Below are 72,089 nucleotides of genomic sequence, written 5' to 3'. Positions count from 1 at the left end.
ACAGCAATGTCCTAGGTCCTCACATTCACTCACTAAGCACTCACTAACTCACCCAGAGTGACTTCCCATCTGCAAGCTCCATTCACGTTAAGTGTCCCACACAAGTGTACCATGTTGCCATCTGTTATGCTGTATTTTCCTCTACCTTTTGTGTGTTTCAATATATGTAAATACATAACTATCTGTTTTATTACAATTGCCTACAGTATTCAGTACAGTAACATGCTGCATAGGTTTGTAACCTAGGAGTAATGGACTATACCGTATATCCTAGGTGTGTAGAACACTATACTATCTAGGTTTGTGTAAGTATACTCTATGATGTTCACAGAACAACAAAATCACCTAACACTAGAAAGTATGCCTGTTTTTAAGCATACATACATATATTTCCATATTCTGTGACATTTTTCATTAAACAATTTATCCTAGATATCTTTCAGTGTCAGTATAGATCTACATTATTACTTTACATGGTCTTCAAATTATTCAAACTTATGAATAAACTGTAACTTATAAACTGAGTTTTCTATTGCTGGACACTTACATTGTTTTCAATATTTCAGTATTATAAGCAATACTGAAATGAACAGTATTAAAATTGTTTTTTCTTCACTATTATTTCCTTAGGACAAACTCCTTGAACATTTGTTGGTTCAAAGAGTATGCACATTTTTCAGGTTTTTGTTAAGTATCATCAAACAGTACTCCAGCTATGTGTACTCTTTTACCTTTCCACTTGCAGTATGTGACAGTGCATTGTCATTTTAATTTTTATTTTCTTATTACTAGCACAGGTAATTTTTTTTTAATTTTTCTGAATTACCTATTCCTTTCTTTTACAAGTAGTTTTATATTTATACTTTTTTTTACAAATGGTGTTAGTATGGTCTTTACTTGCAAATATCAAAACAGATCCTGAAATTGAATGAGGAATGTAACTCAGTCTCTTTTACCTTTCTTTAGGTATAAGTTACCATTAGGAAAACTATCACAAAGCAAGTTGCAAGATACAGAAGACAGGCCAAGTAAAGAAACTTAAACATCAAGAAATTTTGATATATTTTTTAAAAAGTGCCTAATTCATTTTTACTGGCTATAAATACACAAACACTTTGTGGGAGCTATATTTAATACCAAATACATGATTCTTCTCCAAAAAAACCCGATTCTCCCTTTTTGCATATAAATGTTACTCTAATTAAAGTTTGCCAATACCATTTGTGATCTCGTTTCCTCATAAAAATATCTTGAAATAAAAATCAAACTGCTGGGTTAATACTTCTTCAAAACTGTACCTTAATACATAGCATTTGTTTTGTTGGTTCTTGTAAAGTTACTTCATCAGTAATAATTATACAGGAGGAAATACTTACACTATCCTTACAAACCTAATTGCAGCCTTTGAAAAGACTCCTTTCTAAAACTGTTGTTCAGAAAATCAACCAGGGATTTCTCTATGCTAGAGAAATTTTCTGAAGACTTTCCCATGTACTGCTTAAAGGTTGTTCCTTTATTATAAACTGAAACAAGTCAGGGTTTATTTTTCTAAAGCTTCATCATCTAGGTAGATTTTTTAAAATAGCCATGTTCTTTCCCTAGGACTTCAGACTACTTAAATACAGACTACTTAAATACTACTTAAATACATAGAAGAATTTTAATTAATTGACAACCTGCTGACACAATTATTACACTGTGAAAACACATTTCTTCCAATATTAACAGTTATATTACATTTGTTGAAATGCTTTCTTTGTACCCCGAAGCCAGGAAAAAAATTAACAAAATAATAAATAGATGTGATTTATTTTTCCTCGGGCATTTTTTTCATTTACTTTTCAATAAAAAGACTGGAGAATTATATTAAAACTTGAATTACACCTAAATTATTCTGAGTAATGCATCCTATTCCCAGAGTCCTTGTTTTCTATTAGATTAAAGAAACTGTTTTGTTTAATGCAAGCCAGGCTGGTGTGAGTTAATACGAATTCCAGCAGGTCAGCATTATAATATTTGGCCTGAAGTTGTAAACAGTGGTAATAGTTTAAGGAAAATATTTTGAGAAAGACCTCTACTTTCCTCAAATGTCATTTCTCCCTGGGTACAGTGCAAATATTTTAAATAGGTGCCATTTGGTATGTCATTCATTCCCTTTCACCTTTTGTGTCCTCTTAAACTTCTGCAAGCAATGAAAACAGAACCCTAGGACGCTGCTAGTAGGAATGTAACTTAGTACAATCACTATGGAGAACACGTTGGATATTTGTCAAAAAACTAAAAATAAAACTACTATACAATCCAGCAAACCCTCTGCTAGGTATATATCCAAAAGAAAGGAAATCAATATATCAAAAAAATATCTGCACTCCCATACTTACTGCAGCACTATTGACAACAGACCAGATTTGGACACAACCTAAGTGTCCATCAACAGATGAATGGAAAAAGAAAATGTGGTACATATATACAATGAAGTACTATTCAGTCATTAAAAAGAATGAGATCCTGTTATTTGCAACAACATGGGTGGAACTGTAGGTCATTATGTAAAGTGAAATAAGGCAGGCACTGAAAGACAAACTTCGTATGTTCTTAGTTGTGAAAGCTAAAAATTAAAACAATTGAACCCATGGAAATAAAGAATGGAAGAATGATTACCAGTGGCTGGGAAGGGTCAGGGAGGGGCACAGGAGAGTAAGGATAATTAATGGGTAAAAAAATAGATAGCATTAATAAAATCTAATATTTGATAGCACAACAGGGTGACTACAGTCAACAATAATTTATTATACATTTAAAAAATAAAGGATTATAATTAAACTTTTTGTAGCACAAAGGATAAATACTTGAGGTGTTCAATACTCCATTTATATTGATGTGATGCTTATGCATTGCACACCTGTATCAAAGCATCTCATGTATCCCATAAATATATACACCTGCTATGTTCCAACAAAAATTAAAAATTTTTAAAAAGGCAATGATTTTGCCCCAGAAAAATGGATTTCCTGATAAAAATATATTTTTTCAAAACCAATTCAATAAATTACTGACTGGTCTCTGAATCCCCTATTAATACTCTGGCCAAAACTAAAAGAGGTTTTGAGGAAAGCATTCCAAACTGGAAATAGTTTTAAAATTCCTATCTTATATTTTCACTGGTGTTATCAATGAAATATAAACATAGAAATAGGGGTCTAGGGTTCTAGAAAGGGTTCCATTATATTCCATATAACTAAGGAAAAAAAGTGTATATACTAGACTTTCACAGGCGACAGATTATGTAGAGTACTGGCCCTTTGAAGGAACAGATAAAAATTCAAAGTGACACTGAAAGAGTGAAGATGTCGTGATGATACAAAAAGGTAAGTGTTTACCAGAAATCAATGAAGAGCTATTGATTAAGGGAGACAAAAACAAGAAAGGGCAGGAATAATTAAATGAAATACATGAATATCAGGGGAACCTGCCCCTGATAGTTAACATGGGTTCTTTTCCATTTCCCTAAGCATCGGCTGGTCTGAGAAATAAAGGGAAAGAGTACAAGAGAGAGAAATTTTAAATCTGGGTGTTGGTGTCCATGGGAGACATCACATGTCGGCAGGTTCCATGATGCTCCCTGAGCCGTAAAACCAGCAAGTTTTTATTAGCGATTTTCAAAAAGGGAGGGAGTGTACGAATAGGGTGTGGGTCACAGAGATCACGTGCTTCACGAGGTAATAAAATATTACAAAGCAAATGGAGGCAGGGCGAGATCACAGGACCACAGGATGGGGCAAAATTAAAATTGCTAATGAAGTTTTGGGCACGCATTGTCATTGATAACATCTTATCAGGAGACAGGGTTTGAGAGCAGACAACCTGTCTGACCAAAATTTATTAGGTGGGAATTTCCTCATCCTAATAAGCCTGGGAGCACTACAGGAGACCAGGGCTTATTTCATCCCATCGTCTTTGACCGTAAAAGACAGCAGCACCCAAAGGGGCCATTTCAGAGGCCTACACTCAGGGGCCATTCTAAGCTATAAATCTTGACAAAGTTACCCAGACATGAGCTACAAGTGGATTCAGGGGGGTACTACTTAATTTTCCTCTTTAGATGGGCACCTCAACCCCTTGCCTTCATTTTGTACTTATTTCTTCTCTGCTCCTTCCGTTGGCCCTATCTAGTCCTGAGTAAAGACAAGGAAGGTACTTTTCTAAGTGGTATAGCACGGTGAAGAGGTGGTATTACATAACAGTTAAGAATAGGAACTCAAGCCAGACTGCCAAGTTTAAAGCCTGGCTTTGCCACTTACCAGTTGTATGAACTTGGGAAAATTACTTAATCTGTACATACCTGGTGTACTGTAAACACTATATAACCATTTGCTCTTGATACTATTAAACTTTCATACGTTACAAAGGAAAACCTTGCAATTCTTTTTCTTTTTTTTTTGTCCCTGTGGGCAGTTCTGGCCACCAGCAGCGCTACTACTCCCTTTCCACCTGGTTTTATTTCCTATTGAATGGTCACAGATTAGTGGTTAACACAACGGGATATACCACTCAGCAATTAAAAAAAAACAACATCAACCTATTGATACCAGTACAATTTGGATGAATCTCAAGATTATTATACTGAATGAAAACAGGACAATTTCAAAAGGTTACTTATTGTATAATTCCATTTACATAACCATCTATATTATTTTATCATTTAAATAATGAGAACAAATCAGTGGTCACCAGGAATCAGAGAAAGAAAGTACGAGGTTAGTATAAGGGAGCATCTTTGTGGTAATGAAAAAGTTCTGAACCTTGGTTGTAGTGGTAGTTACATAAATCCATGTATGTGATAAAATTGCTTAGAAATACACTCACACGCACATGCACACAAGAGTGCATGTAAAATCTAGTGCAATCTGAATAAGGTCTGCAGATTGTACCAATGTTAAAATATTTCCTGGTTTGGGTATTGCACTATAGTTGTGTAAAATGTTACCATTAGGGGCAGCTGGGTGAAGGGTACACAGGACCTTTCTGTTCCATATTTGCAACTATCTGTAAGTATTTAATTGTCTCAAAATAAAAAGTTAAGAAAAATTAGTGATTAAGAATGCTTTTACTTGTGAGTAAACCTGGGCTAATTTACCTATTTGGCCAAAGTCAGTATTCACCAAGCTAGTGTTTCTGGAACACTATTTAGTTAGGAGAGTCGTTGTTAGTTGTGCTGGCGAGAAAGTTTTCTGAGATCAATACAGTTAGAGAATACTACATACTTCCAACTTGAGATTCCCCTCAGTGTTGCTCTATGGCTGTCCATCTTGGCTGTGCCTCAGAGTCACCTGAATAAAAAATTAAAGAATAAAGGATCTTCAATGAATCAAAGAAATAGCCACAACCCTACACTGCACATTGAAAATAATATCTTCCAGTTACAGTGAAATTTGGACCAAAGCAATGCAGGAATCTGAGTCAATGTTTGCTTCCATAGATTTCAAGCAGGGCGTAGGTTCTCTTAAGTGTTCAAGCCCTGATGATTTGATTCAGGGCTGTGTCACACAGTGAAAGCAATAGGAATGACCTCCTAGGAAAACAGTCCTATAACACAGAAGCGGAGCTGGAGGAAAGGGGAAATTATACCAAAATATCACCTTCATTTCCCGAGATCCTCCACAGGAAATATACAGGCAACACATAGTTACACAGATGTTGGCCAGTGAGTCAAAAACAAATTAACTAAACAAGATCACATTGTACACCTCTAACTCAAGGCATTTCACTGAGTCATATTGACCTAAAGCTCATTCCACAGATTGCAGTGAGCTGTGGAATGAGCTTCCTCCCCTAAATTAAGAGGAGAAATAACCTCAGTGGAAGACAATTTCGACAATTTAGAGTGAGATGATAGTGAGACAAACCTGAATTAAAGCTTCTGAGATGCCAAAGTTCATTTCCTCCCACCTCTTCGCATATTGCACTTCAGCAAACAGTTACTTCCATTCAAAGCTGAAAAAAGTGACACAATGCCTAATCATAGATGATTTAAAAGTAACCAGCAAAACAGCATAGACAAAGGACAAACAAGTGGGGGAAAAACTAAAAACAAGTTTTTGAAAATGATTCAGATGTCATTTAACAAATAAACTTCAAAATTCTGTTGAAGGATATAAAAAAGACAATCAAATGGAAAAGCACACCTTGACCTTGGATAAGAAGACTGAATAATATGAAGTTCCTGAATCTCTGTAAGTTGGTCTATAAATTCAAAACATACCAATCTAAATATCAGTGGGTTTTGATGGGAGAGGGGATTGAAAAAAAGTAATACTGCAAATCATATGGGGAAAAAAATAGGTGAAAATATCCAAGAAAATCTTAAAAACGAGTTTTATAAGAAACTATTCTTACTAGATATTGAAATGTATACGAACAAATTTATGTTTAAAAAGATTTACACTGCTACAAGAATAACCCTCTGAACAAGAGTCCAAAAATAGGCCCAAACACATACAATAATAAATTAGGTAATAAAGGCAGCAATTAATTATATTGGATATTCAATATTAAATAAACGGTGTTGAAAAAACTGGTGAGTTGTGTTGAGAGAAAAAAATAGTGGTGTAGTTATCTTAATCTTCACGTCAAAATTATTCCAGAAAGATTAAGGCTTTAAATAGAACTATAAGAGTATTGGAAGAAACATCAGTAATTTTAAACAATGATCTTGGCACAGAAAGATTTTTCTGATCAAAATACCCCAATTCCATAATGGGAAAAAAGATAAATATGACTATTAAAACTTCTGTAGGAAAAAATCTAATAACAAGCTGAAAAAGCAATGTTTGTAACATATGCAACATTTTTTCTTAATTCGGTGCTTACAATTACTAATCACATATAAAAAGATGACTATAACCTAAATGACATTATAAGGAACTGATGAAATAAATTATAGGCTGTCTATTTGATGTACATTATATCATGTATACATGCTTCGAAACATCACACTGCACCCCATAAATATGTACAATTACTGCCCAGATTGAAGATGGCCAAATAGGAACATCTCCCTTCTACAGCTCCTAGCGAGTTCAGCGCAAAAGGCGGGTGATTTCTGCATTTCCGATTGAGGTACCCGGTTCATCTCATTGGGACTGGTTAGACAGAGGGTGCAGCCCATGGAGGGCGAGCAGAAACAGGGTGAGGGATCACCTCACTGGAAAGCACAAGGGGTCAGGGAACTCCCTCCCCTAGACAAGGGAAGCCGTGAGGAACTGTGCCGTGAGGAACTGTGCCGTGAGGAATGGTGCATTCTAGCCCAGACACTATGCTTTTCCCATGGTCTTCACAATCCACGGATCAGGAGATTCCTTCCAGTGCTTATGCCACCAGGGCCCTGGGTTTCAAGCACAAAAGTGGGCAGCCATTTGGGCAGACACCAAGCTAGCTGCAGGAGTTTATTTATTTTTCATGCCCCAGTGGTGCCCGGAATGCCAGCGAGACAGAACTGTTCACTCCCCTGGAAGGGGGCCTGAAGCCAGGGAGCCAAGTGGTCTAGCTCAGTGGATCCCACCCCCATGGAGCCAAGCAAGCTAAGATTCACTGGTTTGGAATTCTGGCTGCCAGCACAGCAGTCTAAAGTCGACCTGGGAAATTCGAGCTTGGTCGGGGGAGGGGTGTCCACCATTACTGAGGCTTGAGTAGGCAGTTTTCCCCTCACAGTGTAAACAAAGCCACTGGGACGTTCCAACTAGGCGGAGTCCACCAGAGCTCAGCAAAGTCGCTGTAGCCAGACTGCCTCTTGAGATTCCTCCTCTCTGGCCAGGGCATCTCTGAAAGAAAGGCAGCAGCCCCAGTCGGGGCTTATAGATAAACCTCCCATCTCCCTGGGACAGAGCACCTGGGGTAAGGGGCAGCTGTGGGTGCAACTTGAGCAGACTTAAACGTTCCTGCCTGCCAGCTCTGAAAACAGCAGTGGATCTCCCTGCTGAGTGATCAAGCCCTACTAAGGGACAGACTGCCTCCTCAAGTGGGTCCCTGACCCCAGTGCCTCCTATGGGGAGACTCTTCCCACCAGGGTTCGAGAGACACCTCATACAGGAGAGCTCCAGCTGGCATCTGGCAGGTGCCCCTCTGGGACAAAGATTCCAGAGGAAGGAACGGGCAGCAATCTTTGCTGTTCTGCAGCCTCTGGTGGTGATACCCAGGCAAACAGGCTCTGGAGTGGACCTCCAGCAAAATCCAGCAGACCTGCAGCACAGGGCCCTAACTATTAGTAGGGAAACTAGCAAACAGAAAGGAGTAGCATCACCATCAACAAAAAGGACAATCAAACAGAAACCCATCCAAAGGTCACCAACATCAATGACCAAAGATAGATAAATCCACGAAGATGAAGAAAAAGCAGCGCAAAAAGGCTGGAAACTCCAAAAACCAGAACGCTTCTTATCCTCCAAAGGATCACAACTCCTCACCGGCAAGGGAACAAAACTGGACGTAGAATAAGTATGACAAATTGACAGAAGTAGGCTTCAGAAGGTGGGTAATAACAAATTCCTACGAGCTAAGAAGCACGTTCTAACCCAATGCAAGGAAGCTAAGAACCTTGCAAAAATGTTAGAGGAATTGCTAACTAGAATCATCAGTTTAGAGAAGAATATAAATGACCTGATGCAGCTGAAAAACACAGCATGAGAACTTCGTGAAGCATACACAAGTATCAATAGCCTAATCAATCAAGCAGATTAACATTTTAATATTAAAGGATATCAGAGATTGAAGATCAACTTAATGAAATAAAGTATGAAGACAAGATTAGAGAAAAAAGAATGAAAAGGAACAAACAAAGCCTCCAAGAAATATGGGACTATGTGAAAGACCAAACCGATGTTTGATTGATGTACCTGAAAGTGATGGGGAGAAAGGAACCAAGTTGGAAAACACTCTTCAAGATATTATCTAGCAGAACTTCCCCAACCTAGCAAGACAGGCCAACATTCAAATTCAGGAAGTACAGAGAACACCACAAAGATACTCCTCGAGAACAACCCCAAGACACATAAATCATCAGATTCACTGAGATTGAAATGAAGGAAAAAATGTTAAGGGCAGCCAGAGAGAAAGGTCTGGTTACCCACAAAGGGAAACCCATCAGGCTAACAGCAGATCTCTCTGCAGAAACCCTACAAGCCAGAAGAGAATAGGGACTGATAGTCAACATTCTTAAATAAAGGAATTTTCAACCCAGAATTTCATATCCAGCCAAAATAAGCTTCATAAATGAGGGAGAAATAACGTCCTTTACAGACAAGCAAATGCTGAGAGATTTTGTCCAATTGGATAAAGAGCCAAGACCCATCAGTGTGTTGTATTCTGGAGACCCGTCTCACATGCAAAGACAAACATAGGCTGAAAATAAAGGGATGGAGGAATATTTGCGAAGCAAATGGAAAGCAAAAAATAAAAAATAAAAAAAAATAAAAAAGCGGGGGTTGCAATCCTAGTGTCTGATAAGACAGGCTTTAAACCAACAAAGATAAAAAAAGACAAAGTAGGGCATTACATAATGGTAAAGGGATCAATGCAACAAGAAGAGCTAACCATCCTAAATATATATGTACCCAATACAGGAGCACCCAGATTCATAAAGCAAGTTCTCAGAGACCTACAAAGATGCTTATACTACCACACAATAATAGTGGGAGACTTTAACAATCCACTGTCAATATTAGACAGATCAATGAGACAGAAAATTAACAAGGATATTAAGGACTTGAAATCACCTCTGGACCAAGAGGACCTAATAGACATCTACAGAACTCTCCACCCCAAATCAACAGAATATACTTTATTCTCAGCACCACATCACACTTATTCTAAAATTGACCACATAATTGGAAGTAAAACACTTCTCAGCAAATGCAAACGAATGGAAATCATAACAGTCTCTCAGACCACAGTACAATCAAATTAGAACTCAGGATGAAGAAACTCACTCAAAACCGCACAACTACATGGAAACTGAACAACTGCTCATGAATGACTACTGGGTAAATAACGAAATTAAGGCAGAAATAAAGATGTTCTTTGAAACCAATGAGAACAAAGACACAACGTACCAGAATCTCAGGGGCACAGCTAAAGTAGTGTTTAGAGGGAAATTTATAGCACTAAATGCCCACAGGAGAAAGCAGGAAAGATCTAAAATTGACACGCTAACATCACAACTAAAAGAACTAGAGAAGCAAGAGCAAATAAATTCAAAAGCTAGCAGAAGACAAGAAATAACTAAGATCAGAGCAGAACTGAAGGAAATAGAGACATGAAAAACCCTTCAAAAAGTCAATGAATCCAGGAACTGGTTTTTTTGAAAAGATTAATAAAATAGACCACTAGTCAGACTAATAAAAAAGGAAACAGAGAAGAATCAAATAGACACAATAAAAAATGATAAAGGGGATGTCACCACTGATCCCACAGAAATAGAAACTACCATCAGAGAATACTATAAACACCTCTATGCAAATAAACTAGAAAATCTAGAAGAAATGGATAAATTCCTGTACACACACACCCTCCCAGACTAAACCAGGAAGAAGTTGAATTCCTGAATAGATCAAAAACAAGTTCTGAAATTGAGGCAGTAATTAATAGCCTACCAACCTAAAACAAGCCCAGGACCAGACAGATTCATAGTTGAATTCTGCCAGATGTACAAAGAGGAGCTGGTATCATTCCTTCTGAAACTATTCCAAACAATAGAAAAACAAGGACTCCTCCTTAACTCAATTTATGAGGCCAATATCATCCTGATACCAAAACCTGGCAGAGACACAACAAAAAAAGAAAATTTCAGGTCAATATCCCTGATGAACACCAATGCGAAAATCCTCAATAAAATACTGGCAAACCAAATCCAGCAGTACATCAAAAAGCTTATCCACCACCATCAAGTCAGCTTCATCCCTGGGATGCAAGGCTAGTTCAACATATGCAAATCAATAAATGTAATCCATCATAAACAAAACCAATGGCAAAAAACACATTATTATCTTAATAGATGCAGAAAAGGGCTTCAATAAAATTCAACACAACTTCATGCTAAAAACTCAATAAACTAGGTATTGATGGAACGTGTCTCAAAATAATAAGAGCTATTTATGAGAAACCCACAGCCAACATCATACTGAATGGGCAAAAGCTGGAAGGATTCTCTTTGAAAACTGGTGCAAGACAAGGATGCCCTCTCTCACCACTCCTATTCAACATAGTATTGAAAGTTCTGGCCAGGACAATCAGGTAAGAGAAAGAAATAAATGGTATTCAAATAGGAAGCGAGGAAGTCAAATTGTCTCTGTTTGCAGATGACATGATCATATATTTAGAAAACCACATTGTCTGAGTCTAAGTCTCCTTAAGCTGATAAGCAACTTCAGCAAAGTCTCAGGATACAAAATCAATGTGCAAACATCACAAGCATTCCTATACACCAATAATAGACAAATAGAGGGCTAAATCATGAGTGAACTCCCATTTACAATTGCTACAAAAAGAATAAAATACCTAGGAATCCAACTTACAAGGGATGTGAAGGACCTCTTCAAGGAGAACTACAAACCACTGCTCAAGGAAATAAGAGAGGACACAAACAAATAGAAAAGCATTCAATGCTAATGGATAGGAAGAATCAATATCATGAAAATGGCCATGCTTCCCAAATAATTTATAGATTCAATGCAATTCCCATCAAGATACCATTGACTTTCTTTACAGATAGAAAAATCTACTTTAAATTTCATATTGAACCAAAAAAGAGCCTGTATAGCCAAGACAATCCTAAGCAAAAAGAACAAAGCTGGAGGCATCACTTTACCTGACTTCAAACTATTCTACAAGGCTACAGTAACCAAAACAGCATGGTACTAGTACCAACACAGATATATAGACCAATGGAACAGAATAGAGGCTTCAGAAATAACACCACACATCTACAACAATGTGATCTTTGACAAGCTTGACAAAAAACAAACAACGGGGAAATGATTCCCTATTTAATAAATGGTGTTGGGAAAACTGGCTAGCCATATGCAGAAAACTGTAACTGGACCTGTTCCTTATGCCTTATACAAAAATTAATTCAAGATGGATTAAAGACTTAAGCATAAGACCTAAAACCTTAAAAACCTTATAAGAAAATCTAAGCAATATCATTCAGGACCTAGGCATGGGCAAAGACTTTATGACTAAAACACCAAAAGTGATGGCAACAAAAGCCAAAATAGACAGACGGGATCTAATCAAGCTAAAGAGTTTCTGTACAGCAAAAGAAAATGTCATCAGCAGGAACAAGTAACCTACAGAATGGGATAAAATTTTTGCAATCTATCCATCTGACAAAGGGCTAATATCCAGAATCTACAAAGAACTTAAACAAATTTACAAGGAAAAAAAAAAAATCAAAAAGTGGGCAAAGTATATGAACAGACACTAGTCAAAAGAAGACATTTATGTGGCCAACAAACATGAAAATAAAAGGGCATCATCATTGGTCAGTAGAGAAATGCAAATCAAAACCAGAGATACCATCTCATGCCAGTTAGAATGGCGGTCATTAAAATGTCAGGAAAAAACAGATGCTGGAAAGGATGTGGAGAAATAGGAACAACTTTAAGCTGTTGGTGGGAGTGTAAATTAGTTCAACCATTGTGGAAGACAGTGTGGTGATTCCTCAAGGATCTGAACCAGCAATCCCATTACTGGGTATATACCCAAAGGATTATAAATCATTCTACCATAAAGACACATGCACACGTATGTTTATTGCAGCACCGTTCACAATAGCAAATACTTGGAACCAACCCAAATGCCCATCAGAGTGGATAAAGCAGTGTGGCACATAAACACCATGGAATACTATGCAGCCATAAAAAGGATGAGTTCACATCCTTTGCAGGGACACTGATGAAGCTTGAAACCACCATTCTCAGCAAACTAACACAGGAACAGAAAACCAAACAGCACATGTTCTCACTCATAAGTGGGAGTTGAACGATGAGAACACACGGACACAGGGAGGGGAACATTACACACCAGGACATGTCAAGAGGTGGAGGACTAGGGGAGAGATAGCATTAGGAGAAATTCCTAATGTAGACGATGGGTTAATGGGTGCAAAAAACCACCATGGCACGTGTATACTTACGTAACAAACCTGCACATTCTGCACATGTATCCCAGAACTTAAAGTGTAATTAAAGAAAGAATATAAATATAAAAAATGTACAATTATTACACATCAATTACAAATCAAATACAACTAAAAAGAGTGAAGATTTACATGCACTGATGTAGATAGTACTTCAAAATATAAGAAATGAAATACGAAAAGTATAAAATAGTAGTTATCATGTTTAAAGACATATACATAGATATGTTTTCATATAAAATGTCAAATTTCAAGTAAAGTTTTAAATTATTTTGTACTTTTCAAAATATCTTCCAAATTTTCTATAGTGAACACATTTTATAATCAGAAGATGTAATAAAACAATATGATAGCTTTTAGTGAAGCACAATGCAAAGAAAATATGGTTAATCATCTTCAAACTAAGGTGATTAAGCATAATAATTTAAAAATGACAAATATAATTGAAGAATAAAAGATGAATGAAAAATCACTTGCAAACAGTAACTTTTATTTTATTTTATTTTATTTTATTTTTTTTTTGAGACAGAGTCTCGCTCTGTCACCCAGGCTGGAGTGCAGTGGCCAGATCTCAGCTCACTGCAAGATCTGACTCCCGGGTTCCCGCCATTCTCCTGCCTCAGCCTCCCGAGTAGCTGGGACCACAGGCGCCGCCACCTCGCCCGGCTAATTTTTTGTGTTTTTTTTTTAGTAGAGACGGGGTTTCGCCGTGTTAGCCAGGATGGTCTCGATCTCCTGACCTTGTGATCCGCCCGTCTCGGCCTCCCAAAGTGCTGGGATTACAGACTTGAGCCACCGCGCCCGGCCGCAAACAGTAACTTTTAATGACACTACTATGGGAAGCAATAGTCTAAGTATTATTTTTTTTTCCTTATAAATTTGTGTCATGCAAAATTCAAAACTATAAATAATCTAGGAGAATTTATGTCAATGGGTTTCTGAAAATTCTTAGCTCTATGTTGCTTTATTTAAGAGGTATTTTGTAATGTACCACTGCATAATAAATAAGTCTATTTGTATAGCAAAATAATGCATGTACACCTGGTACAAGATGACTTAAACCCTTCCTACTTCTGAGCTGGAGGCAAACATACACTTGGATTCATTCTTCAAGTGTATTTTTCCTCAAGTAAATATTAGCTTTACTGAAAATTTCTGATAATTTTTACTGTTGCTCTCTAATAGCTATATGATAAAAATACATCATGAGGACTAAACTACATAGCAATAAATAAAGATTTCCTAGAGAATTTGCTGTGTTCTTCATCTCAAAGAAAGGTATACTTCTAAATACTATGTCTTTTAATACTAAAACATTTCACTTTTGACATTTTGAAAATATAATCTACAAAAAACACAAAATGTAAAATTTTAAGTAATGCATAATTGTATTGAAATATTATACTGCAGGTTATATACTCTGCTTCTTCAAATCATGTTGTTTTCTGAGTTCAGATGTTCAAAGTATTTTCCAGATCTCGAAAACTCAGTTTTTCCGTCTTATAAATAGTTGGATCAAGATCTGTCAGCCTTTCAGTTTGCTGTCATCCTAGGTTCCAACAGACTCTTCTGTTTAGTGTAAATCTCTTTGCTGAATTAGAAAAGAATGTTACTTAAATTCCAGCAATCACAAAGTTACAAATGAACCTGACTTATTTTCTTCATGGGTTCCACCTTCAGGCACTGTGTTTCGAGAGAACTAAAGGAAATAAAGCACTGAAGGAAATAAAGAGTCTTTGGGAACTTCTTCAGTTTGGATTGGAGTGTCCGATTTAATATGTGATTACCTTACTTTTAGAGGGATGCTTTTTATTTTCCTGTGATCTATGTGACATTCTTTACAGACCTCATTTTCTGAATATTCAAAGAGGAAGGGATCAGGAAATCTCATTTTAACATCAGCTCCTATCTTCTTCAACACCTTAATTTTGAAATATTTTGTTAAAATAAAATATAAATTATAACTTCAAAAAGTCAGCACTTGCTCAGTTCTTTAAGGAGTTTCTTCCTAAATCATTTTTCTCCTTTCCCATCTTTGCCCCTCCTTTTGTTTCTGAGCTTTACCAGTTACCTTAGAATCCAGATTCTCCTTATTCAAAACCTTATCACTTTCAGGACATTCACTTTGTAATCTATAGGCGTAATCCCACATCTTCATACATGTGTTGGTGGGCTCAAACACCTCATAAAGTGAAGATATATACCTTTTCCCAGAGCCTGCAATTCCTGATAAAAAAAAAAAAATCAGCTTCTATCTTATTACATCACCCTGAAGCTTTTTAACGGCAGATGAACTGGCATTGCCAGATAGTGTGGCACCTCCAGGCTTGGAGCACTCCAGGCTGCAGAACGTGACGTTTGCATCCTTTGACCGTGTTGTCACTTTCTTCGCTCACAGCTCAGGTTCCTTCCATTACCTTTTCAGTAGTCTCTGCTGCTGCTGCTTAGAGATGTCTCTTGTTATCTGAGTCTGCCACATTAAACAAAAAAGACCCAACATTTAGAATGACTAGGTGGATGCTCAGAGCCCAACTCAGGAGGGAAATGAGCTCATTAACAAGGAGGTGGTCTGGACTGCAAAGGAAGATAAAGAGCGGGTGGAGGAGCAGTCTGGAGGAGGAGGTGACCTTCTCCTTGGGCTTAGGGCAGCTGGCCTGGGCTTTGAGTTACAGCAACAAGAAACAACAAACCATAAGGAAGGTGCAGAAGATGACTCATTGAACACTTCTCACTATCTTCTCTTCCCCTTAGCTTAGTTCCCAGCGGGCTGCTCCTTCTAACATCATTCATTGTCTGAGCCAGTGTGATGGGCAAACATGCAGCCCAATACGTGTGCCAGGCCACGAGTTTTCTGGCTCTACCCATCTTCCTTAACATGCAGAGGTGGCTGAAGCATCTACTACTAGCTGATTGCATTTCCGGTGTCCCATTTTACTGATGCATAAATCTTTGGCTCTCTGAAATCCTGCCCCGTCCCTAGATCTAACTTAAAGTTAAAAAGAGCAGTAATAAAACCTTATCAAGAGATAAACTGGGAAAAAATACACTAATCCACAAAAGAGCATATCTTAGTATAGTGTGCTTCTGAGTGATTTTTATCTTCTGCATTTCTGCTTCTATTTTGCAAATATTCTATAGTAACATGTGTTCCTTTAATATGGAGAACACAGAAAGGGAAGGTGTTAAATACTTTGCTAAGAGTTCTAAGATGCAAAAAGTATATTGCATCCTATGCAGAAGTTTTAAGGGCTCTGCTCTTTGTGATGTCTGGCAAGTACAGTTTTTATCCAATTTGGGTACCTATGCATCAGGAGCCAGGTACACTATATTTGTTACATTCTTCATTTTAGTTTTGGCATATAAGTGAATCTGCCATATCCATTCTTCAAGGATGCAAAAATCTCAAAAATAAAATAGGCACTGTAAAAAAAAAAAAAAATGCAGTGGGCTAGACGCAGTGGCTCACGCCTGTAATCCCAGTACTTTGGGAGGCTGAAGTGGGCAGATCACCTGAAGTCGGGAGTTCAAGACCAGCCTGACCAACGCGGAGGTACTCCATCTCTACTAAAAATACAAAATTAGCTGGGTGTGGTGGCACATGCCTGTAATCCCAGTTACTTGGGAGGCTGAGGCAGGAGAATCACCTGAACCCAGGAGGCGGAGGTTGCACTCCACCCTGGGCAATAAGAGTGAAACTCTGTCTCAAAACAAACAAACAAACAAAAACAAAACAAAACAAAACAAAAAACGCTGTGGTATTGCTAGAAACAATAATTTGCTTCTTCATGTTGTGGAAAATCATAAAGTAAACCTAACTATCTGAACACATGTGGTTGGTTAAATATGACATCGGTTTTAATATTTTTACATTATAGAAATTGGGGAGTGACTATTGTTAAGCAGAATAAAAGATGCTAAACTATATATGGTGGGGTATGGAAGACTATTATAGATCATTTTATGCCTAGAGAGCCAGAAATTCTAAAATCCTGTCTTACTTTGGCTACAGTTTCCTATGAGGTTTTCAAGGAAAACATATGTGGACCCAGAAATGACAAATGTGAAATAAGACACCACTTTATTATATGTTGTGCTTTTCCCTTTATGTCCAGTGCAAACTCCCTGGTAAACTGAGTTTAAGTGTGAGGGAACCTCCTCACACTTATCTCAAAGCAAAATCTTAGGATCTCTCTGTGACCAGCTGCATGGTGAAGAGATGAAAGCCTGGTGTCACCTGTAAGAAAAAATGAGTCAAGGTAGTGTGACCTTCCATAGCTTGTCTTACATATAAGCGGCGTTGTGAGTGAGGTACTCCTGCTCTCCTTCCCCTCTTCTCTCCAGTTCCCTTTGCCCCCTCCATTCCTTCTGCTACCCACCTTCCTCCCTTTCCCTTTTTCACCTTTCTTCTCCATCCCTCCTTTTCCCCTCCTCCCTTACCCACCTTCCTCCCTTTCCCTTTTTCACCTCTCTCTTCTTTCTCCTCCACCCCTCCTTTCTCCCTCCTCCCTTACCCATCCCCACCCTCTTCTACCTTTCCCTTCCTTTCCCTCCATGCCCTGTTCCTTCTCCTTGTCCCATTGCTCTCCAAAATCTTGAAAGAGTGTCCTCCAACAAAAAAGCTAAGATGTGGGAAATACATCAGAATGTTAATAATAGTTATCTTTTTATTAAATTGTCCCCTTCCTTGTGATCCTCTACTTTTTTCTATGATAAGCATCCCTCTTTTATAGTCAGGAGAAAAGGCTAGATTTTCATGGTATAACACACTTTAATATTTATTTATTTTAAGTTGCAATAAAAGAACATGAAAAACAGTATCAAATGAAGTGATCATTTTCAGTGAAAGGGAAGGTAGAACATAATACAAAGAAAACATGGTATCTTCAGTTTACAATTACACAATAGAAGATGAAGAAACTTTTTAAAAAATACTATGTCATATTAACACCTCGGTGGTAAACAGTAACATCATTATCATTAAATTTATAGGCCACTATATGTCACATACACAAGGTCTCAGTTGAATCAAATGTGGTCTTGACATTCTTAAATGTATGCTAATCTTTTTCAAGCAGTCAAACTTCAAAATACACTGTTTTAGTTACTGTAAGTACTGGATTTCTATAGCAAACTAATGAAGGCACAGCTAGTGCAAGCAGATTTAAACGCTTAGTCTTCTGGGCTGGAAAAAAGAAAAAAATAAAGCACTTGCATTGGTACTTCATGAACTTTTTTTTTTTTCAAGCAAATATTTGTTTCAGTTAACAATTGTGACAGTTTCACAGCTAGTCTAACAGAAACATGACCAAAGGACATCACAAAAATCAACACTGTAGCACCAAACTAACATGCTTTAGATAATTGACCACAGCTTACATATTTTGAAGAATATTATACTACAACAGTCTAGATAGAATAAACTGGCACTTAGACACTTTTTAGGACAATTTTTAAAATATAGACTACCAAGAAACCACAAAAACATGACTATAAGGAATAAGAGTGTTCAGGTTACAGGTCAGGGTTTTACTTTTTTCAAGGCTGTATGAATCTGCTTCACTTCTTGAGATTTTAAGATTCTTGAAAAATCTTTCAGATTGACTTATTTTCTGTATTTCCTGTTTCCATAATGTTTGCCAAATGGATAGTAGGTACCATTGACTTCTCCAGTATAGTAATAGATTGATTTCAGGATGACATTATCATGTAAAATCTGCCCAATTTCAAAGTCCTCATCCAGGATAGCATCTTCTCGTGGTTCCAGCTTCCCAATCATAGGAATCTCAGGAGGACTAAAGAAATTGAAGAATGATGCATTAGGAACCACTCTTGGCTGGATTTCAATTTCTCCAGTAGCAGTTGTGCGACTCTGGGTAGTTGTCACAGTAACATCTTTTCCTCTTCTCCAGTCTATCTTGCAGCCTTTGCAATCTTCAATTTCCCATCCCCAAGAAAAGAAGGGATCATTGTGATCTGGTTTTGACTTTATTATATATGTCTTCACCAGCACCTCATTTCTGAAGTATGGATTGGGTAGAAAATGAAATTCAAAGGTGTAACTTACAGGCTGGCCAGGTTTTGAGAACTTCAGGCTAACATCCGACAAGAACTTCAGAATGGGCTCATCATACTTCTGAATCATAGGCCCGAGCTTGTCAACATTCTTTAAAACAATCAGCCAATAGTCAGGAATGCCTTTAGGGTCTTCTCTTTTAGGCTTTCCCCTCCTAGCTCTTTTAAGATCTACACTGTCCTGAAGCCTTTCCTCAGGAACTCTTTTATGAGCCTCTCTTACTGCAGCCCTTGCCTTAGCCTCTGTTGCTTTAGGCTGTTCTTTATCATCTGCCTTTACCTGGGGGGCTTCTTTAGGATCTTCTTTTACTTCAGGGGTTGCCTCCATACAGTCTGCTTTAGAATCTGCTTTTTCTTCAGCCTTTATCTCAGGGATTTCTTTAGGAACTTCCTTTTCTTCATCTTTGACCTCAGGAATTTCTTTAGGAACTTCCTTCTCTTCAGCTTTCACCTCTGGGTTTTCTTTAGGGGTTTCTTCTTCCTCACCCTCTAAGGGAGGCATTTCACTAGGGGTGTTATCCTGCACCTCCTCATCACTGCTGAACTCCTCATCCTCTGAATTCCATTCACATTCTTCTTCTGTAGGCTCGTATTCTGCATTGATGATTTGAAACCGCCTATCATATAGAGGCTTGTTGAGTTCAGCATATTTTCTTTCAAGATCATGAATTGCTTTTAAGAACAGGGTGTCTACCTTGTCACATTCTTCTTGAATGTTTCTAAGCGCTTGCACACGATTTCTAACTGCTTGAGGCAGCCTATCCACGAAATTTGTTCCCAACGGGGCTCGCCGCGCCCTGCTGGAAGGCTCAGGTACCCTCTTCTTTCTATACAAGCGGCTGCGGCTGCTAGTGCTGCCGCTGCTGCTGCTGCTGCCGCTGCTGCTGCTGCTGCTGCCACTACTGCTGCTGCCGCTGCTGCTGCCACTAGTGCTGCTGCTAGAGCTACTGCTGTCAGATTCTTCCCCAGAATCACTAGTCGAGCTAGCCATCTCCTCTTCGGCAACCCCATGGGCGACGGGTTCCGAGACCATTTTAAAATCTGCTTCTGCCATCTTGCAAGCCTGAAAAACTCTACCGCGGAGACCGCGCGACCAGAGATGGGCAGAAAATGACTCACGGATGCTTGAGTGGCGGCGGCGGAGGCCCGGGCTGCGGAGGTGGCAGCGGCGATGGCAGCAGCGGCGCAGAGCGGAGCTGGAGCTGGGGATGCAGAGGCTGGCGCTGAGGTGGCAGCGGCAGTGGAGGCCTGGGCGACAGCGGTGGCGGCAAGGCCTCTCCCGGCTGCAGCTACACAGTTCCGAGATGTACCGCAGCCGAATGGCGCAGTATGAGACCCCGAGATCTCTTCTCGTTTTAGATCGCGAGCCCCCTCCCCTCGCAGTCAGACCTCCCGTTAATTTCGTTCCCAGTGTGCCTTTAGTTCGCTCCTCATTTGCTGATCCACCTTAATTGACAAACCGTACGCCCAACGAACGGCCAAACGCCACTACTCCTGGCTCCGCCCACCTTCCCAGACGCTGCTCGCCGGCTGAGGTGCGACCCCCTGGAAGGTGTCCCCGAGCCCCCCAAAAAGTCTATATTTATAGTTTTATAATTAAAAGAGGAAAAAAAAGCGTAGACATGAGGTAAAAGTACCAGCCATAGTTCCTAACAAGGGCAGAAGAGGCGTGTCTTCCTTCTCCCATCCGCCCATCCTGAATTCCCGTTTAGTTTGTCACGGGTCTCTTGACAAAAATCTGTAAAAGAAAAAAAAAAAAAAAAATTGAATGAAAATGGTCCAAATGGCGTCATTGGGTAGTGTGACTGTGGACGATTTAAAAACAAAACGATTTTCTCTAAATATTCTATGAGCAGTATTTTTACACTGGATAAAAAAGGGGAGAGTCGGTTATTGGCAGAGGGGGGAGGGACTAGACAGCAGGCGTATTGCATTCCACGAAGCTGATTTAATAAGTGCTGTCTGTGATGTTTGGCAAGCCTGGTTTATATCCATCTACAAGGTTTGCGAACCCATGTTGCCGTGAGTCAGTTACACCATTTTTATTATATTTCTCTTTTTAGGCTGGCATATTATATACCCCAACCTTGCTGCTAACTTGCCACGTAGCCCTTCTCAATGCTTGCAACAACCTTGTAGATAAAACAAAGAGTGTATTAAATGTTAGGTAGTATTGTTAAAAAGCAAATGATTTGCGTTATACTTTTGTGCAGCAGGTTTCAATTCCAAGAACAGTGGGATGGGAGGGGGAATTTGTGCTAATGAATGTGCATCTTCTGTCAGTGTATGCGATGTCATCTGCCACCAATTTCCTTCTAATGTTGTAAAATTCTAGCCATACTATAGTATGATTTACAAGTCCAGTAATATGTGAATAAACTTTTGCAAAATGAAGTTTAAAAACGGGTATTTGTTATTTTTATTTACAGGATTTTTTTTTTCTGCTACAGAACAACTACCTTGGTACAATAAAAAAGACGAGTATTTACTTTTCATTGAAAGGTAAGGATCATATTTAGCACATTTTAAAGAATGACAAAAATTACTCATCTCCATCTGAATAAAAGTTTACAGGATGCAGTCATTTAGAGATTTATTTTAGATAATAATCTTGATAATTCTATGGAAACAGGAAGATCCACAGAGGTAATTTGGCATACTAATGTAGACAATAGCCTACTTAACCACATTAACTATCTAAACCTGGTCATAGAATACAAGTTGTAAATTAAAATATGAAATATGATAAATTGTTCATTTCAAATGAGGAACTGTATTAAAGTTAGATTAATCTTTATAGAATTTGTGCTTTGTCATGTAGTCACGTTTTTTAAAAGTTATGAAACGCTTTTCTGTCTCATAAATGCATTTACTTTTATTGTATATCTCTAATTGTCAAAGTCTGTGAACATTGCAAAGATAAAACCTCAATACAGAAAATTCCAACAGTAGTAAAAACACACAATCTTAACCACCAAATGATAAGAATTACTAGCATTTTGATGCACTTCCTTCTAGAAATTTCCTTGTGCATATACATACCTGCCTATTTATGTATACTGCTTTATCTACGTGATATCATATTATGTTTTGTAGTCTTTTCATTTAATTTATCAGTTACTAATGGCTATATTTTCATGGCAAATGATCAACATCTTATTTTTAAATAAGTGCATATTCCATGGAAATAATTGCCTTAATTTATTTGAACAGATTCCTCTTATAGGGTGGCTATTTCTATACCATCTCTCCCCTTATATACATACTATTTTCCTGCTATAATAAAAGTGTCCCTGGATACCTAAAGTATATATTTCTATGCACTTCTGAAAATTGGTCATAAGATAAATTCCTAGAAATGAATGGCCTGGGAATGATCATTTCATATTATGGAATTATTATTGTATACATATTGCCAAACTCTCTGCAGAATGATTATCACAATTTACAGTTCCAACAGTGCATAAAGGTTCACTTTTTTTGTCATTCAGCTAATATATTTTTGTGCCTGTCGTATGCTGGGCAAATGTGGTAGAGAATTGTGGTATAATGGTGAATGAAACTTACCAAGTGCATATCCTTTCGTTGAATAATTTTAATCAAAGCATATGTTATAGAAACAATGATTTACATCAATGGTGTTATACCATAAATATTGTTCTGAGACTCACTATTTCTTTTTAAATTATGGAGATTTTACAAAAAGTATGCTCTTATGTTTTAAACTTTGTAGCATCAGGAATTAGTATTTTAGAGTGAGTCATGAGGTAGGGATCCAGATTTTTAAAATACTTATTTTTATTAGCTAGCTAATTCTTCTAGTACCATTTATTTGGTAATCTTTCTATCTCCTGCTTACTTGAAATGCTACTTTGATCACATTAAATAAATTGCTTGGGTCTGTTTCTAAATTCTTTTCTGATCCATTGGTCAACTTTTTCTGCAAACAACTAATGAGTCGGTGTTAAGATAACTTTACATTTTGTGAAAATGATATGTGTTCATTGATAAAGTCAGACAATACATTGAAATACAAAGAAGAAATTAAAAGTAACTCAAAATACCACTGAGAAGTAATCACTACTTACATTTACATTTGTAATCAACATCTCCAAATTAATTTATCAATATTAGTATTTGTATTTCTTAGATTAGTGGTAAGATTGTGTTTTCATATGTTTATGTTTATTTGAGAACTGTCTATTCATATTTTTTGTTTTCTACTGAATTAAGCAAGAAGTTAATCAATGGTGAAATCCTAAAGGTAAAATGATTTTGGCCTTGACTTACTTAAGACAACTATGATTTCTTCAGGAAATAATGCATGATATTGGGCAAATGTGACTAAATTTCATATTAAAATTGGTTGGGTTTTTTTGGGGGGGATGCTTGGGGGTTTTTTTGGATGCTTTTCAAGGATTACGGATAATTACTTAACCACTCACACTGATCCTGGAAAAGTTTGGAATGGAACATGGAGATGAAAAATAGAAAAAAGCTTACAAAAACATCATATAAAAATAATATATTAATCAACAATTGTGATTTTCAATTTGGAATTATTTTTTCCTAGATATAGGCAATGAAAATGTTGAAAGTAGATGATTTTTTCTAATCACAATTCTCTACTTTAATTGTGTATCCATAAGTATCTTGTAACACACTTTTATTTTTGTAGCATTTTTTTGGTTGATTAGTTTATTTAATTTTATGTAGTAGGTATCTAAAATAAAATAAGCTTTTTCTTCATAATCAATTTAATTGCTGCATTATATCCTATTTGTTCTACTGTGAAATGTACATATTAGTTTTATTATATCATATGCTTATTTTTCTTAATAAGGTTATATATAAATTATTTGCATAGTGATATGTTCTTTGTTCAATTACTAGATGATTTTTTTGTGGGAGGGCGGCTAAATGTTAATGCTTCTACATGAGATGATACATAACACAGAATCTGATAGTATACTCAGACTGAACATAGTACATTAACATCTGTTGATACCTCCCTTAATATGAATATACACACAATCCCTTCCACCACCCACTCCTGCCACACAAACACACAAAGTGTATAATGACACGTGTAGTAGCATTATCTTTTTTTGTAGGTATCTAAGAAGCGAAGCATTGCAAGTTCATTTATTTTTGAATGACTCTTCCTCCTGTTCTTCTTGGACAAGTTTTATCTGAATATACAAGTTAATTCTTTTTTAAAAACCATTTTATTGATGTATAATAGGCACACAACAAATGTGTCTATCTGTGAAAGTATCACCACAGACAAAATAATGAAAATTGTATCATCCCTGAAAGTTTCCTCATATGCCTTTGAATCCCTCCTCTTGTCCCTAGACAATAGCTAATCTGTTTTCTGTTCCTATAGATGAATTTGCATTTTCTAAAATTTTATATAAGTGGAATAATGTAGTATGTTCCTCTTTTTGCCTGTCTTTGCAGAATTATTTTGAAATTTACCCATGTGGTTGTGTGTATCAGGAGTTTACTTTTCCTGTTTACTGCCGAGTAATTATTCATTACTTGGCAATACTATGATTTGTTGATGGGCATTTTTGTTGTTTTGAGTTCTGGGCTACTACAAATAAGCCTGCTATGATCATTTGTATATAAGTTTTGTATGGACATATGTTTTAATTTCTTTTAGCAAAATTCATAGGAGTGGAATGACTAGATCACATGGTAGGTGTATGTTTCACTTTTTAAGAAATTACCTATTTTCCAAAGTGGTTGTTTTGCATTTCCACCAACAGTGCTAACATTTGATATGGGCAGTGTTTTAAAAGTTAGCCATTCTAATAAGTATTCAGTAGTATTTCATTGTGATCTTAATTTATATTTCTTTGAGAGTTCTTTATATACTCTGGATGCAAGTTCTTTGTCAGTTATAACTTCTGCAAATATTTTCTCTCAGACTGCATATTTTCTTTGAATTCTCTTAAGGGTGCCTTTTACTGTTTTTAAAGAGGAAACGTTAGTAATTTTTATATTGATACATCATACATCATATTTTGGGGCACATGTGATTTTAATACATGAATACAATGTGTAATGGTCAAATCAAGGTAATTGGGATAAGAAGTTTGCAATTTTGATGAAGTACAATTTATCTTGTTTTTCTTCTATGGAGCATACTTTGGGTGTCATCTCTTAGAAATCTTTGCTTAACCCAAAGTCACAATTATTTTCTTCCTTTTTTTTTTTAAGTTTTATACTTTTTGGTTTTGCATTTAGGTGTGATACATTTTTGCAAAAAGTACAAGGTATGGATTGAAGGTTTATTTCTTTTGATGTAGATATACAGTTTTTCCAGCACTGTTTTTGAATAGACTGTCTTTTCACCACTGACTTGCCTTTGCACATTTGTCAAAAATTAGCTGTCCTTGTATATGTGGGTCTGTGTTGGACTCTCTAATCTGTTCCTTTGTGTACTGATTTTAATGACACAATCGGTAGTTATCCATTTGTTAGATACATTTGGGAAAGAATGAGAACAAAATTGTGTGATAACAGAATTTCATTACAATGGAGACAGTCACAGGAGCTGGATCTTCATCCTTGACCTTTCACTTCTGCTCCCAACTATGTGACATAGAGGGTCAGATAACAGCAGTAAAAACCTAGAACAGAAATAACAAAAAAAAAACCATAAATGTTCTTCTATTTTGTGGAGTTGCCAGTGTGTAGATGTCTACAGCCCAGCCACAAGAATGGTAGTTAGCATTATTCAGGAGCACAAATAATGCCCTGTTTTTCTCACATCTGATAAAGAGAGACCTACTTGCTAAAATGGAAATATTAAGTAGAAAGTATATTCAAGCTGTTAATAAATTATGGTTCAAAGAAGAATAATAATAAAACATTGGTTGTTATGATGTTGCTATTATTAATAGTAGTAAATAAAACATTTGCTGTTTTATAACATTTTAAACGATAGCAGTGGTTTTCAAACAAAAATATTTCATTTTATACTTATTCTTATAATGTGGATATACTCAAATGAACAGAATATGGTATGTTGTTATAGATTTTTATTTTTTAAGGAACCATTTCTGAATTGCATTTCTAGCACTATACCCTTAACTGCATGGCGTTTAAAAGGGAAGTTAAAATTAATGCAATGTAAGGTAAGGAAAATTATTTCCCAATTTGGATATTTAACATAGCGCTATTTTTTTAAAGAAAATTTAATTGTCATGTAAAAATTACATATATTTTTGCCATATAACATGATGTTTTGGTATATGTATACATTATTGAATGACTAAATCAAGCATTTTAACATATATGTTACCTTAAATACTTATTTTTTTCTGGTGAGAACCCTCAAAATCTCTCTTACCTCCCTCCTGTCTAGCTGAAATGTTGTGTCTTTTTTTTTTTTTTTCGCTTTATCGCCCAGGCTGGAGTGCAGTTTGCGATCTCGGCTCGCTGCAACCTCCACCTCCCGGGTTCAAGTGATTCTCCTGCCTCAGCCTCCAGAGTAGCTGGGACTACAGGTGCATACCACCACACCTGGCTAATTTTTCTTTTCTTTTCCTTTTGTTTTTTTTTTTTTTAGTAGAGATGGGGTTTCACCATATTAGCCAGGATGGTCTCTATCTCCTGATCTCATGATCCACTTGCCTTGGTCTCCCATATTGCTGGGATTACAGGCATGAGCCACTGTGCTAGGCCATGTTGTGTCTTTTGAACAGTAGTTCCTCAAACCCCCAACTCCCAATTGTCTGGTAACCACCATTTTACTCTTTGTTTCTATGAATGTGACATTTTTATGCTCCACATGTAAGTGAGATCACGTGGTATTTGTCTTTCTGTGCCTGGCTTATTTCACTTAGCATATTGTTCTCCAGGTTTATGTATGTTGCCACAAATGACAAGATTTCCCTTTTTAAATTCTGATCAATACTTCATTGTGTATATATACAATATTTTCTTTATCCATATATCAATTGATGGACACTTAGGTTTATTCCATATCTTGGCTATTGTACATAATGCTGCAATGAAAATGGGAGTACAGATATCTCTTCAATGTATTGATTTCATATCCTTTGGATATATACTCAGTACTGGGATTACTAGATCATATGGTAGTTCCATTCTTAAGGTAGTTTTGAGGAATGTCCATACTGTTTTCCATAATGGCTATACTAATTCACCTTACCAGCAACAGTTTACAAGGGTTAGCTTTTCTCCACATTCTCACCAACACTTACCTTTTGTCTTTTTGATAATACCTATCCTAACAGGCGTGAGATGATATCTCATTATGGTTTTAATTTGCGTTTACCTGATTAGTGATGTCAAATGTTTTTTCATATACCTATTGGCCATTTGTATGCCTTTTGAAAAACCTCTCTTCAGATCTTTTGCCCATTTTTTAAATTACGTTTTTTTAAATTACTGAGTTGTTTGATGAGTTCCTTATACATTTTGAATATTTAACCCCTTATCATATGTTTGGTTTGCAAATATATTCTGCCATTCCATATGTTGCCTCTTTACTCATTTACTTCCTTTATTTTAGGAACATTTTTAGTTTGATGTGATGCCTTTCGTCTATTTTTGCTTTTGTTGCTAATGCTAGTTTTGAATGTACAAACAGCATGTATTTTTCAAAATGTAAAACCACATCACAGAAGAATATTTTTACAAGGGTAATGAAGATTTTTTTGCCTGTAGTACTCATCTGAAGAATTTCTATCCTAAAATTCAAGTAAAGCAGACCTTTTTATTGCAAGTTTGAAAGTATTTTATTTAATTTTACTAAAAAGGAAGGAAAAATCCAGACTTTGAAAAATGAAAAATGCTTACTATATATAGATAGATATATCTTATGTGCATATGATATATATGTATATATCTTATATGATATCTTAGATATAGCTATCTATCCGTCTATCTATGCAATGGCTATTTCCCCATTTTGCAATTTATTTGGACAAAGTAGAAGAAGCCCAAAGTGACATTTTCTGCCGAATTTTTTCCAGAATATCCAAATATATTTAATTAATTTCATTAGGTACCTCCTCTGAGAAAAAAAAATAGCTCTCCATTCTGGTAGATGTTTCTATGAAAGTATATGTTTAGTATGTAGTATAGACTAATGCTTCAGCAAATCTGCTGTTGATACTTTCAAGGGAATGATAGCTAACACTTCACAATTCTCTAAGAAGTGAGTAAACAAACAAGATGTCAATGCACTAATTGTTGCTTTTGGTTAAAAAATCTGCTTCTCAGAGAAAGAAGAAATAGAGGCATGCATTCTCTAGATTCATTACTTTGATTTAGCAACTCTCTTAAAACAGGTGTAAACAAAATTTTAAAATGATAATATTGACCACGTTTGTCTGTCTTCTCTTATAACCAGCATTTGTCTATCTGAAAGAATGAGTATTTTTGTTTGTTTGTTTAGAGGTAACTGGATACCTTAATTAAAACTGTTTCATTATTTACATCATGAGAATGTGTTATAGCCTTCTTTGTAAGAAAGATTAAATATGACATGAAAAGAAAATTATGTAAATGTTAGACTAGTTGACCAATCTGCTTGTAGCAGCCCCCAAACTGCTCCTTAGCCTCTCAGATATGCTATACATAGTTCTTAGAAAGGTCTTTCTGAAAACACTTATATCCTTTCTCTAATCCTAAACTTTTAGTGATACTCCATGTCTGGAATCAAACCAGTGTATAAGTACAAGCTGTGTCCTTTACCCTCTAGTGACCGTGGGCAAATTTCTTAACTCTCTATGCCTCAATTTCCTCATCTGTAGAATGGGGATAATAATAGTGCCCACCTCACAGAGCAATGGTGAGCTTGAAATGACATAGTACATGTAAAATTCTTATAACATGGTGAATGTCCAAACAGTTTTTACTAAACTTATCTTCTCCAGGAATAGTTACCCAATGGAACATAGTTCTTTAACTCTGTCTTTCCTTCAGAGCTTATTTGCTTGGGGTGTATTACATTTTTGTGTGCTTTATGATAAACATTATAACAGAGCCACATACATCATTTGTTGCGTGTACACACACATGTTCTTTTCCTATGTATATTTTAAATTTACCTAGGAGAGGGACCAAGATATTTTCTTATTTATAATCCTCTGTCCTCTCTCAGAGAATTGCTCTGCACAAGAATACATTTAGTACTGTACTAATTAACTTCTTAAACAAATGAACTGGCTTCCTTGCAGCAGTACCTTTTTTTTTTTTTTTTTTTTTTTTGAGACAAAGTTTTGCTCTTGTTGCCCATGCTGGAGTGCAATAGTGTGATCTCGGCTCACTGCGACCTCCACCTCCCGGGTTCAAGCCATTCTCCTGCCTCAGCCTCCCAAGTAGCTGGGATTACAGGCATTCACCACCACGCCCAGCTAATTTTTGTATTTTTGATAGAAATGGGGATTAACCCTGTTGGTCAGTTGGTCCCGAACTCCTGACTTCAAGTGATTCACTTGCCTCGGCCTCCCAAAGTGCTGGGATTACAGGAGTGAGCCACCACATTCAGCCAGCAGTACCATTTTTTACTTGCTGTTCAAATAAAATTTGTTTTAGCCTTTAATTGCATTCTAATTTAACAATTGTCTCTTAATTGTGCCTGATTTACTGATGCATAATTGTTATGCAACAAATTACATTAGTTTACTAAATTTTCAGGTTTTAAAGAATTGGTGTTTTGCCAACCAACTTCTAAATAGTAACACCTCATAAACTATTAACAGTTAGGAGGACACACAGAGTCTTCAGGAGAAAAATTTTGGAATCTAATGATGATCCACACTTAATATTAAATTAAAATGTCTGTTTATTTAACCCTTTTATTTCATTAGTATTTTATTTCTAAAGGACAATATTCCTAGATAATTATTGCAAAATTGCTTTACATATAATGAGCATTTAAAGGAAAATATAGATCAAATTACCAGAGCTTCTTATTTTAATAAACAGTACTCTGAATATCTCATAAAATGGCTACCCTAATGACCTAATTACTTTTATTCTTATCAGAATCTGTTGCTTGAATTAAGCATAATCAAACTTGCCACATTGCATTTTCCTGTCTCGTAAATTACTGAAAACAACTTCCCTCCAATTTCTTTGTTGTTTAAAAGATACTTTTCTTTGGAAAGTCAAGTCATATTTCTATTATAATTATAAAAATAATACATGCTTGTTTTTTGAGGAACCTCCATACTGTTCTCCAGTGGCTGTATTAGTTTACATTACTACTTAAAATGTATGAGTTCCCTTTTCTATGCATCGTCACCTGCATTTGTTAATTTTTATCTTTTTTATAATAGCCATCCTAACTGGGGTGAGATGATATCTCTTTGTGGTTTTGATTTGCATATCCCTGATGATTAGTGATGTTGAACATGTTTTCATATATTTGTTGGCCATTTGTATGTCTTCTTTTGAAATGTCTGTTCAGATAATTTGCCAATTTTTGAAAAAAAATTTTTTTGCCGTTCTGAGTTATTTGCATATTCTGGATATTAATTCCCTGTTGGATGAATAGTTTGCAAATATTTTCTCCCATTCTCTAGGTAGACTTTTCACATTGTTGATTGTTTACTTTGCTGTGCACAAGCTGTTTAGTTTGATATAGCCCTATTTTTTTATTTTTGCTTTTGTCACCTGTGTTCTTGAGGTCTTATTCATGAAGTCTTTTCCCAAATCAGTGTCCTGAAGCATTTACTCTATGTTTTCTTCTAATAGATTTATTGTCTTGTGTCTTACATTTAAGTCTGATCCATTTTGAGTTTATTGTTGTATAGGGAGAGAGGTAGGGGAGTATAGTTTCAGTTTTCTGCCTATGGTTATCCAGTTTTCCCAGCACTATTTATTGAAGAGTCTGCCCTTTCCCAATAAGTGTTCTTGGAGCCTTTGTCAAAAATCAGTTGGGTGTGGATATGTGGATTAATTTTTTGATTTTCTGTTCTGCTCTATTGAACTATGTGCCTCTTTTTGTGCAAGAAGTCAAATTTTTTTAAATACAAAAGTCAGTTATTGAAACATTTAGATGGTTGGGAAAATGCCAGAAACCAGAGCTCAAGGACATATCTGCCTTGGTAACTTAGAACAACAGAGCTGGTTCTCAATATGTAAAAAAGATGTCCATAATAGAGTTTCAAATGAAAAAAGTAAGTTGTGAGACAATATCTATTATTTGATCCCATCTATATAAAAAATATAGATGTATATATGTTTGTGCATGTGTGTTTGTTTTCATTTACATAGAAAAATGTCTGACAATATATACATCGAACCAGTGAAATTAGATTGAAGGAAAAGCTTTAACTTTTTATTTTCTATCTGAATCACTTTTTGAATTTTTAAAACAAGCATGTATTATTTTTATAGTTAAAAAAACAAACATTTAAGACAATAATGAATAACATTGTTTGCTTAAATTGGGTCATTATTTGGTCAAAGCTTATATAGAGAGCTGAAACAGTGTTTCAATTACTACTTTTGCAAAGTAGGAACTATCTTTCACTTGAACAGCACTCATACAGGCTGCTCTGAGGTATCATCATACATGGGTGCTATGTAAATTGTACCATTTTTAAAGAGTTTATGCTTTATTCTGATAGGTATTTGAAGCTTTTATGTATTGTTCTTTCCAAATAGCATGGTATTTTCTTGGGATGACTATAAAGTTATCAGAGGCAGTACTATCCTCCTTTCCATTATGTTCACTGTCTAAGTTCTGTGAAATTACTTTTATTTTAATTGTTTCTTCTTATTTCAAAACTTCTGTTCTTTGGCTTATTGACTCATACAGCTGTTTTTAATGGAGAAAATGACTATTGCTTCTAGAGACTTTTCTTGCCTGAAAAATGAAGATCGTGAGTTGGCTAATCATTCTTCTGATAAGTTTATTTTTACTCTTGTAGGAAAAACTTGAGCCAATTTCTACAAATGTCTATTTTAATTTTATGATATCTTTTTTCCTATAGTTTTGTGATGATTTGAAGAAATTTCAACCTATAAAATATTGCTTGATCACAAAATCACTAGGCAGATTGCACTTTTTCTGCAAATGATGTGTACCTAATTTAGCTGCAAATGATCTATGCATGCTTATAAATTTATAATATGCTTACCAAGAGATTCTATTAATTCAGTAAGACTTATGCTTACTGGACTGAAATTTGAAGTCATGGGACCAACGTTATTATAAAATAGTAAAAAGAAAAATTAATAGTATGCAAATTTCAGAGAGATAGCCATGAACACTGATAGAATATTCTAATAATTGTTCCCTTCTACACTGTCTTACGTTCCAATCATCATTTCACTGTTTAGACTTCTGTCATTTCCCACATGGATTATTCACCTCACCTTCATTTATCTTCCAACCTCAAGCTCTCTTGCTTCCCTTCCAACGTACATACTCTGAAATTAACCCTTTTGCCAGGCATGCTGGCTCATGCCTGTAATCCCAGCACTTTGGGAGGTCAAGGTGGGCAGATTACTTGAAGTTAGGGGTTCAAGACCAGCCTGGCCAACATGGTGAAACCTGGTCTCCACGGAAAATACAAAAATTAGCTGGGCGTGGTGGCAGGCACCTGTAATCCCAGCTACTCGGGAGGCTGAGGCAGGAGAATCACTTGAACCTGAGAGGCAGATGCTGCAGTGAGCCTAGATGGCGCCACTGTACTCCTGCCAGGGTGACAGAGTGAGACTCCATGCCCCTGCCCCCCCAAAAAAGAAAAAAATAAAAGAAATTAACCCTTTTAAAATGTAATTTTCTTCATATCATTCCCTTCTCTAAAATCTGCAGTCACTTCTCATTTAAAGCCAGCATGACATAGGGATAAGAACATCAGTTTTGAAGATTTAGAGTTTAAACTTTGGCCTGCCACATAGCCTCTAGTAGGTAATTTTATACAACTTAGATTCCATAGTCAAACATACCCACCTTTGCCAGTCGCTAGCTGTGTAGCCTTGGGAATTTACTTTCACAAATACATAGTCTTCTTTTCAGTGAAACGTGGAAAATAATACATAGCTATGTCAATTAGGACTTTTTAGTTACAAGCAACCGAAATAGACTCTGGCTAACTTATGTAATATTTAATTCATTGGAAAAATATCAGGGTCTCACAGAATCAATGGGAGGCTAGTGAGTTAGGTATGGAAACAGGCAGAAACTGAAGTAGCCCTGCAGACCAAGGAAACAGGGAGTACAACATGGCCCCATAGCCAGAATAGTCTAATCATGATGTTGAGGCTGAGATAAACTGGAACATCAGTCATTTTCAATCCAATTATTTGCTACTTGGCTATAGGAGGATGAGGCTGCTGGTCATAGTCTCACTTGACTACTGTAGAAAGAAAACAAGAGTGCCATGAGACACAGGAAATGGATTTCCATTGTCTAATGTACAAAAGATGCCCACTAGGCATGTGACCCACCAGTCACATAATAGTGCTTAGTAAAGGGCTGTTTTAACAAGTCTAGACTCATTTATCAGGCATTCGTGGCCATTCACTTTCTGGCCTCAGCCTACTTTTTCAAACTTAGTTTTCCTCTGCATAAGCCCTGAATTTTCCTATCTGCTCTTCTCACTCAGCCCATTCCCACTGCCTGAAATGCTTTTGACCTGTTACTTCGTAAAAAGATGTATGACTGCACATGCATGTTTAATAGCAGCATAATTCACAATTGCAAAAATATGGAACCAACCTAAATGCCCATAAACCAATAGTGGATAAAGAAAATGTGGTATATCTACAACAGCCATAAAATGGAATAAAATGGCCTTTGCTGCAACTTGGATGAAACTGGAGGCTCTTTTTCTAAGTGAAGTAACTCAAGAATGGAAAAAGAAATATCATATGTTCTCACTTGTAAGTGGGAGCTAAGTATGAAGATGCAAAGGCATAAGAATGATATAATAGACTTTGGGGACTCGGATGGAGGGATGAGAAGAGATGAGGGATAAACAACTACATATTGGGTACAATGCACACTGCTCAGGTGATTAGTGCACCAAAATCTCAGAAATCACCACTAAAGAATTTACCCATGTAACCAAAGACCACCTGTGCCCCAAAAACTATTGAAATATAATTAAAAATGTTTTAAAAGATTAAAAAGATATGTGATTGACACATAATGGTTATACATATATATGGGTTACAACATGGTGTTTTGGTACATGTATATATGTTGCATAATGATCAACTAGGGCAAGTAACATATGCATCACCTTAAACATCATTTCTTTGTGATGAACATTCAGTAACCTTTCTTGTAGCGATTTTGAAATATATAATGCATTGTCGATAACTCTAGTCGTCTTACTATGCAATAGAACACCGGAATTTATTCTTCCTAACTGTAACTTTGTAGCAATGACCAATCTCTTCCCATCCCCAGACGGACTCACTACCTTCCTCACCCTCTGTTAACCACTGATCTACTTTCTACTTCCATAAGAGCAACTTTTTAAATTCTACATATTAGTGAGACCATGTGGAATCTTTCTGTCTCTGGATTATTTCACTTAACATAATCTTCTTCAGATTCATCCATGTTGCTGCAAATGACAGGATTTCACTCTTTTTATGGCTGAATAGCATTCCATTATGTTTGTATATCACATTTTCTTTGTCTGTTCATCTGTTGATGGACATTTAGGTTGATTCCATATCATGGCTATTATGAAAATTGCTTCAATAAACATGGGAATATAGATACATCTTTGATATACTGATTTTTCTTTTCCTTTTTCTTTTTTTTTTTTTTGGCAGAGGTATCTATACCCAGCAGTGGAATTGCTGGATCATATGGTAGTTCTATTTTTAGTTTTTTAAGGCACCACCAAACTGTTTTTTCAAAATGGCTATACTAATTTACATTCCCATCAGTAGTGTGTAAGGGTTGCCTTTTCTCCAAATCTCTCATATTTTAATATTCAACTTATCTTTTCTAAGGCTTAGTTCTCCTTTTTCTGGTCCCAGAATCACTGATTTTCTGTTTCCTCATTTTCTTTTAATCATGTATTGCTTGTTAATATCTTTTTTCAATGGTAGTCTTGTATCTTTGTCTAACTATTTATGTGCCTCACTTTTCCCATATAGATTATAAACCCCTTGAGAGGAGAGATCATGTATCATTTATTTATTTGTTTTCTTGATAACCCAGTGTTATGTATGTAGTAGATGTTCATTACCTTATAATAAAAGTTTTTTCATTTCATTTCATTTTCTCGAAATCATTTTTGCCAAATGAACTTATGATGAATGAATGCAAGAATGTGAGTCATTAATTTAAATCAATACTAATTTAATTACCCACTGTATATGTACCACCATATTGATTGCTTTGGGGGGACAGAAAAAACAAACTTGAAAATTGCTTTAGGAGTAGCTCACAATCTGATTTAGGAGAGAAAAAAATACAAGTATGAGACACCCCCAGAACAATTATATAAATAAGTAAAATAAATAATGTAAAAATTTTAAATATCAGTGCTAAGGATATAAGAAAATGTAAATGCATGACTTAACTATATATATACACACATATATACACACACATATATGTGTGTATATATACGTATATATACATGTATATATATAACTATATATATATGTATGTGTGGTACAAGCAGATTGCTTTGTCTGGCATAAAGGGATTATGTTGGAAAATATAGACATGGTATTGGAGAATACAACAGTTATAAATTTAGATTTAATATAATAGGTAACAGCAATCATTTTTTCATTTTTGCTTTTGTTTTTTGAGACGAAGTCTCACTCTTATCCCCGAGGTTGGAGTGCTATGGCACGATCTCGGCTCACTGCAACCTCTGCCTCCCGGGTTCGAGTGATTCTCCTGCTTCAGCCTCCCAAGTAGCTGGGATTACAGGCGCCTGCCACCATGCCCAGCTAATTTTTGTATTTTTAGTGGAGATGGGGTTTCACCATGTTGGCCAGGCTTGTCTCGAACTCCTGACCTCAGGTGATCTTCCCACCTCGGCCTCCCAAAGTGCTGGGATTACAGGCATGAGCTGCTGCACCTGGCCACAGCAATCATTTTTTAATTAAATTTTTAAAAATTTTGGTAAAAGTGATAGTTGATTAAATACAATAAAGTCCATATATCCAAAGAAACACTAATCTGCTGTCAATAGTGATAAATATTTATTGACTTAGAAAAATGATCATGATATAGTATTTAGTCATGCAAGCAAGTTACAAAATATTATGTATATAAACTTGCTTTTTTTTAAATAAAGGGTATAAATATGCATTAAAATATCTGGAAGTATAATCAACACGATATTAACTATGTTTACATATAAGTAGTATACTCCATGGTTATTTTTTGTTTATCTGTATTTTTTTTCAGGAGATATTTTTCGTTGAAAAAATGCATATGTAAATTTAAAGACACTACAAGTTTTCAAGGACTGTGGTGATATGAAGATAGAACATGAGGTAGATTGCTTTAGCACCTATGCATAAGGATATAAAACCAGCAAGACTTATTTGATGAGACAATGGAAAGGGCACATTTAAGAGATGCTTTGGAGAAAATCAGTTTTACTAGGTTTCTAATTTAATATGGGATTAAGATAAGGAGACTGAAGACAACACTGAAGTTGTGAGAAACATGGGAAAATATAGGTACCACTAATAGGTATAGGAAAATTGAGAAAGAAAACAAGAGATGGAGGAGTTACCTTTTGCCAGGAGGAGTATAAGAGGTAACCAACTGTATGAGATGAAAACTGGAAAAAAAAAAAAAAAAGGCTTAGAAGTCAGGGCTGGAGATATAGATTTAGGTGTAAAGAGTGTTAGTATAGAAGTAGAAATTACGAAAATCGGTGCATACGGTGAGCCTAATAAAGCTAAGTAAGGACTTAAGAAAATCCACTAAATTGTTTTTATTTACTATATCCCTGTGTGTTTTTTAAAAACCTTTATTGAAATAGAATTACATAACATAAATTTCACTCATTATATGTGTATAATTTAATAATTTTAGTAAATTTGTAGAGAGCTGTATGACCATCGCCATAATTGTTAGAATTTTCCCGTCTCCCCAAAAAGTTATCTAGGGCCTGTTAGCAGTCAATACTTGTTTTTACATCCAGGCTTAAGCAAACACTCTTCTGGTTTCTGTCTATATAAATTTGCCTTTTCTGTACATTTTATCTAAATAGAATCATACAGTATATTCCCCCTCGTGCCTGGCTTCTTTCACTTATGTTTTTGAGGTCCATCCATGTTATAGCATGGATCAATAGTTTTTCTTTTTAATTGATGAATACTATTCCATTGTATGACTGTATCACATTTTATTCATCTGTTTACTAGGTGGTGGATATTTGGACGGTTTCCAGTTATTTTTGTTATTATGTGTAATGCTACTATACATGTTTACATACATGTATTTGTGTAGACACATGTTTTTGTTTCTCATGGATATATTTCTAGGAGTAGAATTGCTGTGTTGTATAGTGTATTTGTGATTAATTTGTTAAGAAACTACCAAAATATTTTCCAATGTGACTGTACTATATGACATTACCAGCAGCAAATGCACTGTGGGCCACTTTCTGTGTGTCCTCATCAACACTTGGTATAATTTGCCTTTTTATTATGGTCATTCTAGTGTATATGTAGTAGTTTCTTGTTGACTTCTGATTTGCATTTCCCTAATGACGAATGATGTTGAACATCTTTTCATATCCCTTTTAACCATTTTGTGTATTTTCTTTGAAGAAATATTTATTCAAATTATTTGCCAATTTTTAATTTTTTGGTCTTAATAATTATTGACTTGTAAGAGTTTTTCAAATATTCTGGATATGATCAGATGTATGATTTGCAATATTTTCTCTTATGTTCTTTTAATGATGACTTTTGAGTAACACAAGTTGATGAAGTCCAATTTATAATTTTTTTTCTTCTTTGAAACATGCTTTCAATATTTTACCTAAGAACTCTTTGCCCAACCCCAACTCATGGAAATGTTCTCCTATATTCTCTTCTAGAATTTTATAACTTTAGCTCTTACCTTTAGGTCTTACATTTAGGCCTGTGATCTGTTTTGAGTTAACTTTTTATATATGATGTGAAGTGTCTAATTTCTTTCTTTCCAAAAAAGATGGATATACAAATGTCCATTTGTTGAAAAGACTATCTCACCACTGAATTGTCTTTGTCCTTTTGTAGAAAATCAATTGACCATAAATGTATGGATTTGTTTTTAAACTATCAATTCTGCTCCACTTATTTATATTATATGTCAACACCACATTGTCTTAACTGGCTTTATAGTAAGTTTTGAAATCAGAAAGTATGAGTCATCTGATTTTACTCTACTTTTTCAAGATTGTTTCAGCTATTCTGGATCCCTTGTACTCTTATATGAATTTTCCAATCAATATGTCCGTTTTAGGATCAACTTGTCAATTTCTGTGAAGAAGCCAGCTGGTATTTTTGTAGGCATTGGATTTAATCTATCGGTCAAACTAGGGAGAATTGCCATGTTGACAGTGCTGATCCCTCCAACCCAAGAATATGAAATGTCTCTTTAGTTAGTTAGATATTCTTTAATTTCTTTCAGTAATGTTTTATGTTTTTCATTGTATGAGTCCTGATAGAACCTCTGAGCTAAATGAGCTAGGGGTGGGGAGTATGGGAGCAGCTATAGGTTACAGTTACTTACTATTCTTATCCAAAAGTCAGAGATTTTTCAAGCATAAATGCTTCTCAAATGGAGGTAGGTTTTTGGTTAATTTCCAGAGTACCAAAATTGTTGCTTTGTTAATTTTGTCCACGCTTATACAGGTAAGTATTTGCATTATACTTACCGATTCCATAACCCTAATCGAAAATTCAAAATCCAAAATGCTCTAATAAATATTTCCTGTGAATGTCGTGTTGCCACTCAGAACCTTTTGGGTTTTGAATCACTTTGGATTTCTGATGTTCAGATTAGGTATACTCAACCTGTAATACTTTTGGGGGAAAGGATTTCCTGATCTTCTCATCTAGTCGTAACTGGAAGTTCTGTCATCTGTGTATGTTTACGAGAATTTATGTTCCAAGTGCTTCTAGCTCCAAATGCTCAGTAACATAATATGTATTGAGATGCCAATTCAGTCAAAAAAACAGTTAAACTACCACTTGTCTTATAAAGACAAAACATTTAGGTTACTGAATAGTTTCCTTTTTCATATTGAATAGACTCTATGTTTTAGCATGGTGATAAAACAGTTACTGAGATTGGCTACATAATTTAAGTAAACAAAAGATATATTCCAGCACTTCTTATGTGTTCAATACCACAGGAAATAATGGATGAATAAATCATCATTGCTGCCCTAAGGATCCTGTAGACTAGGCAGTAGTAATGTGCTGCCATTGAACCTTTATGGCACTGTCATATTTTTAATTATGTAGTTACTTGTGATTTATTTAATATGAACATCCATAAAATCTGTGAGGTTAGGAACTATGGTAGTATTGTTTACCTCCGTGTTATAAGCATTTCCTAGCACAGTGTTTGGAACATAATAGACACTCCATAAATACTGTTTGAATGAATGAGTGAACAACATGTCATGGAAATATAGGGTAGAAGGAAATTATTTCCTACTAAGAGGACCAGAAAAGTCAGGGATTAAAGGAAAGGTTTCCAGTGAAAGGAAACAATGATGATTGTTTAAAGTCAAAGAGTTAGAAAAGACCCAGAAATATCTGAGGAACTGTAAGGTATTTTCTAGGGCTGTAGCATAGGAGTCATAGTGATGAGTCAAGGAAGAAAAGAGAATAAGAAGAAGAAAGTTAAGGGGAGATGAGTTTGGAGAAGCAAGTGGAAGCCAGGGTCTTTCTGACAAACTAATGACATTTTAAAAAGTCAAGGTTTTATTTTAAAGTAGGTAACTAGAGTTGGCAGTATGGAAGATGGACTGGACACAGAAAAGAGTAAATAATATGTATGCAAGCTGGGCAAACCCAATGTACAATATTTGCATAGCCATCTGTATTATGTATAGGATCCTCCTAAAAGCTGACCTGAGAGAGAGAGAGAGAGAGGGAGAGAGAGTGTAATGTCACTGAGATATATATTCTTTAATTTCAAAATTTGCTTTGGAATTTTTGTTAAATAGAGCCACATGGTCCTCCCTTTATATCCTTGTGACAGCATGATAATTCTTAATATTAACAATTCTAACAATATGAAATTACATCAGTATGACACATTTGCCTTTTGGAATTGTGCTCATATTAGTGCCATATTTGATTTTCACAAAAACTCACAAGATAGAGACAGCTTTTTTCATTGTACCAATGTGAAGACTATCCTAATAAAGGCTAAAAGATCAGCCTATGGTTTCGTAACCAGTACAAGTTAAGATGCAACATTAGAACGCTTTTTGAAGTCCAAACCCCTTCTAAAGGTAGCATGCATCCTTGCGTTTTAGTAATAATTTTACTGCTTTTGCTTTTTGTAACTAATGTTTCTTATAAAAGTTTTATAAGAAAGTTTTAACTTTGAAATAACAACAAGGTTAGCATTTGCTTCTTTGAAATTGCTCTTTTGAAGTATTTCCACAGTGTAAAAAGTTGAATAAAGAATTACCTAGATAATAGATTATGAATATAATATTTGTTAAAGTTAAAATGTTGGTTATTATCCAGTACAATAAAGCACCTGTATTTTAGACCTTTTACAAAACCCAAGGTACATTTTTTTAAAGGGAAAGAACAAGTGAGCACAGAGAAAAAATAATATTGGGTTGGCAGCACAGGGATCATCTTATATGTTTAGAAGGTGAGAGTAAGATCAAGAGAAGCACAGGTAGAAATGCAAAATGCAGATGAAAAATGTCAATATTACTGAGCATCTTTTGAGAAAGATGTTACATGCTTGTTTATAATGGTTTCATATGGAATATCTTTTGATGCAGTAAACCACATTGAAAATATTCTCCAGTTAATATAACACAATGAAAAACTTCTGCCATGGGATTTTTACAATAATAAACATTATACTAAACATTCTTGAGATCTCTTTAAAAGTTGATTGCTTGTACTTTAAAATTCGATGTATTGTGTGAAATCAATTCAAAGGGTCAGAAATTCAAGGTGAAATTAGGAAAAATTTAAATCCCCAGTAAGATAAAACACCTGCAAAATTAACCCAAGAGATGACTGGTGAGTAGATAATTCAATTTGGAAGCACCCAGAGTTTTGATTGAGTCTGAAGGAGACACAAATAGACCGTGATTATAAATTGAAAAAGTGAAATCTAATCATTTAACAGGAGAATGAATTATCAGAAAGAAAACTCCATTAGGGAAAATCAGAGAGCTGGCTGCAGGTTTCCAGCACTGTCTAGGAAAGAGAGTGTCCTGATTAGTAGATTGGAATATTCCAGTCCCCATCTCAATAATGGAGATGGGTAAGTACATCAAATTAAACCTTGAGGCAGTGATCATTAAAAAAATCTACTGACTCCCTTTTTAATGATTCCAGGCTCACCAAGGAGAACTCTGATTATGATTTTAATGTATGATATCCATACAAAAGTATGTATATGCTCTAATAGAGACAGAATATGCTGGTTATTAAACTAAACATTCCTGTGTTTATAATATTTACCAGTATAAGCTATTGCACGGGCATTCTGATTTATACTTAAATATCTTATGACTTTAGATAGGGAGAATTAGCCTCACTACTCCCGGTACTACTAGGACACTGACAGAATAGCAGTGTCTAACTGAAAGGAAACAAATATGTCTATATAGAAGGGCATGTTGGTGACAACATCCATCTGTTTGCAATTGGTAAAAGAACTAGGTGATGATAGAGAATATGCATATTTTTCCTATTCTCTGTATTGTTTTAATGTGAAATTTTTCATATGGCAATGGTTTTCAGACTTTAGTTTCTGAAGACTTTTTTTTTTTTTTTTTTTTTTTTTTGAGATGGAGTCTCAGCCTTGTCACCCAGGCAGGAGTTCAATGGCACAATCTCGGCTCACTGCAACCTCCGCCTCCTGGGTTCAAGCGATTCCTCTGCCTCAGCCTCCCAAGTAGCTGGGATTACAGGCATATGCCACCACGCCCGGCTAATTTTTTTTTTTTTTTTTTGAGATGGAGTCTTACTCTGTCGCCCAGGCTAGAGCGCAGTGGTGCGATCTCGGCTCACTGCCAGCTCTGCCTCCCGGGTTCACGCCATTCTCCTGCCTCAGCCTCCCGAGTAGCTGGGACTACAGGCGCCCGCCACCACGCCCAGCTAATTTTTGTATTTTTAGTAGAGACGGGGTTTCGCCGTGTTACCCAGGATGGTCTCGAACTCCTGGCCTCAGGTGATCTGCCCGCCTCGCCTCCCAAAGTGCTGGGATTACAGGCATGAGCCACCATGCCTAGCCCCGAAGACATTTTTTAAATTCCTAGGTCTTATTCCCAGAGATTCGGATACACTTGGTCTGGGATGAAACACAGGAATCTGCATTTTTAAACATCGCTCTGTATAATTCTCATCCTGAGGGTTAATGAACTATGAGCAGCACTCTTACACAGAGGAAAACTTTCTTAAAAGGATGGTTCACTGCTGGGCAAAATGTCATGGGTTTCTGTTAGGTTTCTGTTAACTGACTGAATTGAAACATTCTAACCAGTTCTAAGCCTGTGATTGGTCAGAACTGTGTATTCAAACCACAATGAGCATTGAGGAGGTAGCAGGCAGTTTGATAAGAATAACTGATTCGGGTTGTGGCTAGGGCAAGACAAAATGGCTGCCGTCTTCACTGCCGTATGCTTGGAGGTGAAGAACAGGAGATAAAATCCTTTGAGGGGGCCCTTGCTGTTCTATAGCAGAAGCAAATAGGTAAGTGTCAATGGCAAGGGGTAGCCTGGGAAACAGAATCCCACTAAAATCGCCATCATCTTCTCATAGCCACCTCAAAACAATTTAAGTAAAAACAACGTGCCTCTTATGGAAGTACAAGTGTCCTTTCCAGTGTCCTTTCTCTCAGACCCAGATTACTGCCTCTAAAACTTCTCTGATACAAAATCTTGGAGCTTCTTCAAGAGATGAGCAATTATTTAATTGAATATATGCAGTTAGAATAGGATTCCGGACATAGGGGGAGGGGAAACTAAGAGCTGGAAATTGCTTAAGAGTAGTATAGGGGGCCGGGCGCGGTGGCTAATGCCTGTAATCCCAGCACTTTGGGAGGCCGAGGCGGGCAGATCACGAGGTCAGGAGATCGAGACCATCCTGGCTAACACAGTGAAACCCTGTCTCTATTAAAAATACAAAAAATTAGCCGGGCATGGTGGTGGGCGCCTGTAGTCCCAGCTACTCGGGAGGCTGAGGCGAGAAAATGGCGTGAACCCGGGAGGCGGAGCTGGCAGTGAGCCGAGATCGCACTACTGCCTCCAGCCTGGGTGACAGAGCAAGACTCCGTCTCAAAAGAAAAAGAGTAGTATAGGCTAGGGTTGCAACCAGGAAGTGTCCGAGCTACAGTTTGAATTAATCAGACTTCAAAGTCTATATACCCCTTCCCTTGATTTTTCTAATTTTAATGTGTATTACAATCAACTGGAGTCCATGTTGAAAATGTAAAAAATATATATATATATATATATAAAAAATAGGCAAGTTAATATATTAAAAATAAAAATATGTTTTGAATAAAAAAAGGCAGGTGGTCAGTGGGTATTATTTGAGAAACATTTTTTCAGAGCGAAGTTGCTCAAACTTTTTAGTCTCAGGATTCCTTTATGCTGTTACAAATTACCAAGAACCTTAGAAAGCATTTGTTTATGTGGTAAATAATATCTGATATATAGTAGCTACTGATATTTGTGGTATTAAAAGTAAAACTGAGAAATGTTTACAATATTTAACCCGTTTGAAAATACCAAGAATAAACATTACCTGTTAATCAGGTAACATTTTATAAAATATAATTTTATTTTCCAAATTAAAAACATTTAGGGAAAACAAGATATACTATTGCATATTTTTAAAAATCTCCTTAATGCCTAGCTTAATAATTCTCTTATCTGTTTCTACAGTCTGTTGTGATATGATATTTTAGTTGAAGTATATGAAGAACATCAGACCTTACAAAAATACATGGTAAGAAAAAGGAGAACCTTGGAGACTCCCTGAAAGGATCTTGAAGATCCCCATGGTCATGGGACCATACTTTGAGTCCCTGTTTTGTAGGAATAGCTGTTTTTACTGTGAGAGAGTTCTATATTCATCAGTTTTTTTTTTTGACAATCAAAGTTTAGGGAAACTGAGGATCATTAAAAATGAATTTATTTCTTAGATTACTTAGGGTGGGGAAAATTATTTTATAAATATTACCGCAGTCACTCTTTCATTAATTTACTTTATTAGGTTTAAAGTACTATTGAAATATAAAAAAGAAGTGTAGGTGATGGGGAAGAATTTTGTTTAAAGAAATTGGGTTTTAGAACAATGATTAGATTGAGGGTAGAGTGGTTTCAATAGGCAGTGAGGAAGGAATACGTTAGGTAGACAATTATAGGTAGAAAAAGTGGGAGAGCAGGGACCAATCTATAGTTCTTTATAGTAGATAGTTGTTTACAATTGAATAAATAACAATAATGGTAAGAAAGTGCTAATTGTAACTTTCTAAAAAGGGTGATTAATTTGCCTGATAAAACAATATTTTGTTCTGGTCACGTACCTCTTCAAATTTTCTTACATTTTTCGTTACTCTAAGTTTTAGTTCTGTAACCTAAAATTTACTGCCATGTTAGTGCAATAACTTTGACAAACATTATCTTATTTCTCATTTCTCTGTGGTAAAAGTGGAAGAACCTGAAAAGGAACTTAGAAAGAAGCAGCTGGGAAAGGTGAGAGGAAAACCTAGAGTGTGTGTTATCCTGGAAGCCAATTGAGGTAAGTGTTTCAAGAAACAGGGAGTGATCCACTCTGTGAAATTACGCTAATCCATGAGGTTAAAATGAAGAATAATCATTGATCATGAGATTTAGTGACATGGAGGTCATTCATAACCTAGACAGGAAAAATTCCCATGGAGTGGTTGAGGTGAAAGTTGCATTGCTATGAATTCAAGAGAAACTGAGAAGAAAGGAGTTGAAAACTTTTTGTAAGTAGCTCTTTCCAGGAGTTTTGCTAAAACAGTAAGCAGAGAAATGGAGCAACAGATTTTAGAGGAAATGAGGTTAATACAGGTGGTTTCTTTTGGTTTATAAATGAGATAAATAATAGCATGTATATTTGCTTATTTTTTTGAGAGCTTCAGTGGTGAACTCTCAAGACATTAATCCTTTCCTCATAGAATCCATTATCTAGTTGGGGGAAATTATATTAAACAAATGATTACACAAATAATTAGAGTATAATTACCACACCTAACTTTTTCAAGGACATCAAGAAAGACTTCCCTATGTAAATGATACTAAGGTTGCACTTAGGGAGGGAATAGTACTTGAAAAGGTCTTGGGCAGAGGGAATATGGCCTATCAGGGATACTGACAGAAAGAAGCTACTGAGCTTGAAGTACAGACAGAGGGGAGAATGAATTTGGCAGAAGATAAAGAGGAAGAGTTAGTCAGTGGCTAAATTATTTAGGTTAGAGTTCATAGATTTAGTTAAGGTCTTTGGTTATTATGCCACGTACCTTAGGGATTCTTGACTTTTATGTGTTTGGCGTAACAAAAGTAAACTAGCCAAAACTGAAAGGTAAAAGATGGGACAGAGAAAGCAGAAAGGAAAGGTGAATTGCATTACCACTATTCATACTGCCACACACATGACATTAGGCCAAGTCTATCTGTAGTTTCATCATCAATTATTTTTTCTAATAAATACTAAATGTATTCAGTATTCACAGCATTGAGATATTTCTGTCTAACTGATCAAATCATATAGTAAGCAGGTCCAATTTGTTTGTTAATATGACCAGTAACAACAGATTGTCATTCCCTACCTAATATCTTCCAGTGACTTTCTTTTAATCTCTTAAAAATAATATATTTTCCAACTTTTTCTTATGCAATTTTTAAGCACTTGGAAAACCTGAAGACTAACACCTATATACCCATAATGTAGAGTCAAGAACTTTTATCATTTTGTTCTATTTGCTTTCTCCGTTTTGCTGCATAATTTGAAAGTAAGTTACAGACCTCATGATGCTTCATATGCACATATTGCAGCATATTTTGCCTAAAAATAAAACCTTTCTCTGTAATCTCAGTATTATCATATTTAAGCTACTTAAAGTATTTTCCTATCATCTAATGCCTAATCAGTATTAGATATCTTTGATGCCTGCACCCAGTTTTTAAGTTTCGTTGGAGTTTTTATACCATGAGAATTATTTATTTTAGGTGTACAGTTTGATGATTTACTGCAAATTTACAAAAGTTGTACAGCCATCATCTTAATCTGAGAACATTTCATCATTCTAGAAAGAAGTCTCTGATACATGTTTTTTTTTAATTGAACTAGGATTAAATAACGGTTATATCTCTTTAAAGTTTTTTTCCTAAAATAATTTTTCTTTTATTCCATGAAATTGATTTTTAGAAGAAATCAGCTGTTTGTTTTATGGAATCTTCTACATTCAAGATTTATCTGCCTGTTTTCTCATTATGTCACTTAACTTTTTCCTCTATCCATCTCCCAACTGCCACTCCCAGTATTTTCTATTAAAGTCCTGGTTAGACTCATTCTGATATATTTGGAATAAAACCCAAATTTGCTAATTATTTTCCTCCTCTAAAAAGTAAACCCCATAAAGCCTTCTCTAATACCAGTGTGTGGTTCACAGTAGGATCTCAGTAAAAATTTGTTGAGTGAATGAATGAATCACCTACATTCAGATTATATATTTTTGCCATCCAGTTTCAACCTCAGCTTAAGACATTTTTCCATTTTAAATTTTCTCCCTCTGAGGATGAATACTGAGTGATCCCTCCACTTGGTTTTTCAAATCATGCCAGTTATGGAAATGTAGTCCTTTTTGATTCCAGTATGATAATGATAATATCAATTAGCACAGTTTTTGATGCTTCTGACCATTCCATGCTATTATTTTCAGTAGCCATCTATAATTTAGTTATGTTAACAAATGTACTCTGGCCTTTGGATTTTAAGGACATGTACATATATATAGACATTTCTAATGTGAGAAAATCTAAAACTCATATAAGTATATCCAGCTTCAATAAATAACTGTATTACTTTTGGCTGTTTCTCAGCCAGTATATTTGCATCAAATTCTCTATTCTGTTTTCAGAAATACATTAAAAAATTTATGTGGGAGTGGCAGTTTGCAGAAGGCACTGATACATGTAAAACCAAGTAATGCTATTTAAAGCCATGCACAAATAGATATGTTTTGAATTATGTTCACTGGGAAAAATAGTAAAGAACTCCCCTGGTATTTTGCTTCCTATGCTTAAGGCCTTATCTTTGATAATTTGTTAGATGAGATGACAAATGTATCTTGGCACTAGATGCTAGGGAATCGTTGACATATTTTAGATTGCAAATCAGTTTGTATGCACAGTGCATTGCCTCAAAGGGTGTATTATGGTCCTCTACTATAAAATATATTGCTTTAGTTTAAAACTAAAATGTAGATGAAATTATAAGAAATAAATGGAAAATCCAGTTTGATCTCACCATGAAAGTTTGAAATAATTTTTCATTTGCATACTGGTCAAATCAAAATAAAATTGATTTTAGGTGTTCAGTGCTGAACAACATTAGCTTAATAAGATTGTAATTTGAAGAACCTTGTCAAGGATTTCTACAAAACTTACAAGACATTTGTTAAATAGGAGCGAGGACAATGGGCAGAGAACATAGGGCAAACCTTATTTGTTTGGGGTGTATTTTTATATGAGTAGTCATATCACACAGATGGAAAGAAACTAGTATTTTATTAGATTTGTTTCATGTAAGGTGACCCGTGGAATAGAGGGGCTGGAATTTTCAGCGCTCTAGGACATTTTGGTTACTTCATGTATAGTCATGTCCCACTATATCTGAACATAGTGCTCTAGAGCAAAATCTGTTGTCACGAAAGAATCAAGAAAGTTGCTAGTGAGTATCCAAAACATGAAATGCATTTTCAAAACAAGTACCTTCTTGGAAAATGCATAATTGAATTTGGTATTTATGTATATAATGGTTTTCTACAGAGGATTTCCTAAAGCATTGACACTGGAACTATAGAAACTGTTGTTATTTAGTTCATGACTTCTTGACTAGGGTAAAGTGCTAAAGGGACAAAGCTTGTGAATTTACTTTCTCTGACGACCTTTACTCTTTTTATTAGACTATACTCTTAGACTTTCAAATAATTTCAGAAGTATATACAGGACAGATCCATTCCTGCTACTTGAGAAATAAATGGACTTTGTCGATGGTAACTCAGTCATATCACCTAGATGTCCGTTATAGTCAACACAGTATTCTATATATCATCTTTAAATAATTCCTGTCTGGTGCCAAGTACTTAATTTAAACTTAATATGTGATTGAATGAATTGAAAACATTTTATATATTTTGTAGCTCTGTCCATTGAGAAGGCCTAGAAGAAACAATACCCAATAGCAATGAGCACACCCAGTGCCAAGGTCTTGTTTCCTATTATAGTTCTACAGTAAAAGGAACCTGGGCTCTGTAGAAATGGCTGATTCTAGGGCTAATGCAAGGGTTATACAAAATTATACTGGAGCATCTTGTAAGAGCCAGCAAGTAAGGGAGTACTTAAGAAACAAAATGAGGGAGTTAATGGCAGAGGGACACAGGAGCTAACTAAAAGAGCTTTCCATGGCCAAAGCTGGAATAGTTTAAGCAACAAAATAAAATTGTATTGAAATATTACCCAAAGTATAAAATTAATAATGACGAATCCATACTCGTATAAATAAGTGACTTAACACATGGGGATGAATGGAAAAATCTCCTGTAACAGATGAGTTCCAGAAAATTTATGTGGGCATATCGCCATCAAGAAGTTGGAACGTAACTTCCCATTCTGTAAGTGTGGGCTGCACATAGTGACTTTTTTTCCAAAGAGTACAGTATGGAAATGGGAGGAGAATAATCTTAGAGTGGAGAAAGCTGATAAATACTACTTTGGTCAGGTGATCAAGGTTAGTAACCTTAGTGATAAGTTAGTAGTACATACCCTTAATATGATGTGATGAGAATGGTACTTTGCCTTTGTGTTATTTCTCCCAAAAACTTACAATCTAAGTATAGCTATGATAAAAAAAAATACTAGACAAACCCAAATTGAAAAGCATTCTAGGCTAGGCACTGTGGCTCACGCCTGTAATCCCAGCATTTTGGAAGGCCAAGGCAGGTGGATCACTTGAGTCCAGGAGTTCGCGATCAGCCTTGGTGACATGGTGAAGCCCTGTCTCTACAAAAAAATACAAAAATTAGCCAGATGTGGTTGCACGTGCCTATAGTCTCAGCTACTCAGGAGGCTGATGCAACAGAATCGCTTGAGCCTAGGAGGCAGAGGTTTCAGTGAGCCGAAATGGTGTCACTGCACTCCAGCCTGGGCAACAGAGTGAGATCCTGTCTCAAAGATAAAATAAAATAAATATAAAATAAACACTCTATAAAATAAATATCTGATGATTACTCCTCAAGACAGTAACAGTCATCAAAAACAAATTCCTCTGCCACAGTTCAGAGGAGTCTAGGAGACACGATGCCTACTTGTAATATGGCATCTTAGATGGATTCCTGGGACAGTAAAAGGACTTAGCTGAAAACTAAGGAACTTTGAATAAGTATGGACTTTAGTTAACAATAGTGTGTCAGTATTGGTTCATTAGTTGTGGTAGATGTTCCATATCAATGTAAGATATTAATGGTAAGAGAAACTAGATGCAGGGGATACAGGAATTCTCTGTACAATATTTGCAAATTTTCTGTAAACCTAAAACTATTTTAAATAAAAAGCATGTTTAAAAATACATATCACTTGATTGGCATAAAAGCTAAACAATAGTGATGATGTGTTTTTCTGAACACAAAATTCAAAATGTCTTACTATATTAAGGTAAATGAGAGGGTGAAGTGCTCATTTCTTCAAAACAAACATTTGACAAAAATTTATACTTGGAGCTTCTACCCTCTCACATCATGCTTTTCTATCTTATCACTTCCATCTACAATATTTTGTTGCTTCTATAAGCTTTCAGATATCATCCTTAAGATGGCAGAGATTGACTGTTTGTCACTTGACAGTTCTGTAGAGGGAAGAAAGAGGAAGACATATTTTAAATTCTCACATTTTCCTTAGAATGACTAATGCTCCATGACAGAACTATGCTGGAGGGAATATACATGAGAAGAATTGTTTCCACACTGCACAGTTTTCTACCATGTTGATTCCAGTCAGGATAAGAGTGATAATTTCTGCTTCAGAACAGTCATGTTGACAACTAGAATAGGATGTGCTCATGCTTGGCTTTTATTTAGGAAAAAAAAGATATTATATTACACACCATTGCTAGAGCTATATATTTCATGGAAATTATGATATATGATTAAATTTTCCAAAAACCCTCTTTATTTTTCATTTATCCTGTGACTTAGATTGCACTATTGTTATTTTCTATATTATCATCCAATGTGAAATGGCCAAACATATTGTGGTAATTAAAGATATTGTTATATGTGAAGATTATTGTCATTTTATAATTTGACAGACCCATGCCTATCTTAAATCCTTTCAGAAACTTTCTAAGATACATTTGTTTCAGCAGCATGGTAACTTACATGAGCTAGTGTGAACAAAGAACATTAAGGATTTTTTAAATAGGAGCCTCATCCAAATGCCCAGATATTTGCAGAAGAGTTGAATGTTTCAGATTAAGGCTTAGAGGAATTGCCAGCTACTTTGAAAAAGATGTTTCAACTCAAATTTATGTATCTGTGAAAATTTATCTACAATTTTGCATCTCAGTGAAAATTCATTGGAATTATTTGTAATCTTTAAATGATGTAGAGGTGGCCTTTAAAATAACTAGTTTTAGTGATATTTGTGGTAGAAACTACATTGTGAAACATTAAAATATCTTTTCTGTGAGCTTACATTTATATTGACATTTACCTAAGTATGTTTCATAACAGATGGTATAATCATTTTCAAAAAGGAGAAATTGAGATGATTACTAGTTTACAAAAGTAATATGAATATTTTGCACTGTATTCAGCTTGTCCTTTGTACCTCAAGGCCTTAGCATCTGATATTCCTTCTGCTTGGGGCATTGAATCAATTTTGGCTCTTTTATTACTCCCATCCTGTTTAACTGCTTTTTCTGGCTAGCTCTGGTTTATGCCACAGGTCTCAGATGATATGTCAGTAATTCAGACTTGACCTTCCCTTCTGAATTATGTCTCTGTTTCTTTCATAGCATCCTGTACTTTTCCTTCATCTCCCCAATCATGATTATGATTATATACTCATTTGTTTCATATTTGTGTAATAACTATTACCTTTACTAAACTGTAATATCCATTGCATAGTATATGGCACATAATATATGATCAAAAGGGAATTGTAAGAATCAATGAACAAAAATTATTATAATATCCAGATTACTAGCATGATTGTCACAATTTACATCTAACCTTTATAGGATTTTACCATATTTCATGAAAATAAGTAGACGTACAGAAAATCAAGTTACTCTTGTTCTATAATAGAAATAGAGAAGGTAAGCCACAATGCTTTTAAAACAGAGTATTTGAGCAAGAGACTTTGTTGGTGTTACTTTTTCTCTTTTCTCAATATGATTTATCCTCTAGGAAAGGATCATACAGATTCTTCAGTTCAGAATAACTCCAGCAACACTTACATGGTGACAACACCCTCTCCCATTCTCTGCTGTTACTCCAAATTTTAATTACTGGTCTCAAAACTCCTATCCTGTCTTAATCTTAGCAGACAGACGACCTTGGCACCTACCACTGAATGAAAATGAAGGCTATTATGTGAGAAATACTTCATCTTTCTCCCTTTTACCTCCTACCGCCCTCCAAAAAATCCTGCATCCATTCCCTGTCTTTATTCTTTGCCTCTGCTCTTGGGAAAAGAAATTCTTTCTACCTCCGAGTTTAATTTCATTCCTTTCTGTTTTCTCTGTGATATTGCCACATTAGCTATTTCTTCTCTTACCTATGTTTTTAAAACATGTTTTCTTTGTACTTTATCCTTCTAGATGCCCTCTGAATATGCTCAAGTTTCTTCATGTAAAAAAAAAAAAAAAAAAAAAACCATAAAAGAATTGTAACTCCACATCTTTCATGGTTGCCTTCTTATCTCTTTACTTTCCATATCGACTCTATCTATGTACTCTAGGTCTCTACATTCTCCTTTCAATTCAATCTTTTAACCCACTGTCACCTGGCTTCTGCCTTTACCTCTTAGTTGAGATTGCATTAACAAAGGTTACTAATGACTTCTTAATAGCTAAGTATAATGGACATTTTCAGATCTGAATTTGACTGATCTGCTGCATTTAATACTGTTGTCTGTAACATCTTTTCTATTTTTATGAATTTTTCAAAGGTAAGGATACTTGCTTTTTGTAGAAAATTTAAACATTACAGAGTCATAAGGATTCTTACGCTTACCTTGAAACTTTATTCTCCCTGAGTTTCTGTGACTCTTTTCTAATACTGGTCCTGCTCTTACCACTCTGGCTAATTTCTTAGCGTATACTTTGTAGGTTTTTCATTCACTGCCAACCCCTTGCATGTTGGTGTTCAATTGGATCCAGTGCTCAAACATTTTTCATTTGAAATTTCCCTGCAAAGTAATTTAGTTTTCTATCGTGACCCTAGCTATCACTCAGTGACTGCCAGCTCAGTATCTCTAACTAAGATCACTTTCCAAAGGGCCAATACCCACACATCCTCTTTTTTACATGCATAATTATTCATAAATCTCAGAGACACTTCAAACTTCAGGAGTCCAAAATGGAAACTACAACCATTTCTTGAAGTCTGTGCCATTTTCTCTATTACCTAGTCATTGTCATTGCCTTTGGTCTAATGTGTCAAGCCAGAGCCTTACCCCAGATTCCTTTCTCTTTTTCACCCTTTGTATCCAATTTTTCACAATAGAATCTTCTCAACATATCTCATATATTTCTCAGTATTATCATTCACAGCGTCGCTGTTTGAGTTCAGATTCTTTCATTTCTTGTCTACATGAAAACTTAAGTGATCTCATTGCCTTCTGTCTTAACCTGACTTCAGTCCATCTTTTACTCTGTAAATAATTGTCCTTAAACACTCAAATATGACCATATCATTCTTCTGCTTAAAATAATGTCTCCCCATTAGCTTCACTGTAAATCCCACAGGAGAGATTCCAACCTCCTTAGCATACCACCCAAAGCGTTTGTTAACTGGCCTTTGCCTATCTTTCTAGCTGATGTCAGGACTAGGTCTCAAGGAACTGAAATTAGAATGGATTATTCTATTGTGTCAAGTAACAGAAAGAAGCTGCCAGTTGAATATGAACTGAAGTATTTAAGATTTTCAGATGGTCAAATCAGAGACACGATGATATTTGAGAGTCAAAATGAAAATTACAGAAAGACCTAAAAGGGCTGCCTATAACTAAAGAGGAAGGAGCATAAGATCAAGAATACAGAAAATAAGATGTTGGAAACTATCATCAAGAGTCACTGAAATGTCTATAGCATTGAGCTTATGATGGATCGGTATGCTAGGTTGACTTAAAGGTTCACATTTAAGATGGAGACTGATAGAAAAATCTGTGATATGTCTGATCATCTTTCTCTTCTATATAAAAGACTTTATTGGCTCCCTATCAACTATAGGACAAAATCCAAGATTTTCAAATGACCTAAGAGGGCCTCCATATTTAGGCTTCTTTTTATCTCTGCAAACTTACCTCCTTCCCCCTGCCCTCTTGATCTTTAGGTTCCATCAACACTAAATATCTGCTGCTCTTTTCTCATGATTCTTCTGCCAAGATTGTCCTTAATTTCCTCATTTTCTGGGTAAACGCCTGTTCATTCTTTAAGACCCTAAACAGACATCACCACCTCTAGAACGCTCCCCCTGAATCTTCCTCACTCCCAGAGTTACTCATCCATCCATCCATGCATTTATTTGTTTGTTTATTATTGAGAAAATATTTATTGAGTGCTTAATATGGGCCAGATTCTATGTCATGTAATGGGAACACCATGGTGAATAAGATAGGCCACACATGACCTTTAGCAGTGGTTACACGTATAACAGAATAATCAGAAATAAAATAATTACCAATTTCATAAATGTTTTGAATGAAAGAAACAATGAACTATCATACAGAAAAATGAAGATGAGTGTTAGACAGAGAGGCAAACCACTTTAGTATAAGGTTAAGCCATAAAAAGTTGTTGCTCTTTAAACTGTTTGTGTCCCATAAAATAGTTTTACATAGTTTAACCTAATAGTTGACTTTCTGAGGAATTGACATTTAAGCTGAAACCTGAAGGATGAGGTGGAATTGGCCATGCTGGCTAAGCCTATAATTCAGCATGTTTCAGGAACCCAATGAAAAGAATTGAGAAAAAGAGTGAGTGAAACAAGACAAAAGTAAGAGACAGAAGTAGGGCACATCATGTAGGACTTTATGGGAGATTGGATTTGATTTTCATTAAAATGTAAAGCCACTGGAGTTTTTTAAGATCCCTCTGTTTACAGTGTGGGACTAGAATAAAAGGGAGTAAGGGTGAAAAAATGCTATTAAGAGGTTGATGTAAGGAGAAAATTTGGTGTTGCCTTATTTGTGCAGAGTTTGGAGTCAGACTGCCTTCGGTTAAATCCTGGATATGCCATTTATTAGCCATGTTACTTCATGTTCAAATTTTGAGTTTTACTCGAATTCTCTAAACCTCGGTTTATCTATCTGTGAAACAGAGACAATGATAGGACCAACTTCATAGGTTTGGCCTTGAGATTGAATGAGATAATCCATTGCAAACACTAAGCAGTCCTTGATGGAGAATAAACACTAACTAGGTACTAGAGATTAATAGCCCAAGTGAGAGATGATAATGGCCTGGACTAAGTTGACAGTATATTTGGAGACAAGTGAATGGATATGAAGCCTATTGTGGAGGTTTAAATATCTGGGTTTAGTAATGTATTGGATTTGACAGTTGAGGGAAGGATTTTTCAATTATGACTCCTGGACTTCTGTCAAAAGGAGTGGAGAGGGTTGTGTTGCACTTTCCTGAATTGGCAAAGGTCTGTGTGGTACAGATTTTAGTTATATGAATTTCTCTATGAATACTATATAAAGCAGGAATGAAATAAAGGAAAAAGGTAAGTATCATACAATGTGAGAGAAAATGGCTGTTAAATATTTTAAGGGTCTGTCAGAATCTTACATGAGGTACATGAAACACTTTTAGTTTATATTATGTTTATACCACAGTGTCTGTAATATGTAAAATTTTTAAATGTATATATTGTTTGTTCCCATGGTATAAGATTTTGGAAATTTCTACTGTACTATGTGATAGGCAGTGAACAATTAAGCTTATATGTTTCTTTTGTCTTTATATTAAAGTTGATTTGTAATCATTCCATCTGCTTCTCTTACAGAGTGGAGCTTGCTTAATATTTCTCTAGATAAAGAATTTAAGGAGAGCATCTATCTTTGTTCTCTTTGGCAACTGAGAGTCTGCCCTTGGAAACATCAGGCATCATGGGGAAGCGGGATAATCGGGTAGCCTATATGAATCCTATCGCAATGGCCAGATGGAGAGGCCCAACTCAATCTGTGGGCCCAACAATCCAAGATTATCTAAATCGACCCAGGCCCACCTGGGAAGAAGTAAAGAAACAATTAGAAAATAAAAAAACAGGCTCAAAAGCATTAGCTGAATTTGAAGAAAAAATGAATGAAAATTGGAAGAAAGAACTTGAAAAAAGCAGAGAGAAATTATTAAGTGGAAATGAGAGCTCATCTAAAAAAAGAGAAAAAAAGAGAAAGAAAAAGAAGAAATCTTGTCGGTCTTCATCTTCTTCGTCAAGCTCTGATTCTTCAAGCAGTTCTTCAGATTCTGAGGATGAGGAAAAGAAACAAGGAAAAAGAAGAAAGAAAAAGAAGAACCGTTCATACAAATCATCCCAAAGCTCTACGTACGAATCAGAATCAGAGAGCAAGGAGTCTGTAAAAAAGAAAAAGAAGTCAAAGGATGAAACCGAGAAGGAAAAGGATATAAGAAGCCTCAGCAAGAAGAGAAAGAAAAGTTATCCTGAAGATAAACCTTTATCATCTGAGTCCTCATCTGAATCAGATTATGAAGAGGATGTGCAAGCAAAAAAGAAGAGACGGTGTGAAGAGCGAGAACAAGCAAAGGAAAAAGTAAAGAAGAAGAAGAAGAAACAGCACAAGAAACGTAGTAAGAAGAAGAAAAAGAAGTCTGGATCAAGTCACAAGTCAAGATAACATCAAGAAAAAAAGCAAGAATGAGTTTGCCGAGTTTCCCTGTGTTAGTAGAATTATTTCTGGACTTTGAGTTGCCTATCAAATCCCACTGTGCCAGAAAGGGGCATAATGGCTGCTGGCAACTTAAATATACATTTTTCTTTGTTTGCTTGTCCTTCCTTCCAATGGTTAATTCCTCTGAGAGCTAAAATTCTGTTGTCATACCAGTGAATAAAATGTTTGAAATTAAAGTAAAATGTGTTAGATAATGAATAACTTTGACAAAAAAAAAAGTGTATCTAAGGTTAAATGTATTTAATTTGAATACATCTTTGAAATATCATCATAAGTGAAATATAAACGTAATTTCCAGACAATTGTAGTTGGTGTTTTTGATGCAAGGACTTAATATTGATGTCTCAAATTCCTTGCTTTTGTAGATAAGTTTAGTTCATTTTACTTTTTTCTTTTATGAATCTTTGTTTACATGGGGAAAGAGCATGTGGGGTGGGAAGGGCAAGTGTTTGCTAATCACTGTGGCTAGCTGAATAGTGTGCCTTTGACTCTTACACATCCTATTTTTGCCAGAGCAGCAGCCATCCTTTTCTTACTTTATGAAATTCTGGGGTGTTGTATGCTGCTTCAAGTGAACAAGAAGGACAGAAGTTTACAGCATAAGTAAGCCCCCATATCTATGAAATTTACCTCTTCTTCAGCACTGTTTACTATACAGTACTGAATAATATTTAGTATTACAATATTACATGATTTGAAATAACTTTATACCCATTTTGTATGGGAATCATTCTAAACAGACCCTGATGTTTTTTGATTAAGAAATATTCTGAAAATTTTTTTGCATGTTTTATACTGTTAAGTTTTAATTATCTGACCATATTCTATATAACTGGTGATCCTTTTTTAAGATATGATTTATGCTTAGGATATAAGTTTCAAGTTTGTAGTTTCTTAACCTTGCTATATTAATTTCATTACTGTATTTAATTGCACCCTTGCCAAAATATTTAGCATGTGAGAAGGTTTTTTTAAAAAAAATATGTAATGCCTTCATATTGAAGCTGGTTACTGTACGCAAGTTGAGTGCCAGACCTCTAGTACGCCGTGTGTTACATGAAACTACTGCCAAAATCTTAGTAAGATTGTTGTTGAAAAGATTGTTGTCTTAAGCATTAATATTGAATTTATATAGAAGTTAAATGTAGGTGATAATGACATCATTGATCTTCCTGTGTCCATATTTTACTACAATTTGGTGCCTTGTATCTGTTGCTGATTCACTTTTACCACTAGTGTAAAAATAAGTGAAAAAATATTTTTACTTTACATTTTTATATATCAGAGTAACATAAATTATAAATTTGTGTCTCAAAAACCACCTGTGATGGAGGATGTGCTAATTGTAATGTCATAGGTACAAAGTATTTTGGCATGATGAAAGGCTCAATAGCTATTGTTTTTAAATAGCAGATTTTATCTCAGCTACTTTCAATCACAAGTAAAATTATAAGGATAAAAAACATCTGCTACATAAATAACATGTTGGCTTGCCAAATTTTTTGCATTGGAAATACTGGAATTAATTTAATTAATGTTCTTGGAACATATAGTGATGCCATGTTAGATCACCTTGGAGCTTCATAACTTTGGCTTTTTCCTAAGAATATATGTTTATGCTGATAAAAACTATTACATTTATGGGATATTTTGTATCCATATAGAGTTTTTCAGAATTGTTCATTAAAATGCTTTTTATAAGCTTATATTATTTGTAGAATATGGCAAAAGCATTTACAGCTCATCGTATATCTATCTGCTCCCATTCACTTCCAAACCTCTTGTAGTTAGGCAATGCCATTTGACTACTTCAAGCAGAGGGATTGTAAACGGAAGTGATTTTCTATTTCTATTTTGGACTGTAAAAAGTTCTGCATGACCCTCCAGTTTTCTTTTGCCTGTCATGGTGACCTGAAAGCAAGATGTTCCAAATGGCATACTTACAAGACGGATGCAACCTGGATCCTTAGGTCGCTATTTAGAAGGGACCTGACTGGAGTGCTGATGGACTTGCAGTACATTTTTTAAATGTAAGAAATAAACTGTTATGTGTGAAACCACTGAGATTTGGGGTCTTTTTATTACTGCAGAATCACCTAACCTAATCTGACCAATAACACAGAACTCTAGAACATCTATTTCATTATTTACGTAAAATATCTCACCTCCTTGTATCACATTCTTCCGTAGTCTACAGATTGACTCAGAAGTGATATTTATGCCATAGTAGAAGGAAATACTCATTTTATTTGCATTGGTTTTTGTGTAATGATTGAGGGAGAGAGTGGTCTACCATATTTCATGCTTATCAGAAATGCTGCCTAGGAAATAAAACTACATTATTCTGTTGATTGCAGTAAAAAAGTTCCAGTAAAGTGTTTGAGAAGGAAATTTTAAAAGTACTTATGAGGACTTGATGAAGAAGAGGAATGGTATTTTTTATATTAATTATAGAACTTATGGCAGAGACAAGTGCTATAGAAATATGGAGGATAATAGACTGAATAGATTTAGTTGAACATTTAATATGTAGCCTCTAAATTAAGAGCAACATAATTTTGTCCCTATTTGAAAAGCACTAAAGTGGTTATTAGTGATCTGCCTTATGTGATTAGTAAGGAGTATAGCTTTAGCTATAACATTCAACTCGCTTTGGCTATGGAAAGGGCAGCAGTGAGAGAGTAAATAAGAAAGAAGATGGCAGATGGGAAAAATCGATACACTCTAGATTCGCAATTTAATTTTGATCACAAAAGGAATTTGAAACATCTCAGGCTTCAGATGAAGATTTAGATTCGAGATAAGGAAACAATAAAATTTAGAGTTCTTATTTTTTATCTTGTGACAACTCTCTTGATAATTATACATTTATTTTGAAGAAAAGTTTCATTTGACATTGTAACATTTCTGTAGTCATTTCTGTTTGGCCCTATTTATTTTACAAAAAAAGACATATTTAATCTGAGATGTAGGTTTGTAACTACATCATGTCTCATGAAAATATAGACAACCATTCAAAATCATCTACGTAATTTAATGTTGAACTGACTTTCTCATTCCTGCCTGAGCTGCAAACAAAGTGTGTTCTTTCATCATATGGCTCTAGCACTTTTTCTTGACTCTTCATGCCACTTAAGTTTAATTTGCTTTATATTATGTATTTTGTAGACTTATGGACTCTACGCGTTATGAGCCTCAGCTCTCAGCTCAGCACAAGGTTGAAATTTTCATTCTGCCATTTCTTGACATGTGACCCAAAATAAGTTATTTCACCACCTCCATGACACAATTTCTTCATATACAAAATCAGAGAAAATGGTATCTGTATTAAACCATTTTTGCGTTGCTATAAAGAAATACCCGAGGCTGGGTAATTTGTAAAGAAAAGAAGTTTAATTGATTCACGGTTCTACAGGCTGTACAACATGGCACCAACATCTGCTCAGCTTCCGGTGAAGGCTTCAGGAAGCTTACACTCATGGTTGACGGTGAAGCAGGAGTAGGCACCTTACATAGTGAGACAGGCAACAAGGGCAAGGGGAGAGGTCTCAGACTTTTAAACAACCAGATCTCTTGTGAACTAACTGAGTGAGAACTCACTTGTCACCTAGGAGATGGTACTAAACCATTCATGAAGGATCAACCCCCATGATTCAATCACCTCCCACTAGGCCCTACCTCTAATATTGGGAATCACTTTTCAGTATGAGATTTGGAGGGTACAGACATCTAAACCGCATCAGTACTTATATCTAGGATTGTTATGAAAATAAGATAAAATAACATTGAAAGTATTTAAACGGTCCTGGCACATAGTAAATGCTCAATAAATGTGTTTTTTTCATCCTCCACCTCCAATTATCATCATTATCACATACGACATAATAATGATGATTTCATTATTATGATATCACCACCTCCTATGCTGCATTTTAACTTTTTAAAAAGTAGCTCCTGCTTCATCTTTTATCTCTAACAATGATAATACATGGCATTTTGCATATGATGGGTGTCTCCTAATTTTCATTAAATTGAATTAGTTGATCAAGACTTGGGAGAAAGAAAACTCTGAATGAATGTAGTGTACTAGATGTTGTGTGTAAGCTCCTTGCCTTACGTTTTACAGCAGCTGAATTGAGATATAATTCATATACCATAAAATTCACCTCTTTAAAGTATACAATTCAATGGTTTTTAGTGTATTTACAAATAAATGGAGACATAATCAGACTTTATAAAAGACATACTAGGGCGATTAAACAGTCACTGCTCCTGCTTTATGGACATATATTTCTGGACCTAAACAAGAATTCCATATAACCACAATGTTAGAACATGTAAATCATCTCAAAAAGAAACTTTGTACCTTTTATCTTCCCTACTCCTACCCCACCCATTCTCTCAAGCCTTAAGCAACAACTGACATACTTTCTGACTCTGTATATTTCCCTCTTGTGGACATTTCATATAAATTGACTTATATAATTGTGGTCTTTTGTGACACTTCTTTCACTTGGTATATTTTCAATATTCATCCATTATTTGGTATGTATTAAGAGCATTTATATCAAGATAAAAAGAAAGAAAATCTAATGCAGTCCATAGAATTTCTGCTAGAACCAAGAGAAAAAAAAATCTTCCATATTTAAATATGCCAGACATCATTAATCCGACTTGCACTGATTTAAAAATACTGATTATACAGAAGGCTATTGAGAGTTTATACTTCTTGGATGTAAAAATATTCAAATATGAATTAATAGAGAAATTGGGTCAATTTTTATGATAGATACAGGTAACATTAACCCAGCATGAGTATGATTTGTGTTCAGAAACTTGGCAAGTTAAAATTGTTTTAAGGAGAGCACGGATATGCTTATTTTCCCTTCAATAAGCTACTACTCTGAATGATTTAGTCAAGAACTCTAGTGTTTTGAAATGTCTTTTCCCAGAAGCTGTTTACAAAGATCAAAGACACAGATTATCTCCCTTCAAAGAAGTCGTTGTAATCCTTTTTTCCTTTAGTGCCCCCAAATAGCTTTATTACTTAGTATCTCATTTTCAACCCATCCACCCACCGTCCCATCTTCATTCAATTACTTTAACTAAATTTGTTTTTAAGATGTGTCCCATTTACCCACTACTCAAACCTTCACAGGATTAATTTATCTAGACACTATTCAGATATAATACACAAGAATATATTTTCTCTATTGTAGTCTCTTTACTGTCATCAATATTTTACTAGTACAACAAACATAATATGAAGTAAAGAACCACAGCTAAGGCCCTATTACATCTATTACAAATGAACAGGGGGAAACCAGTGGATGAAATCCACGAGCTAGTGTAACTCAAAATTATCTTAATAATGTTCCAGTACATAAAAATAAGATAAAAATAGAGATAAATGTCAACCAAAAAAATGGAGACTTTACAAAAGACATACTATGGTCATTAAGCAGTTACTACTCCTGCTTGATGGACATGTATTTCTGGACCTAACCAAGAATCCTATATAAATAATTTCTATAAGTCCAATGGTCTTTTGTAATACCACATAGGTCTTTATCTATCATATTCTAGAAGTCATTGCAATCAATTAGCAGGACAAGATTTGATTATCCCCAATATATAACCATATATGCACATGTATAAACCCTTTAAAAAATTTCTTGTAAATATCTGTCATATACCTGCCCAGCCACTGATAGCAGGCTGTAGGCTGTACCAAGAGCATTCCCTGGGAGATTGCATCAATCAGAGATCCAATCATTTAACAGATGGCACACTCCAGATAATTTGAAAAGGGTTTATTTACAAAAGGGCTATTTACAAAGGTGTTGGTAGAGTATAGGAGAACCACAGGGCTAGTGCGGTAACCTTGAGGGTAGTAACAATGAGCTATCACTACTTTTAGACCCAAAGAGACTAAAACTGAGCTGTCATTTAAACAAATAAATACTCTGAGTTCACTTCCTTTCTTTCTTCTGATCTTTTGCCCTGCTTCCCCATTCGCTGATCCCAATTGGAAATCAGAAGTCATGGGATCTCATTGATGTTATCTATACAGGTCAGCCTCCTCAGGCACGGGGAAGGTGAAAGAAGGATAGAGAGTGGAGCTGGAGGGGCAAATGAAAGGTATACCCAGGACTGCACACCTTTTTTGCACTTCAGCATTCATTCTTGTCCTTCGACTGAGTGAACATTTTATGTCTCCAGCCAAGAAGTTTCATGAAGTCACACAAGTTTCATATCATCTCAAGGTGATGTCAGTTTGATCACACTGCAAGTAAAATATTAGCCACCACTGACATTATTCATTAAAATAGTGATGGGGTATGGGAAGGTGAGAGGAAAAGGAACATAAAACATAGTGCTACATCTTTCTCTTCTGTAACTGTTCATGAGGCTAAATTGGTTTCCATAGCTACCTTTCCTCTCCATTCCATGCTCCCCTTACCCGCTGCCAGCACCTGGATGGATGGGGTTCTTTACCTACTCAGGTATAACAAACCTTTATTCCTGATGGATCTGAGACTTTGTGGTCCTGCCTTTATTGGGTTGTTGCAGTTTTCAGTTGACAAGGACAATTGGACAAGGGAGTAAATAACAAGAGGTGCCCCAGTGGAGTACTTGGATTCTAAACATAATCCTCTTGCTGTCATTGCGTAGCGACAACCCAATTTTCCCCTAAAAATACAACCAATTACCTAGTCCGATACAGTGACTCCCTTCTCTGCTTGTTGGTTTAGTGGCATCAGGAGCTCAAAAAAAGGCCATGGGGGTAGTCTCAGCTTCCTACTCATCAAACACGTGATTTTTTTTCCTTTTTTTCTGGTAGAAATATTCTTCCATTTTTTACACTAGGATTTCCAAACATACCAAGACCAAGACAGTGAAAACGGAAAAAAAAAATGTTCAAGGAAATTATGAATTGTACTAGTAAGAGGATCCCCTCCTACCTACCTTTTAATTCTTTGTTATGAAAGAAATTGCACCACTTATTGGCCACATGGTTTAAGCCACACGTTGTATTGTTCAGCATAGCGTCCTAACCTTGCAGGTTTTTTTTTTTTTTTTTTTTTCCAATTTGGAATAACAAATTAATCTTTAGTAGGCTATATAAGACCAGTTTATTCTGTGGGTGTGAACTCATTACTATAAATGTGTCCTATGGTTAAAGACAATATTGTGTGGGATGCCACGGCAATGGATAAAGGCATTCTGTAAGTCCAAGAACAATTGTGCTGACCTATTGCAGCAAGGACAAAGTTTTCTCCTTAATAAGGGAAGGGGTCCAATATAATAAATCTGCCACATGCTAATGCACGGCAAATTATACCATAATAGGAGTTCAACATTGGCCTTTGCTATTAGCAGGTTGGGCAGTCAGAAGAGTTGGTAGCCAAGTTAGCTCTGGCAATGGAAAGACCATATTGCTGAGTCCATGTACACTTTGTATGTTAACCCATTGAATAAGCATCAAGGTAACTGGGGAAAGGTTGACTCATTGAAAGAACAGGTCATCTTGCCCAGCTGATTATTGAGAGCCTCCTCGGATATGGATACCCCCTGGCTGGCATTTGCATGGGCTATGAATGTGTTTACACTATTCTAAGAGGAACCATTCTAAGAGGTTCATCCAAGTACCTTCCCCCATTCCCATGACTTCTTTTTACTGATTTCCCAATTATGATCTTTCCAAATCCCTAACCAACCTGTTAGCCTTTGTTCATTAATTGATCTAAATCTATATGTCAAGCTATCTTTCCTTCCACTGATGTGTAAAACCACATATACTGCCAAATATTCTGCTAACTGGAAGGGTTTCCTTTCACCACTGTTTTTCACAACCATTTCTTCTTGGTCATATTGGCATAGCATGCATATCCATAGGTAAATCAAACCCACATTTTCTCCTCCTCTTTAACTACTCATGAGGAACTCCTCATGGGGTAATAGGTGTGGTTGAGGGCAAGTGGCAAAACAATATAATCAAGTAACATTAAAGCCTGAGATAATTGTCCATAATTTTAATATGCTATTTTTAGAGTAATTTTAGATTCACAGAAAAATTAACCAGAAAGTATATAGAGTTCTCATATACCTTTTTTCCTACACATATACAACCTCCTTCACTATCAATATTCCATACGAGAGTGGTACATTTGTTACAATTGATAATTCTTCATTGACAAACCATCATCACCCAAAATCCATAGTTTACATTAGGGTTCACTCTTGGTGTTGTACATTCTACTGATTGTGACAAATGTATAATGGCATGTATCCACCGTTATAATATCATACAGAATGGTTTCGTTGCCCTAAAAATTCTCTGTGTTCCATCTAATCATCCCTTGCCCCTCTGTAACCACTGACAACCACTGAAGTTTTTATTGTCCTCACAATCTTGCCTTTTCCATATATCATATTGTTGTAATCATATGGTAATGTAGCCTTTTTAGGTTGGCTTCTTTCACCTAGTAATATGGAGTTAACGTTCTTTTATATCTTTTCACAACTTGATAGCTCATTTCTTTAGAGCACAGAATAATATCCCCTTGTCTGGATGTACCACAGTTTATTTGTCTATTAACCTAATGAAGCGCATTTTGGTTGCTTCTAAGTTTTGGTAATTATTAATAAAGCTACTATAAACATCTGTATGCAAAGTTTTGTGTGGCTATCAGTTTTCAACTAATTTAGTTAAATACCAAGAAGTGCGATTGCTGGATCATCTGCTCATATATACCATTTCTATTTTATAATGAAAAGTTTCTGTGCACATCCAAATTCATGGTTATCTGAATCAGATATCACCAATTAATGATGAGCAATTCAGTCTTTTCTAGGGCCCATTCATAAAGCAGGAGCTGCTTTTCTAATGGAAATAGGGTAAGACTTTTCTCTTAAACCCAGCAATTCTGTGCTATTTTTGTCCAGTTGGAGTTACCAGAGATCACATACAACATCTCTTTCTGCCACAAAACTTTGCATACCTTCAGGACCTTTGGCTCATAAAGCCTTAATAGTCAAGCATGTTGCACTGCAGCCTGGAACTGAGGGAGAGCCCATTCTTTTCTAGCACTCACTTAAAATTAGAAGCTCTACAGATCACCAAATAGACTGTCAGAGCAGCATGCCAAGTGTATTATATGTTGCCTTCCAATTCAAAGAGGTCCGCCAAGCATTATGTCTCGTGTGTGTGTGTGTGTGTGTGTGTGTGTGTGTAGTGGGTGGCTAGGTGGTAAAAGGTAAAACAACTTGTCTCTCATTTTGAAAGAAATTTTCCCAATATACCCTAGACCACTGGACTCTTCCCTAATGTGGCAGGTCTTGAACTTCTGTGTAATTTATCTTCCACTCTCTGGCATTCACATGTCTTACTAAGGCATCTATGGCAGTGTTATTGAAAGTAATGGATTCATGTCGATTCATGAACTACTTGTCATTAGTCTACGGCAAGATAAATAAGAAAACTTATATTTTTAAACAATCATACAGAAATAATGACATACTTGTAATATCCAAGTACATAAATATTTTTCTAGTATTTTATTTTTATTATATTTTACAAACCAAATACCGCATGTTCTTACTTATAAGTGGGGGCTAAACACTGAATACACATGGACACAAAGATGAGAAGAATAGACACTGGGGACTGCTTGAAGGGTGAGGGTGGAAGGGGGCTGTAGGTTGGAAGGCTACTTATCAGGTACTATGCCCACCACCTTGGTGATGGGATCATTTGTACACCAAGCCTTAGTGTTATTTGATTTACCCATGTAACAAACTTGCACATGTCATGCAACCCTTGAATCCAAGATAAAAGTAGAAAAAAGTGTCAATCTTTGATGAAATTAAAAATAATTAAAATATTTCATTGAAAATTTTAAAAGATATTCTTTGCTAATGAAATTTGATAAGAACTGATCTATGGTGCTTGCCACTTCTGATCAGCAGGTTCAATTAACATAATTTAATCCAATTAACATCAATCTAATGGGCCAAAGTGATAATCTGTGGTATATCAAGATGATCAAAGTCTCTTTGGACTATATTTTGACCCAGAGCACCAGAGCTTTCAGTCCTGAGGTGATACAGTAAATAATATATTATTGCCTATTCCATGGAAATATACACTGTTTTTGATAGTCCTAACTGATTGGAAGGTTAAGGGAAAACATTCTACAGGTAAGTAGTTGCGTACTTGAATCCAGGAGCTGTGTTGATTTGCTTCAGTAAAGATTCCACATCTGAAATCATGCCTGTAATTGGCATCACATCCTGATTATTTGCAATAGTTTACTGTCATTTTCCATGATCCATCTGGCTTTTGCACCAGCCAAACAAGCATAATAAATGGAAATGTTACATGAATCATTTCCTCTTCATCTCTAAAGTCTGATGGTAGCACTAATCTGCAAATTCCTTCAGGGTTTTTGGTTATCTTGCGCTCCCCCTTCACATTTTCTACCATAATAGTCCTTACCCCATGAGAAAAGGAACCATTGTGGAGATCTTGCAAGTTACTTTTTATGCCTATTCCCACTATATACTCTGCAGCCAGTGAAATAACCATGGAATGATCCTACATTTCAAATGAATATATTGTAAAATAAAGCCAAGACTCCATCTATCATCTGATTTTACTAAGCCCGTACTTCTACCAGTGGAATACAGTGGCATTTTCAAGTATCTAGGCATCAACCCAAATTCCAGGTAAGTAAGTATTAATCCCCAGGAGCTAAGGCTATTTTTCATCCCTGAGGGCAGTTACTCAGACTAATGGCTGCAGGTTTCACAGGAGAAGAACTGAGGAAACGTTTATGGTATAAGTCTGTAATCATATTGCAGGATCCCTCCTCAAAAGTTCACAGTTTGCCCTCAATTGAAGGTCTTTGACCTGACTGACCCTGAGGAATTGGAGAAGAGCCCATGGATTCACACTGTGGTAGCTAAAATTAGGATTCTAATTGTTTTAGAATTTTCCACCTTTATTATCAACTAGCAACTTAGTAGGATACCAGTCTACTGAATTTCTAAGGACCCTGTGATCAAGTGGCCATTGCCACAGTTTGTTTTAGGTCGAAACACTCTGATTATCATTACAATCCCTGGCTTTTTGAGAAATTTCACAGAACTTGATAGTTAAATGCTGCTACTTCATCTCTACCACACCAGGATGCCATTATTTCCATTGACTTTAGGAAACCCAAATCCATCACATTTCATATTCTTCGCTGGTTTACAGAGTTCCGCCACTACAGAGTTAAGATTTTACATAATTGATGCACCAGTGTTTCCATTTCCCTGAGTTTTTGGACTTTTTCCTCTAGTGCAGTGGTTCTCAAACATCCGTGTGAATCAGGATCACCTGTAGGGTTTGTTAAACCACATATTACCGGGTGCTGCCTCCAGTGTTTCTGATTAAACAGTTCCAGCTACCCCGGAACTAATAATTTAGAATGATAACAAGTTCCCAGGTTAGGCTGACGATGATGGTCTAGGGACTAATTTTTGAAAATAATTGCTCCAGTGTATGCCAGGAAAATAGTAGCATTTTAACCTCATTAACTGTAGTCCATTATTTAATCCAGAATTTATCCAATCTAGCAGATTGTTATTAGGTAATCCAAGGTTCTTGAGCTGCCTTATCAGCTACTGTATCCTAGGTGAATATGCTCATGTCAATGCATTGAGTTCATTGAGTCTTAAATTTCACCTGCTTTGCTGAAACATTCTTATGATTCAGTCCCATACATGCCCTCCACACTCTCTTATGGGCCCAAAGACAATGAAAGATGGTAACTTACAAAGAGGAATAATTCCAATTTGTGAGGCAACCAGTCCTGGTGCTACTACTGAAAGTGTTTCATGCAGAGAGGCTGCCTTTACAGGCAAGAGAGTTGAATGGACACAAGAAACCTGAACTGACCTCACTGGGAGAATGCCAAGAGAATAAATATGCTGGGCTCACAGTGCTCCCTCTCTCTCCTGTCTCTTTTGAGGATTCTCATTTCGCTAAACCCAAGGGGAAGCTAGAGAGCATGGGAGCCTATTGTTGTAACCCATTGTAACCCATAACTGTTAGTATCCCAGGGCAGAAATCAAAGGGTAGAGTAGAGCTGATGGGGCACATAGATATTGAGAATAGGAACCCATCCATTGGTGATCAGTCTATTCCTGTGGAAACTTGAGCCCTAATAGGTCTTCTCTTCAGTCTGCTCTCAAATCTTATTCATCTTGTTGCCTATGTCCTGAATCTGACTTGACACATTATCAGTTCACAACTTGACTAACTGTATAAAGTGTTCAACCGACTAGCTGCCTAATATATTTCCCTGGGTGTGGTAATCATTAGTACTATTCAATAGATATTAATGGCTACCCTTCTGAGCACATGGTAAGATTACACTGGTGTACCTCCTTCTAGTTTGAGGTCACCATGTCTATATGCCAGAACAGATGCTCTCTCTATCCCATGTATATTTAAAAGTATTCATAAACAAAGATTGAGAATAATCTCAACTTTTAAGTATAGAACAATTATTTGCATGTCTCTTTCGAATGCTCATTTTAATTGTAAAAATGACTTTATATAAATTAGTATTTAGATAGAACTAAGAAAATTTGATGGTAGTAGTAGAGAATGGGATGAACTTGAGCCACTAAAGTTTGTCAAAAGGAAACCACACAAATTAGGAATATTAACATTTTGATATCTTGGAGCTAAGAGGTTAAAACTGAAAAGCATAAAAATTCTGCATTGAAATAAGAACGGCAACATTAACATGAGAAAGGAAAAATAAATTGTAGTACAGGCATACAAAAAAATATATAAACAATTTCATATTTTGCTCATTGATAAATGCATATCTGATAAAAGTAGAAAGTTATCCATGGGAATGATCATTACCAAATTCAGGATGTTGGTTACTTTTGGGTGTGAGGAGGGAAAGTTGATTGGGCAGTGGTATACCAGCATATAACTTTATTTGTAATGTTTTATTTCTTAATCTAGGTGGTAGGTACAAGAGTAGGTATGTGGTATCATTCTCTCTAACTTCTTATATATTTAACATATCACATAACAACGAAATGGAACTACAGTCATGAAAACTCCTTTCTTTATTTTATTTAATCAAATAGTTATGTGTTTATGAGCTATTGAAAAAAATTTCTGATATTTTGCTGATTAGAAAATTAACTGCTTCCACTCTTGATTCTTGGCTAAAGCTGTGGAAGAAATCAAAATCCTGTCATATTGGACTTTTGTTCTGAATTATGGATATAGCTATATTTTCCTTTTGCACAAGACACTGCTATCAACATCTCCAATTATATTTAGAGACACTTACAAATAATTCTTATAAAACTAACTTTGACATGACTTAATCACGGTTAATTGTGACAAAAATCCATGGCAGAGATGAAAAATGCTAAAAGAGTCATACCAAATATGTCTTTCATTACGTTATTTATAAATCATTAACCTAACTTTATTTCAAGCATTTAACTTAAGAAAATGTTTTTCAAAATATGATGCTCGGACTACATGTATCACAATCACATGGAGTGCTTGTTAAAAATAGATTTCCCAGCTCTGAGTTGCATGCTAGACTTTCTGAATCAAACTTTCTAAGTATAGGTCTGTGATTCTTCATTTTTAACAAAGTTTTAGGACAAAACTTGAAGAGTAACTTCTATATAAGAAGTGGTTTGTGAAACAAAATGGAAATTAATGGTACTGTATGTTACATAGTGGGGTTTCTACATGAGAGTAAGGGAAGTAAAATCTTAATAAAATTGAACTTAACTGCAGAGAACACTCATTCAACACATACATATATATAGGGGGCCTACTATGTGTCTGACACTGCTAGGAATTAGGATTAGAGTGGTTATTATGATATAATCCTAATAGACATGCAAATACATCATTATAATAAATTATTATTAGTGAATTTATAGTGATAGGCACAGGGGAAGGACACATAACCCAAACTGAGGAAGTCAACAGTGTCTTTCTGGAGATGGTAATACCTTAGTTGACTCTTAAATAATAGATATAAGCTGACTTAGTGAAGAGAGAGATGTGTGGGGTATATGCATTCCAAGCAAAGACGTGGGGGCACCTGACTTATGGATAAAATAAGCTGAAATCCTTATAAACTCTGGACTATTTTTCTACCATTTCTGCTGTCTAATGTCTCACTTGAAGATGCCACATTTTCCCAACCCTCTTCCTGGATTCAGGTTTTTAAACTAAATCATGGGTACTCCCCATCTCCAGAAAGGGATTTGGAACTTGACTCAGTTTTCCCATTCATTTATTCTCCTGTAATCCTCAGAAAATTTGTTCTTAGCAAATTCAAGATCATGGTGATGACTCATCTAACAATGTGGTTTTTCAGTTCTGATACCTATCTTACACTCCACCAAAAATTACTCCCAACACTCCCGTAATTCCCTCTCATGAGCCCACCCTAGACATAGTAAACATCTGGAAAAATGCAAGCATTGAATTCTTGAATTCAGAAACGACTCTTTCTTGTATCTTTCTCATATCTTTCCACTTCCACTCTCTACTTTTCCACTCTTCTACTTTCTATATATTTAACCTGTGATCCCTCCCAATTCTCCCAGGTGGCAGGCCCCTCCAGTCTTCATTACCTTCTCATTCTCTTCTAGATATCTTGTCAACTACACCTTCAGGCATGAAGCCCTTCAATTTCCATTTTTATTCACCATCAAATGTATCTTCAAAGAGTCTTGCCTTTGTCCTTTCTCATTCTTTATTTTCTACCTGAGAAATCATGTGTATTTATGAATATGATGCCATTTTTACCCTGAATGAGCTCAGACTGTCACTGTAAAGGAAATTTGTAAAAACAAATTGATAACACAAAGCAAGGTAAATTGTTTCAGCTATTAACTTGTGGCTGATATTCCCCAGCTTTACAACTCAAGCCATGATCTATCTCTTCTGAGCTTCAGACTATATATTCAAACCCTTGCTGGATAATTCCATTTTCATGTTCTCTGGGGCTTTTAACTCAAGATGCTCCAACTGAGCCTATTATAACCCTATAAATTTTTTTGTAGGTCTCAACTTGATGAGTTCTATCTGGATAGTTATTAGTTGCCTTATCTTGGCTATTTAAAAAAGGCTTTAAAGTTAATTAATTTACCTCTGAATACTTCCTTGACTGTATATC

General features: G+C 35.7%; 2 protein-coding genes across 7 annotated transcripts; one reads left to right on the top strand and one right to left on the bottom strand.

Moving 5' to 3' along the window:
• Positions 1-17,945: 17,945 nt before the first annotated feature.
• On the bottom strand, positions 17,946-20,694 carry NAP1L3 (nucleosome assembly protein 1 like 3). Of its 2 annotated transcripts, XM_025373220.1 has the most exons (2): positions 19,791-20,694; positions 17,946-19,715 (listed from the first exon to the last, which is right to left on the bottom strand). In XM_025373220.1, exons 1-2 carry the CDS (start codon positions 20,316-20,318, stop codon positions 18,795-18,797), a joined length of 1,449 nt encoding a protein of 482 aa, XP_025229005.1. In that variant the 5' UTR covers positions 20,319-20,694; the 3' UTR covers positions 17,946-18,794. The 2 variants fall into 2 exon arrangements, with proteins under 2 accessions (XP_025229005.1, XP_025229004.1); XM_025373219.1 differs by having other exon boundaries at positions 17,946-20,694.
• On the top strand, positions 20,370-58,912 carry FAM133A (family with sequence similarity 133 member A). Of its 5 annotated transcripts, XM_025373224.1 has the most exons (5): positions 21,026-21,286; positions 21,694-21,766; positions 24,933-24,967; positions 45,128-45,217; positions 55,956-58,912. In XM_025373224.1, the coding sequence occupies exon 5, from the start codon at positions 56,059-56,061 to the stop codon at positions 56,803-56,805; it is 747 nt and encodes a 248-aa protein (XP_025229009.1). In that variant the 5' UTR covers positions 21,026-21,286; positions 21,694-21,766; positions 24,933-24,967; positions 45,128-45,217; positions 55,956-56,058; the 3' UTR covers positions 56,806-58,912. The 5 variants fall into 5 exon arrangements, with proteins under 5 accessions (XP_025229007.1, XP_025229009.1, XP_025229008.1 ...); XM_025373222.1 differs by lacking the exons at positions 21,026-21,286; positions 24,933-24,967 and adding an exon at positions 20,370-20,591 and having other exon boundaries at positions 45,128-45,171; positions 55,956-57,236; XM_025373223.1 differs by lacking the exon at positions 24,933-24,967 and having other exon boundaries at positions 21,715-21,766.
• Positions 58,913-72,089: the final 13,177 nt, after the last annotated feature.

This window comes from Theropithecus gelada, chromosome X (assembly GCF_003255815.1).
Source record: "Theropithecus gelada isolate Dixy chromosome X, Tgel_1.0, whole genome shotgun sequence".
Lineage (NCBI taxonomy): Eukaryota > Metazoa > Chordata > Mammalia > Primates > Cercopithecidae > Theropithecus > Theropithecus gelada.
Note: the sequence above shows the minus strand (reverse complement) of the source record. Positions and strands in the feature narration are given on the sequence as shown.

Excerpts from the sequence above, each read along its gene's own strand:
- NAP1L3 (XM_025373219.1), bottom strand. The coding sequence starts at position 20,318 with ATGGCAGAAGCAGATTTTAAAATGGTCTCGGAACCCGTCGCCCATGGG.
- FAM133A (XM_025373223.1), top strand. The coding sequence starts at position 56,059 with ATGGGGAAGCGGGATAATCGGGTAGCCTATATGAATCCTATCGCAATG.